The sequence below is a fragment of the Copadichromis virginalis genome, linkage group LG23 (genome assembly GCF_057382275.1).
Source record: "Copadichromis virginalis isolate Kocher_CV1m ecotype Utaka linkage group LG23, C_Virginalis_male_GT1.1, whole genome shotgun sequence".
In the NCBI taxonomy this organism is placed as follows: Eukaryota; Metazoa; Chordata; class Actinopteri; order Cichliformes; family Cichlidae; genus Copadichromis; species Copadichromis virginalis.
This window is the reverse complement of record NC_140639.1, coordinates 46,295,837-46,352,899: the sequence shown is the minus strand read 5'-3', so window position 1 is coordinate 46,352,899 and position 57,063 is coordinate 46,295,837. Positions and strand designations below refer to the sequence as shown.

The 57,063-nt window shown below is 43.2% G+C and overlaps 2 protein-coding genes, 2 long non-coding RNA genes and 1 other non-coding gene across 5 annotated transcripts; 3 read left to right on the top strand and 2 right to left on the bottom strand.

Moving 5' to 3' along the window:
* Positions 1 to 15,970: 15,970 nt before the first annotated feature.
* LOC146681795 (uncharacterized) lies at positions 15,971 to 19,015 on the bottom strand. The gene has a single exon (XM_085449171.1). It carries the CDS (start codon positions 18,782 to 18,784, stop codon positions 16,448 to 16,450), a length of 2,337 nt encoding a protein of 778 aa, XP_085305297.1. The 5' UTR covers positions 18,785 to 19,015; the 3' UTR covers positions 15,971 to 16,447.
* Positions 19,016 to 35,276: 16,261 nt separating this feature from the next.
* On the top strand, positions 35,277 to 37,243 carry LOC146681794 (uncharacterized). The gene is made up of 2 exons (XR_014918147.1): positions 35,277 to 35,643; positions 35,723 to 37,243. It is a non-coding gene; the product is annotated as an uncharacterized LOC146681794 (long non-coding RNA).
* Positions 37,244 to 43,607: 6,364 nt separating this feature from the next.
* LOC146681793 (uncharacterized) lies at positions 43,608 to 46,654 on the bottom strand. The gene has a single exon (XM_085449172.1). The coding sequence runs from the start codon at positions 46,419 to 46,421 to the stop codon at positions 44,085 to 44,087; it is 2,337 nt and encodes a 778-aa protein (XP_085305298.1). The 5' UTR covers positions 46,422 to 46,654; the 3' UTR covers positions 43,608 to 44,084.
* Positions 46,655 to 46,775: 121 nt separating this feature from the next.
* On the top strand, positions 46,776 to 51,858 carry LOC146681792 (uncharacterized). Its single transcript, XR_014918124.1, has 2 exons — positions 46,776 to 47,314; positions 49,259 to 51,858. It is a non-coding gene; the product is annotated as an uncharacterized LOC146681792 (long non-coding RNA).
* A 3,734-nt stretch (positions 51,859 to 55,592) lies between these two features.
* LOC146681791 (5S ribosomal RNA) lies at positions 55,593 to 55,711 on the top strand. Its single transcript, XR_014918362.1, has one exon. It is a non-coding gene; the product is annotated as a 5S ribosomal RNA (ribosomal RNA).
* The last annotated feature ends 1,352 nt before the right edge of the window (positions 55,712 to 57,063 follow it).

The window sequence follows — 57,063 nt, the reverse complement described above, 5'->3', positions numbered from 1 at the left end:
GTCTTCGCTCCTCATTTGGTAAGAATGTTTTGTTTGTGCAATAAAAATATTTAATTCTCAACAGGCTCATGTTCTACACCTCCAAGGAAGTATAACAACCCTCGCTCCTGCCACACTTTACCTACTTTTACAATCCAGACACGGGCTTAAAAACATGCTGACATTATCTGGGTTCTGTGAGCACACAAATCAAATCAAATCAAATCAAATCAAATCACTTTTATTGTCACATCACATGTGCAGGCACACTGGCACAGCACATGCGAGTGAAATTCTTGTGTGCGAGCCCCACAAGCAACAGAGATGTGCAAACACAACAACACAAACGAGCAAAATACAAGAATGGCCAACCTGAAACTAATAAATATATGTACAATATATAATAGTGTATGCATTTCTGGATGAGTATACTAAATATTTTCCTACGTGTGTGTGTGTGTGTGTGTGTGTGTGTGTGTATACACATTTTTACAAATTAAATAGTAAAAAAAAAAAAAAAAAAAAAAAAAAAAAAAATAATAATAATAATAATAATAATAATAATAATAATAATAAAATATATAAAATATACAGAGTTGAATATGTGCAAAACAAGTGGCATTTATATACAGTGTGGAGTGCATAATGTTGAAGTTCCAGTAGTGAAGCTGAGGTGTCTATGACGTGTTCAGCAGTCTGATGGCCTGATGGAAAAAGCTGTCTCTCAGTCTGCTGGTACGGGACCGGATGCTGCAGAACCTCCTTCCTGATGGAAGCAGTCTGAACAGTTTATGGCTGGGGTGACTGGAGTCCTTGATGATCCTCCCCGCTTTCCTCAGGCAGCGCTTCCTGTAGATGTCTTGGAGGGAGGGAAGCTCACCTCCAATTATCCGTTCAGAGCACCGCACTACTCGCTGGAGAGCTTTGCAGTTGTAGGCGGTGCTGTTGCCATACCAGGTGGTGATGCATCCAGTGAGGATGCTCTCAATGGCACAGTGATAGAAGGTCCTGAGGATGCGGGGGCTCATGCCGAATCTTTTCAGTCTCCTGAGAAAGAAGAGGCGCTGCTGCGCCTTCTTCACTGTTTTGTTTGTGTGTACTGACCACGTAAGATCCTCAGCCAGATGTACTCCAAGGAACCGGAAGCTGCTCACTCTCTCCACAGCAGCGCCGTTGATGGTGATGGGGGTGTGTACTTCTCTGCACCTCCGGAAGTCCACTATCAACTCCTTTGTCTTTGCGACGTTGAGTGTGAGATGGTTGTCTTGACACCAGTGGGTCAGGGCGCTGACCTCCTCCCTGTAAGCCGTCTCATCACCGTTGGTGATAAGACCCACCACTGTAGTGTCGTCCGCAAACTTCACAATGATGTTGGAGCTGTTAGTGGCTGTGCAGTCGTAGGTGTAGAGTGAGTACAGGAGAGGGCTCAGTACACACCCCTGTGGAGCACCAGTGTTCAGTGTGATGGGGGATGAGGTGATGCTGCCCAGTCTGACCACTTGGCGTCTGTCAGACAGGAAGCTAAGGATCCAGCTGCAGAGGGAGCTGCTCAGTCCTAGATCCTGCAGTTTCCTGTCCAGCTTCGAGGGAACGATGGTATTGAATGCTGAGCTGTAATCTACAAACAGCATCCTCACATACGTGTCTCTCTTCTCCAGGTGTGACAGGGCAGTGTGTAGTGTCAGGGCTATGGCATCATCAGTGGACCTGTTGTGGCGGTATGTGAACTGTAGAGGGTCCAGTGAGTCGGGTAGTGCAGAGCAGATGAAGTCCCTGACCAGCTTCTCGAAGCATTTGCTTACGATGGGGGTCAGGGCTACAGGTCGCCAGTCGTTCAATGAGGAGATGGTGGAGGATTTGGGTACAGGGACGATGGTGGCCATTTTGAAGCAGGCTGGGACTACAGACAGAGAGAGGGAAAGGTTGAAGATGTGCGTGAACACTCCAGCCAGCTGAGCCGCGCATGACCTGAGGACGCGGCCGGGAATCCCGTCCGGACCAGTAGCTTTGCGTGCGTTCACCTTCCTGAAGCACTTCCGCACATCCTCCTCAGACACAGTGTGCGCACTGACGTCATCCGCGGTGCGCACACTGTCCGGTCTCATGGTGTTCGCTGTGTCGAATCTAGCGTAGAATACGTTTAGATCCTCACACAGAGAGGCCGTGGTCTGCGGTGTGCTGGTTTTCCCTCTAAAGTCTGTGATCGTGTTTAGTCCCTGCCACATACTCCGAGGGTTGTCAAACTGTTGCTCCACCCTGTCCCTGTACTGCATAAGCTACATGCATGTACAGTTTGAGACCAGTCTTTATGTTAGATAATCTTTCATTTTCATTCACACTGACTATCAGATGTTGCCTATTCAGTCATGTATTTGATTTATTGTAATCTTTCGCCAGCTTCAGAGCCTTTCACCTGCTGCTCCACACGACCCACTTGTGCCTGAACCGCTGCAGGTTAACCAACCAACAACCACTCATTCACTCATCAGTGAAGCAAAAATAAGGTAATCTCATGCTGGATGCCTTTTAGTGCAGCAAAGGTCGTGAGGTTCTTGAGTTGAGTTTTATTCGTTTTCAGATGTGCAGTGCAGATTTGTTATTACAGACCAAGCCACAATACACGAGGAGATGTGAGGAAAGCTTCCAGCGTTTACATTTATGATGATTTCATGTCCGAGTCGACGTTTAAGTTCTTGCAAATTGTTTCATTGTGTGATGTAAAGATTTCTGGCTGGCGATCAGTTTGTGAAAAGACAAAATCAAAATTCTAATGTGTCTCACTATAAGACATTTAGATTCAACAGCAATTTAAGACTCGGCCCCTTAGTTCCAGTAAAAGATACTCTTAATGCTTCTACACACCAAAACACTTATGATACGTTCATGCTCCATAGTCTGTGGGAACAGTTTGGGGATGGCCCCTTCCTGTTCCAACGTCACTGCACACCAGTGCACAAAACAAGATCCATAAAGACATGGATGAGCGAGTTTGGCCTGCACAGAGTCCTGATCTCAACCTGAAAGAACTGCTCATAAATAGAGCAGAGACTGCAAGTTAATGTGTGAGATCAGTGGCTGACCTCATAAATTCCCCATACACTCCTAAACGCTGTGGAAAGCATTTACAGGGAGGTCGACATCATATGGATTAAAAATAGGATGTAATTCAAGTTTATATGTGTGTGTGAAAGCAGAGGAACAGAATCTTTTGGCAACATAGTGTATGTAACAGTAGAATATGAATGAAGGGGAAGGAGTGTATGAGAAGTCCCTGAGCACCCAAAGACAAAAGCAAAGTAACTAAGCAATCATTCAGCAGCTGATCCGACGCTTCTTGCTGGGCTTGAAGCCAGAATAGGAGCAGGCTCAACAGGAGAGGGCTGGGTGATAGTTGAAGCCTCTGCTTCCTGTTAGATTTGTATTGTTGGATTGTCATTTATGCTTAGAAATATATATTTATATATGCTTAGAAGTATATATTCATTTGTAGATTGAAAGAATGTCTCATCCTAGGAGGTCTGTAACAACTCTGTGTAGCATGAAGAGGGGGGTGCGTTCACTCCTCTTCAGAGAGACACTTGGCTCCAGGCAGGTCTCCCTCATGCATGAGTAACACAAAGAACTTTGCCTATTTGTGTCTTGATTTTTGCTGTGTAGTAAACTGTGGTTTATGCTACAAACCTATCACTTCCCATTCTACTTTAGGAACCACAAGTTAGCATGTAGACTCAAATTTATTACATATTTGTTGCAATAATTTGTGCTTTTTCTGGATAAAATTCTCAATCAGAATATTGTTTCTGTTTTTTCCTTCACCAGGTAATAATGAGGATCCTGTTTATCTGTTTGCTGCTCATTGCCACTGAGAGTTCAACGCTTGAAGAAACCCGCTATGGCCAGTTTAGAAGACAGCACATAAACGCCAAGATGACTGCAATGGATTGTGATACGGTTATAAGAAGGAAACAGATCTACAATGTTGACAACAGCTGTAAAGATACCAACACGTTCATCCTTGATAATCCAAGTGAGATCAAAAACATTTGTGTTGAGGGAATATTTGATGAAACACTTCAAATGACAAAAAGTCACAAGATGTTCAAAGTTGTTAAGTGTGAACTAAGGAAGGAGGGAGCCAGAAAACCCAGATGCCAGTATACTGGTAATCTCCTCACTAACAGATATGTTGCAGTTGATTGTGAAAATAATTTACCTGTACACTTTGCAAGAGACATTCTGGTCTTAGACGGCTAACAACTAGTGTTAAGTATGTTCAGGAAAGCCCCTAATATTATTTTTTCTTTTCTCTTTGGTGGAAGCAAAACTTAGCTGTGAAGACTGTTAACCTGTAGCTAAACACACAATGAATTTGAATCTCTCTAAAACTGCAAAGTAATCACAGAACATCGAACGATTCCTGAAGCTCGTGTTGCTTTGAGTTTGTGGTCCAAAGCATTAACATGTCGTAACAGTAACATGCTGCCACTTGTTCAGTGATTCTGTCATCAGCCATGGCTGGCTTGTGACGCAGTGCCAAAGGTGACTGTGTTTCTGTGATACTTTTACAGTCTGGACGATGTCAATGACTAGTCTCATGATCACACACATTTCACTGAACACACATGAGCTGTTACTGTCATGAATCGCTGTGCGGCAGGCAGGAGTTGGACCCAAAGTGCAGGACTCACAGACTCAGGGAGGTGAACTCAAAACTCAGCTTTATTTGCTGGCAGGGGAAAAAACATACAAACTAATCTAAACTGGGAACTTGGAAAACTCACAGAGAGACACACAGGGAGATCCACACAGCATGAGGGACGACGCGACACTGACTCAGAGAAACACAGGGTTTAAATACACTGGGAAGTAACGAGGGGAATGAGACACAGAAGGAGGGCACAGCTGGGAGAAATCAGGACTGACGAGACAAGCAAAGCAGGACGCATTCACATGAGACACGGACCATCAAAGTAAAACAGGAAGTATCACACAGAGACGCGAACTTGACACAGTGGAGACAGCAACTAAGAAATACAGAGACATAAACCATAAGGCAGAGGTCTAAGAACCAAAATACACAGGGAAATACTCAGCTGGGAACACAAGAGACTAGACTAGAGAGAGTAACAAAAAACCAACCATGAGAACATAATGCACAATGCAGAGTGACAGAAAACAAGAAACTCAAACATGCAAAGACACACAATTACACAGAACAGAGGGGACACAGAGAGACATGAAGGGCAAGGGATCAAAACTAGAAGCCATAGAATAAATCACACACAAGTACAATAATACAAAAATCACAAAGAACTAAAAAACGCTGGGTCAGGAGACCCAGGACCGTGACAGTACCCCCCCCTCAAGGGCTGGCTCCAGACAGCCCAAACACAGAAAAACAAAACCAAACAGAAAACAACCCAGGGCGGGCGGCGGGGGCCCAGGACGGAGGGCTCGGAACAGAAAACAAAAGAAGAGCACAGCAAACACCGGAGCCCAAGAAAACAACCCAAACACAGAGCAGTTCAGGGGGCCGACCATGCGCAAGGCAACGGCGGCGATGCGGAAACAGTGCAGGAGGCCGGCCGTGCGCAAGGCAACGGCGGCGACGCGGAAACAGTTCAGGAGGCCGGCCGTGCGCAAGGCAACGGCGGCGACGTGGAAACAGTTCAGGAGGCCGGCCGCGCGCAAGGCAACGGCGGCGGCGAAGGAGACAACGGAGCAGTTCAGGAGGCCGACCGCGCGGAAGGCAGCGGCGGCGGCGAAGGAGACAACGGAGCAGTTCAGGGGGCCGACCGCGCGGAAGGCAGCGGCGGCCCTCCAGTCTCAGGCGTGCTGGCCATGGCCTGGTGGGCACAGGACCAGACGAGGCAGGACCAGGCGAAGCACAGGTTGAGGCCGGACCAGACGAGGACGAAGACTCGGAGGCCGGACCAGACGAGGACGAAGACTCGGAGGCCGGACCAGACGAGGACGAAGACTCGGAGGCCGGACCAGACGAGGACGAAGACTCGGAGGCCGGACCAGACGAGGACGAAGACTCGGAGGCCGGACCAGACGAGGTTGCAGAGGCTGAGGCTGGGCCAGGCGGAGCAGAAGCAGAAGCCAAAGCTGGACCAGAAGCAGAGGCAGAGGCTGGCCCAGGCGTAGCAGAAGCACAGGCAGATGCAGCCGGACCAGGCGACGATGAGGCGGTCGCAGGTGGCGGCTGGACAGGCTCCTCGGGCCCTCCAGCTGATGCGGCGTGAGGCTGAACGGGCCCCTCGGACCCTCCAGCGGAGACAGGAGGCTGAACGGGCCCCTCGGACCCTCCAGCGGAGACAGGAGGCTGAACGGGCCCCTCGGACCCTCCAGCGGAGACAGGAGGCTGAACGGGCCCCTCGGACCCTCCAGCGGAGACAGGAGGCTGAACGGGCCCCTCGGACCCTCCAGCGGAGACAGGAGGCTGAACGGGCCCCTCGGGCCCTTCAGCGGAGACGAGGAGGTGCTGGCCGGGCTCACTGGAACCCCCAGCGGACGAGGTAGATGGCGGCGTGGGAGCCGCGGAGTCCTGGATGAGCTCATCCGAGCTTCCAGCAGGAGCTGATGTAGAGCCAGAGAGGTTTGGGACCCCTGGCTGAATGTTAAGCCGAACAGAAGACCGTATTGCTATCGGGGACTGGGCCAATGGTTCAGGTGCGAGCTGAGCTACTGGAGATGCGGATGAGAGTGGGAGCTGAGCTACTGATGGTGGTGAAGTAGATAACTGCACGGGAGACTGAACTGAGGGCGTCTGCACTGGCACAGGGGACTGAACTGATGTCTGTTGTAACGGAGGTGGTGAGAGTGGAGTAGGCAGTGGAGTTGATGACTTCACAGGAGAATGAACCAGAGGTGAGTGCACAGGAGACTGAGCTAGAGGTGGTAGTGATAGTTGAGGGGAAAGTGGAGCTGGTGATTGAGTGGATGACTGTGCTAAGGGATGCTGCACTGGGGACACTGGAGACTGCACTAGAGACTGCAGTGACGGTTGTAGTGGAGGTGTAACGGGTGGAGGAGTGGCTGAAGTGGCTGCGGGTCGGGCAGCTAGTGGCTCAGCTACAGAGTGTATTAACGGCAGGGCTATGGGTTGAATGTCTGACTGAGTAGCAGCCTGAATGGCTGGGTGTAGTGATGGTGGTGGTGGAGGCGGCGACTGGGCTTTAGGCCGGGCGGCTAACTGAGCTGAGGGCTGGGGAACACACAGTTCATTTTTAACCGAACCCTCAGGACCCTTCATTTCAGTTTGTAGCTCACAACCATCTGAGTCTAAAACAGTCTTTGGATCCTTGGAGTTATTGAGCACAGAGACACCAATCTTCCTAGTTTCATGGATAGGCTCGAAAGGAACAGGAGTGACACAGTTTGAATGGCTCAATGGGCCAGAATAATTGTCCTTAAAATAAGCAGTTCTTTCATTTCCGGTGCCGCTTACACAACAAGCCGGCCCGGAATTAACAGTTTTTATTTCTGCAGGAGCCAAAAGAGTAGCTCCACCACTCACCCTAGCCGACTGTACAGGAAGAAATCCAGGCCCTCGCTGGGGCTGTGAATGCTGGCGGGGTGTCTGCCGCTTCCCTGTTGAAGAGGGAGAAGGGCTGGCTGAAGGTGATGTGGGAAAACTCGGCTGCAGTTGCTCCTGCTGCGGTGTGGAAATGTTGGGTGCACTGGGGGGAACAATGATAATCCCCAGCATTTTATAAAATGCCTGTGCTGGCGTGAGCTGGTTGCTCGCAGGCTCATAGTATTCCTCGCGGTGCCGCCTCGGGTGCTTTCCTCGGGTCCGGGTCGCAGGCGTCAACAGTGGAGAGGAAACAGAAAAGTGAGTAGACGGGTTAGTGGCAAACGAAGACGACCGGCTACACGGAGGACCCCCAAGAACCAACCAGGTCCCATCAAAAGCCAAGCGGCGCCTCCTCATTGAGTCCGCTGGATCCTTTTTGTGGTCGCGTCGTTCTGTCATGAATCGCTGTGCGGCAGGCAGGAGTTGGACCCAAAGTGCAGGACTCACAGACTCAGGGAGGTGAACTCAAAACTCAGCTTTATTTGCTGGCAGGGGAAAAAACATACAAACTAATCTAAACTGGGAACTTGGAAAACTCACAGAGAGACACACAGGGAGATCCACACAGCATGAGGGACGACGCGACACTGACTCAGAGAAACACAGGGTTTAAATACACTGGGAAGTAACGAGGGGAATGAGACACAGAAGGAGGGCACAGCTGGGAGAAATCAGGACTGACGAGACAAGCAAAGCAGGACGCATTCACATGAGACACGGACCATCAAAGTAAAACAGGAAGTATCACACAGAGACGCGAACTTGACACAGTGGAGACAGCAACTAAGAAATACAGAGACATAAACCATAAGGCAGAGGTCTAAGAACCAAAATACACAGGGAAATACTCAGCTGGGAACACAAGAGACTAGACTAGAGAGAGTAACAAAAAACCAACCATGAGAACATAATGCACAATGCAGAGTGACAGAAAACAAGAAACTCAAACATGCAAAGACACACAATTACACAGAACAGAGGGGACACAGAGAGACATGAAGGGCGCCATAGAATAAATCACACACAAGTACAATAATACAAAAATCACAAAGAACTAAAAACGCTGGGTCAGGAGACCCAGGACCGTGACAGTTTCTCTGTCAGTCACAGCAGGAGGAAGACTGTCACTTTTTTGTCTTTTTACCTTTGACTCTGTCATTTCTTTTGGAGCTTAGTAAACAACCTGAACACGCGTTAGCCACTTTTTAATTTCTTTCTTTGTTTTTAGCAGCATTCCAGGGCTGTGTGCTGCCCAGCAATTTTGTTTTTCAAAGCATGTTTCTTGTGTTTGAGCAATACAAAAAGTTACTAAAAAAACCATCTGGTTACACGTCATTTTTCTTTATACTACCTGAGCTGGTACATAATAAATACAACAATAAATACTGTACCTTCTACAACACGACTTGTGTAGATGAGTTAGTAATATCTCTCCCGAGCTTGCAGAATTAACTAAATTAAACCACATCCCACTTTTAAAGACAGTAGAAGGCGACCTGGCTAGATGGATTTCTCTACCCATATCACTCATGGGAAGGGTCGCCGCTATAAAAATGATGGTCTTGCCAAAAATAAACTATTTATTTTCAATGATCCTAAATAAGCCATCACAAGATTGGTTCAGATCTCTAGACTCGTATATTTCTAAATTCCTTTGGAAAGATAAATCCCCACGTATCAGCTTAAAAACACTACAAAGGACCAAGGATAAAGGAGGATTAGATCTGCCTAACTTTAATCACTACTTTTTAGCCAACAGGCTTCAGTTCATCTCTAGATGGTTTAAACACATCTTCTTAGATGAAACCTGGATAGATGTAGAACAGGCACTATGTAATAACCTAGAGATTTCAGACCTACCATTTATCAGCTCAAACATCAAACGACATGAATGCTTTAAAAGCATCAATATCAGCTCTTCTCTTACAGCATGGTGGGAGTTTCTAAAATTGACGGCGTCTTCATTAATCCCATGCAAACGTACACCTATCTGGAACTATCCGGACATATTACAAAACAATAACATGATAAACTTTCCAGTTTGGAGTTATAAAGGAATTAAAAACTTGGAACATATATTGGAAGGAACAGACTTTATTTTATTTGACAGACTAGTTACACAATATGGGATCAACAAGAAAATACTTTTGGAATATCAACAAATTAAATCCATAGTAAAAAAAAGAAATTTAATTCCAGTGAAGCTGAATTACAAACACCACCAAGTGTGGTACAATTTTTTAATCTAACCCCCCCCCAAAATTATTGTCTAAAATATACAGCACACTTTCTAAAGTAGATGAATCAATATCCCTTCCGATTGCAAAATGGGAAGCAGATTTATCAATCAGCTTAGACCAAATCCTTTGGTCTCAGATATGCTTAAAAACCTTTCAATGGATCAGAAATCCCAGTTTGCCATTAATACAATACAAAATATTACACAGAGTGCACTATACTGGTCATAGGATGTTCAAGATCGGCTATACGTCTTCCAACAACTGCTCACACTGCACAGCAAATACACCGGACAATTATATCCACGCTCTTTGGTTCTGTCCACCAGTTCAGAAGTTTTGGCGCAAGATATGTGACGACTTATCAAAGTGTCTGAAATGTAACATTCCAGCCTCCCCTTTAGTATGCTTGCTGGGCAACTTGGATGAGGTCACTACAGAAATAAACACAGCCCACGTTGTTTTTACGGCCCTATGCATTGCCAAGAAAATGGTCCTCATTAACTGGAAAAATAAAAATAATCTTAATTCTAACCAATATAAAAACCATCTAATAGATCACATTAGTCTTGATACAGCCTCTGCCATCACATTTGATCAATCCCTCTGGACTACTTTGATTGGCTTCATCACCTAGTGGGGGTGGGGGGTCATGGTTTAGTTCTGCCTTCGCTATTGTGGTTGATATGGGGGTCGGGACGGCCTTAGGGCATCTAGGGATTCCCTAGGGACGTTTTCCCTGTGGCCATGACCTGGTAAGGGGCTCTGGTGGCTCTTAGATGGTGTTTTCCTTGTGGCTGCTTACAGCGGAGATGGGGGAGGGTCTGTGCTGGTGGACGTTGGTTACTGGCCTGGTAGCCTGGCTGCCCCTGGGTGGGTCCGGGATGGGCGTGGAGGCTTGGGGGTCTGGGGGTGCTCCGCCCCCAGGCTGGGGCTCTGGCTGGGCCTTGGGGCCTTGGGTCCTGGTTGTTGTGTCGCCGGGGTGGTGCATGGGGGCTCAGCCCCGGAGCGGGGGACCTCTGGTGCATCGGCCTGAATGGAGGGCTCTCTAACTGGTGGGGAGGCTGTTACATCTTTGCAGGAGGTCTCCTCTCTACAGGAGCAGACTCTGCAGGTGGGGGAAAGATATTGGAGAGGTGGAGAATGACTCAACCTGGGTGTCTATTGTCTTGTGTAGTCTGGGAGAAGATTGGATGACGGGGTGGGTGCATTTTTCTCTGCAGTGGGGTCGGGTGGGCTGTCCCGGACTCTGTGGGGCCGGGTGGTGCTGCTGCTGTGGGTCCCGGTCCGGATGGGCCTGGGCCCTCTTGCCCCGGTGGGTTCCAGAGTGTGGGGGTGCCTACTGGGGTCAGCGGGGGAGCTTGGGTGTAAGACTCCACCTCTCTGGGGACATCTCGGGCTCTCCGAGGTGTGGAGACCTCTCCCCCCTCGGCACGCTCCCTGCCGGTGGCTGGTGTTGGTGTGTTGGTGGTTCTGGGGGCGACTGTGGCTCAGGGATTTGGGAAGCCTCGCTTCTGTCAGTCTGCCCCAGGGCAGCTGTGGCTACAACTGTAGCTTGCCTCCACCAGTCTTATGAATGTGAGAGTGAATGAATAGTGGAATTGTAAAGCGCTTTGGGTGCCTAGAAAAACTCTATATAAATGCAAGCCATTATTGTTATTCGTTTTGGTGTCTGGGGCGGGGCGCTCATGTATGTACCGACTCACTCCTGGTGGCCGATTGGCGGGGCCTGGCACCTGTGGCCCAGCTAGGCCCCTTACGGGGGGTCGGGTGCCCTCAGGCCTCTCGGCCTGATACCCGGTCTTCTCTGGCACAGCTGGCTGCTGGCAGAGCCCGCGGGCACATCACTGCAACCCCCTCTGGCCTCTGCTCCGTGGCTGCTGGGTGACCTCTCGTTTGGGGCTCTCCTCAGCTCTTCCCAGGAGGGTGGCACGTTGGCCCCCTGGTGGTCCTCCTCGGGTCCTCGTACTCTGGGGCCTCTGGATGTCTGGGGCCTGGATCTCCTCCATACCTGCTTCATGCCCTGGGGGACGGGGCTATGGCTCCCCACACTCCCTAGCAGATCGTTACATGGAGAAACCTTTTGAATACAAGCGTGCTGATCCACACAGGTGTGTACACAGGTGTTCACAGACACAAACTACACCTTTCTTGGCTGCTGCCTGAAAGCACATTGTGCGCTGTCGATCTTGCGTGCTGTAACATAACATCTAATATTTGGTATCTACTGTTATCTACTGTTAGCTGTTTTATTGTGATGGTGCTATATTTATTATGTTGCTCTTTCTTGTTTGTTTTCTCTTCTGTTTTTTCTTATCTCCATACAGGTGATCCAGGTGTTTTGTTTGTTTTTCTTTTTTTCTTCCCCCCTTTCTCACCGTCTCTTCTCCCCTCTATTTTTTTTTCTCCCCCTCTCTTTCTTTCATTCTTTCTCCCTGTCCTATCCCCCAGTCATGTCTGTCCCATCTGTAACAACCAAAAATCAAATCAAATAAATATATAATTATAATAAAGGTCAATCAAATGGCCCAAACGCAAGACCGTGATGATCCAATTGGTAAAGTAAAGCCGCTTGGCATCTTTCTTGGCCTTCAGACAACAATTCTGATGGCTAAAGATCCAAACGGGACAGGCAAAAAAAAAAAAAAAAAGATGAGTCAGTGAAGCAAACTGATCAGCTGTCTTATTGTGTCTTTTGTGTGTTTGGTTTTGTGTATTCAATGAACCGAACGCCGTCTTTACTGCACGAGGGTGTGACCATCCACATCCTTTCATCTGTCCACTGTCAGCCAATAATTTTGTAAAAATCTGGCCAAGTCTTCCAAGTGTGCGTGCTTTTCCTTCTGACCAGATGCAGATTTCTGTACCATCACTTTATTGCCCTTATACTGTTCAGCACACAGTGTATGTGCGCTAAAACAGAAACTGTTTCACTGCTTCTTTGTAGTGGCAGGTTACAAAACATCATAAGATGCTGAGTGGCCATACAAGATGGAATTTGGTTAGCAACAACTCTCTGAGGCCTTTACTGTGAAACACAACGCTGTCTTATCCGGTTAACTTCAAGATTTAATGTGGGATTTTTTTGTAATCCAAGACATAATGCCAGGTCAACTCATGCTTTGAACCTAATCTGCTCCAGAGCAAATCATGTTCCAAATGTGAGATCAACAGGTAGAAAATCACCACCTACTAACCAGTAAGACCGAAAAAGAACAAAATAAATAAAATCCCCGATCCTGGAAGATCCCTCAGACCACTGTGTGCAGAGAGTAGGAGGGTGTAATGTCTTTGTCTTTCCATGATGAGCAACAATAATGAACATAGATTCTCTACAACAACTTTATTGTTTTGGAAGTATTAATATATTATCCCAAAACTTCTACATTTAACCTTTTAATCAGACCAGCAAAAATCTAGTATTGAATTTTAGCAGCAGTCATAAAAAATTATTTGCTAAAAGCATTTTTGCAGCTGAATATTTTAAATTACAGTTAACTTTACTTTTTGGCTGTTTTACCTGTAAGACATTAAAATAACATGCTAAGGTTTAATAGTCTATATGGAATACACTCTGAGGCCTGGGCAGTGTTGTGCTAATAAGAGAAGGTTTGTGTGTGCAGTGAAACAGTAATTTTTTGTATTTCACAATTTATTGATATGTTTGATCCTTTCTGACCTGCGTTAATGAAGCAGTCATTAGAGCACCATGTCCGCTATAATAGTTCTGTAGTTTGATGCTTGAGTCGTTGCAGACTTGTTGAAACTCCCTCACCCGTCAAAGCAGCGTCTTTGTTATTCGAGTCCAGCAGATGGCAGTGTTTCACTGTCATATGACGGCTGTCTGAAGCTTCAATATGATTGTTCGTTTAAATTAGATCGTTTTATACAATAGTTTGTGTTTGCTAGGTTTGCTATGCAACAGTGGGGAGGAAAAACTCCGTTTTAACAGGAATATCTAGACATGAGTGATTACTGCAGTGGGGCACTATCTGTGCTATCTATAAGAAATGTTAGCAACAATAAAACTCTGAGGATCAGGGCTCCATTTCACTCCAGTGTTCAGTGGCATTTTAAAAGAGTGAATACCGACGCTGAATGTCTTTGTAAAGCAAAAGCACTTTGTTAGCCTTTACAGAGCAAAGCTATGGATCAATGTGCAGTGAAGAAAAATCCAGGTGGCCAGTCTGTCCTTTCCTAACCAATCACAGAGCTCCTTACATTGTTGCGCTGGAGAATAACTAAATATAATATAAAGATGATATTGAAAATAATCTTTTGTAGAGTCACTACTTAGTGGGCAGAGGACAGTTATCACTTTGCTGGATGCTTTAAAGTCGCATGTTCTGTATTTGCAGATTAACAGGATATTAACAGATTAACAGCTTTCATTAGACTTCATATGATAATCAACAGTGAAGTGTTTCTCTTTCAGTGTTTATTCTTGCTCATTGAATGGTCTCTGTTCAGATAATATGCTGCACTCATCTCATGTTTCTTTAAATACGGCATCACTTGTCCAGCTGTCAAACTCTGAAAGAGTTACAGTTTCACCACTGAGCACTTTGAATGGTTATTCTTTTATTTAAAAGCACTTATTCTAGCTGCATCATCAATACGACAAAAACTGTGACTTTAGCAAAAGTTTATCTAAAAATATTTAGGGGGAAATGTTCCTACACCCCTCATGTAAACGTTACACCTCCAAAAGGGAGAAATAATCAGAATAAGGCGTAATCATTGTCTTGATAATAATGACCATGAAAATGAAACTAGGCCTACCTTTAGTTCAGCACACTCAGTGTTGCATAAAGACATGCGAACATGCCATCATCCATTCTGGAGCCTACTTTTAAAAAGAGCGAGCTGTTTATTCTGGCTGAGTAGCAAACAGAACCAACCATGAAAACCTAAACTGGGAAAACACTTGGAAACCTTGAACACTGGGAATATGGAGACACAGGGGGTAGGTGAACAGACACTCTGACAAAGGACAGAGGAAAACAGAGACAATATATATAAGACAAGAAGTAACACAGACACCCTTTTCGGTGACAAAAAAGAGAAAATATCCAGTGAAAGGCAGTTCTCTTGGAAAAACTGCCTTATTGATGTCAACGGTCAGAGAAAAATGTCTGATAGGAAGGCAACCGTAGCTCATACAACCATTTGTTGCAACCAAAGAATGCAGAAGAGCGTTTTGGTCAGCTAAGAACAGGAAATTGAAGCTACAGTTCTCAAAATTTGACATGAGAAGATTGGATAAATGTTGCCTGGTCTGATGAGTCTTGATTTCTGCTCTGACATGCAGATGGTCGGGTCAGAATTTGGCATAAATAGCATGAAAGGATGGATCCATGCTGCCTTATGTCAGCTGTGCAGACTAGTGGTGGTGGTGTCACTGTGGGGGGGAGGGGCGGTATTTTCTTGCTGAAACGTTACATAGTGAGTGTGTGTGTGTGTGTGTGTGTGTGTGTGTGTGTGTGTGTGTGTGAGTGAGAGAGAGAGAGAGAGAGAGAGAACAACTTGAAACAAACTGCAGCAATAAGGGCAAACTAGTGCACAGTTATGTTTACGTGAGCGTTATTTTGTATGCATTTGTACAGTTCCATAACTGTGAGAATACATTGATAGCATTTAACTCTAGTAACAGGCATTTGTACCAGTAAGCATGAAAAAGTAGGGAAAAGAACTAGTATGTAAGCACTGACTAGTACTGTAAAGTATATGTGTATATAGGTCAATCGTGGCTCAAGAGTTCGCAGTTCATCCTGTAATTGGAAGGTTGCCAGATTGAGCCCCGCCTCCGACAGTCTCGGTCGTTGTGTCCCGGGGCAAGACACTTCACCCGTTGCCTACTGGTGGTGGTCAGAGGGCCCGGTGGCGCCAGTGTCCGGCAGCCTCGCCTCTGTCAGTGCGCCCCAGGGCAGCTGTGGCTACAATGTAGCTGCCATCACCAGTGTGTGAATGTGTGAATGACTGAATGTAGTGTAAAGCTCTTTGGGGTCCTTGGGGACTAAGTAAAGCGCTGTACAAGTACAGGCCATTTACTGTGCATGTGTTTATGCTCAAGTGTATGAATAAATTAGTCAGTTTTAAACAGTTGCAATTTAAACAGTAGAAGAGTGGCACTATATTTATATATTTATAAAGAATTTCAAACAACAATTAATTGATGCTCAAAGCAGGTTTATTTAATTAATATCCAGATTTCCAATTAGTTCCGAATTGATTCAGCAGCAAATCACATCACCAGTCACTTCAAGGCTGTATGTATTATTGTAAGGTAGACCCTACAATAATACATACAGAGAACCCAACAATCATATGACCCCCTATGAGCAAGCACTTTGGCGACAGTGGGAAGGAAAAACTCCCTTTTTACAGGAAGAAACCTCCGGCAGAACCAGGCTCAGGTCGGGGCGGCCATCTGCTGCGACCGGTTGGGGTGAGAGACTGAAGACGTTTGTTGTAGGTCTGATTGAAGGACTGATGTGATGGTAAGTTGTCTGCTGCTCCGCTTTGAATATTGAGAGATTAGTTGATGGATTTCAAGCCAAATTGTGCCCAAGTTTAAGACCACATTCATTGGTTGTTTTTGTTGATGTTATTGTTTTGGGCTTTTTTTCCACAAGAATTTCTAGCTCCCCTAGAATTCTGGCCACCCAAACGATGATTGCTGCTGAGAGAACACAAGGTTTTGTCCCCCTGTACTATTCATGTCAGTGCAGGGGGTTCTCCTTGAGAGGCCAGGGTGGAAAAAGGGATGCTTCAGAACCTCCGAGGGTGTTATGCGCAGATTTGCATCCAAGGCCAACATTTCTTTGATTAGCCTTACAAATAATGTTTGGCCATTTTCCGGTCCTCGCCTAACTTTCAGCAGTTTTTCGAGGTCATCGAGACACTTAAGTTTTATATATCGAGTTTCCTTTGATCGATAATGTGTCTCGTATTGAAATTGTTCTTGGGTCTTAAATGTCCAGCGCTGTTTGTTGTAGTTATCCTCGATGAAGTAGCAGTCAGTGTACAAGCCAGACTCTAGGAGATGATCTGGTAGCTGACCCTGGGTTTCAATTATGAATTTTAAAACATCATAATCGTCTTCCCCAGGATAGAGAGGCACCCCTGTAGCAAGCTCCACAGCTACCAGCCCCAGAGACCACATGTCGATTGCTTCGTCGTATGGAATGCCAAGCATAAGCTCAGGTGCACAATAACCAATTGTCCCCACACGGTCACCAGGAATCACTGCAGAAGCAGGACATGCGAGGCCAAAGTCTATGAGTTTGACTTTGACGGGAGACTCACTGCGGTTCACAACCATGATGTTTCCAGGTTTGAGGTCAGCATGCACTATTCCCACAGAACCCAGGTGGAACAGAGCATTTGCAAGCTGATGCAAAATTGGCCTGAGTTCTCTCATTGGGAGACCTCGGTTATTCCGGTCCCCAATGTAGTCCCACAGGCTTTGGTCAAGCAATTCGAAATTCAAGCAAATGCGCTGTCCATCGAGGAAATAGTCGTTCCATTCCACAATGTTGCACCTGTCTGGATCCAAGCGTCGTAGCTGCTCCAGGATGAAAATTTCCAGTTTTGCCTGGAGCAGAATTTCAGGGTCGCTCTTGTTGACTTTAATAGCAACGGTTTTGTTGTTTTTTGTATCGCGACATCTGGTTACCAAACCAAAGCCTCCTTCTCCAAGGAAAGCCTCTACCACGTGGTGATCTCCTAAAATGGTCCCTTCCGTTATTTGAAGATCATCTTCAGAGGCAGATGGGTTGGCTGAGGTGTTGATGTCTCCTTTTTGAGGAAATTCAACTGAGTTTTGGAAACTGCAGCTGAATTTTTGCAATCCATGACTTTTCCAGCTTGAAGGCTGCTGAGAGAGCACAAGGAGTTCTCCCCCTGTACTATTCATGTCAGTGCAGGGGGTTCTCCTTGAGAGGCCAGGGTTGAAAAAGGGATGCTTCAGAACCTCCGAGGGTGTTATGCGCTGATTTGCATCCAAGGCCAACATTTCTTTGATTAGCCTTACAAATAATGTTTGGCCATTTTCCGGTCCTCGCCTAACTTTCAGCAGTTGTTCGAGGTCATCGAGACACTTAAGTTTTATCGATCGAGTTTCCTTGGATCGATAATCTGTCTCGTATTGAAATTGTTCTGGGGTCTTAAATGTCCAGCGCTGTTCCTTGTGGTTATCCTCGATGAAATAGCTGTCAGTGTACAAGCCAGACTCTAGGAGATGATCTGGTAGCTGACCCTGGGTTTCAATTATGAATTTCAAAACGTCATAATCGTCTTCCCCAGGATAGAGAGGCACCCCTGTAGCAAGCTCCACAGCTACCAGCCCTAGAGACCACATGTCAATTGCTTCATCATATGGAGTGCCAAGCATAATCTCAGGTGCACAATAACCAATTGTCCCCACACAGTCACCAGGAATCACTGCAGAGGTGTTACATGCGATGCCAAAGTCTATAAGTTTGACTCTGACTTGAGATTCACTGCGGTTCACAACCATGATGTTGACAGGTTTGAGGTCAGCATGCACTATTCCCACAGAACCCAGGTGGAATAGAGCATTTGCGAGCTGATTCAAAATTGGCCTGATTTCTCTCATTGGGAGACCTCGGTTATTCCGGTCCCCTATGTAGTCTGACAGGCTTTGGTCGAGGAGTTCAAAATTCAGGCAAATGCGCTCTCCATCGAGGAAATAGCCGTTCCATTCGACGATGTTGCACCTGTCTGGATCCAAGCGTCGTAGCTGCTCCAGGATGAAAATTTCCAGTTTTGCCTGGAGCAGAATTTCAGGGTCGCTCTTGTTGACTTTAACAGCAACAGTTTTGTTGTTTTTTGTATCGCGACATCTGGTTACAACACCAAAGCTTCCTTCTCCAAGGAAAGCCTCCACCATGTGGTGATCTCCCAAAATGGTCCCTTTAGATATTCCAAGCTCATCTGAGCCGAAGGCTGGGTTGGCTGACATGGTGTAATGTGTCTGTTTGCGCTGTGAATTGGTGAGAAACAAAACTGAACTTGTTTTGGTTTCTCTCGTAAATTGCTCTCAAAGCTTCTCAAAAGGGTTTTAGTTGCTGCAGGTCAACGTCCGTTAAGCATAAAGTAACAGGTGAGCGCTTCTATTTATAGGTTTTGGATCAAAGCAAAGTTATGACGTCAGAAAGGATCAAAGCAAAGTTATCACGTCACAAGCGATCGAAGCGATTCTAATATGTGCGCATGCGCACATATGAGAAGCGATCGAAGCGATTCTAATATGTGTGCATGCGCACATATGAGAAGCGATCGAAGGGATTCTAATATGTGCGCATGCGCACACGTGCTTGCTTGTGTAATATTGTTCACAGTAAACTTGACCCTAATCAATTTAATATCAGTCAATCAAAGAAAATGTTAGTTTTGGAAAATTTTAAAATGACATAACTGACAGTTAAAACATTTTTTGTTCATGTATTTGTATTGTCTTCGGGGTTTTTTTTGCATACCATGTCAAGCTTTTCTGTATATAGTCATGTCGTAGATTTCGGAGCAAACAAGAAATTGAATTGGATTTTAATATTGCAGTGCTTGGATTTCGGATTTGGTGCTTAAAACTTCTTGAAACTGTAACCGTATTTCATTCACCACAAAGAACTATCTGATTGAATAGTTTTCTTATCAGATAGAGAAATAAAACGAGTCGCAAAGTCTAAAAGCAACATTTGTCTGCCTGGGCTGTACCTCTGCACGTTAGTCTGTTTCAATGTGTGACCCCCCACCCCCTCCCTGATCAGTCGGGGGTGAGTGCGCTAATGTGCCTGGAGGCCGTTTTAATGAGTGTTTGCTGGAAAACGAAAAATACAAGAAGGATTTGTACGTTTTCACAATGGGGGAGTTGCGTAAGTACTAGTAAATAATTTTCTCGAGTGTGTACGTTACACATGTTATTTGTTTAAAATTGGTATTATTATTTTGCTAGCTAGCAAACTCGCGGGATAAAGGATTGAAGTGCACTCAGTGCGATACAATACGGTGGCGCTATTCTAACAGTTAGTTATTGCAGGGTAACTTGTAGAATATGCTGTGAATTGAACCAAGATTACACAGCAGTAGCAGTAATACGAGTTACTTCCCTCAAGTGAAAGCGTTAAACGTTAGCCCGATGCTTAACTAGCCAACGTCAGGCTTTCTGATTGAAGGCTAAAAGCGACGTTGTCACCAAGTAAACAGAATATTGATGATATTTTTGTGTATCGCTGCAGCCTTTTCAAGTATTAACCTGGTGTCTTTGGGAACAGCTTAGGGGGAAATGACGGTAATATGACTGAACCATATGGGAAGAAAGAATAGGCACTTTTTGTGCTAGCGAAGTTTCCTCGCTTTCATTCAAAATCTGTTTATCATTAAACAATTGAAACATAATGGCTTCGAGCTGACATTGAGGCCTGTGGGGCACTATCAGCCACTGAGACAGTAGACAAGTGACTATTTCACACTTTAAGGCTGCCTGTTTATTTAAGGGAGATGAACAGTACATTCTAACTGTACATAATAATATCAATGATGATAGATTAAATAAATGGGTTTTTGAAAGACGCTTGTGCATTTTTAAAGTCTAAAGTGTTGAATTGATCTGAGTATGTCATGTGTTCAAAGCCTCTCCCAGTCAGTGCTGTTCTCTATGCCTGTCTTACTCTACATGATGTTATTAGCACAAACACTTTAAAGGTGATAATTAGGTCTACAACAATAACACAGACTGCAATGTAGTTAAGCGTCTTACAGTTAGTTTTGAATGAATGAACTTAAAAAACAACACAAGCAAAGATCTGTCTCCTCCTGTTTTTTGTGTCACATAAGAAAGAAGCATCAATATCTGATGAGAAGACTTATTCATTTGGCCTTTCACGTGGTCTTACTCAGGTGATGCGAAGTGAAAGATGCATCCTTTTTATGGTAATGTGCTGGAAAATGTTGAAAATGGACATTAAACGTGCTTACAAAGTGCTTGAATTTGACCCTGAAAGGTGTATGAAGCCAGAAAAAGTCACACTTGGAGTAAAAACCTCTCATAGCAAGTTAATCATATTCAATTGATTTGATGCTTTCAGCACAAAATTTAGCCACACAGTCAGGACAGCGTCTGATTTACCTTCATCGGTAAACGTGTTTATGCAGTACATAGTAACAGTGTGGCTGAGTCCTCTGGTTCAAATCAGTTCCAGTACATTTGGAGATGTAAGTCTTAACCTTTCACATGCATCGGGAAGGAAAAAACATTTGATCTTCACAGTACTGCCGAAGTGCAGCGATACATTGTGAAGTGCACATTTGCATTTCTCATACAGTGCCGAGCAAAAGTCTTGAACCACCCCCTTATTTTTTCGTGTTTTGCCAGGTCAGTCTGTGTTAACGGTGTTATTAACTGCATTCTTCAACTAAAGAAGTGAGAACAAATGATGTGGGCTTTTGTTTTTTTGCAATAGGCTGCAAGTAAATGTGTACAGATACAATTTAAAATTGGTTCTTTGTTAAGTTTTCTGGTCCTTTCCGTGACTTAGGTGTCTGTTTATGTTTGAATGTTTCAGAGATTAGTGTGAAGGGTCTTAACAGACAAAAAGTGGTCAAATACAAGCCCTGGATTAAAAATCAGAAACACTTTAAAAAGCCTGGAGAGCTATTCCTTAATACCACTTTAAAGATTACAGGGAAGTCCGGATCCCTGGAAGCAAATGAGGGATGGCTCAAGACTTTTGCACAGTGCTGTACATGTCATGTTCCCTGTTTTATAGCTCAGCTCAAACTGACACGTTCTCACTAACTGCTTCTCATTTTCTCCACAGTAAACTTTGACCACTTCCAGATACTGCGGGCCATCGGGAAAGGAAGCTTTGGAAAGGTAATGCAGCCTCCATTTTTCACGCCACTTGTATATTGTTTGCCCTTAATTACCCACCACGGTCGTCATCTCTAAAGAATCAGTGCAAGCGAAGCGAAATGTGCTGGGATTACACTTTAGTTCTCGTGTGCTGCTGTTATTTAATAACAGTTATAAATGCAGCTGATGTAATTATTTCTATAAAGTCAGTTAGAGGAGAGCCGATTTCTATTTCATCTCACTCAATCTAGGTGGGAATTTTGACCCCACGTCTCAATTTAATTACACAGCAGCAAAATTCTGCGGCTCTATTTGTCATCGCGCTCAACGGTTGGGCTGAAGGCAGGAGGAGAACTTAGTGTGTGTGTGTGAGATACACAATTGGGGCTGCAGAGATTGGAATAGTTTACCTTCATTTTAAATATCACTGCCCTGTGCACATTGTTGGCTTTAAAATTCAAACTTAAAGAGTTTGTAAGTAAACTGGCTGAGATGAGACAGACGATGCACCGGGTCCTCGTCTGAGTGCTGGCTTTCAGTTGTGCTGTCTCTCTTGCCCAGCCATGCACACACAGACACTGTGCTACACTTACACAGTGAGACAGATGCTCACAGAGACGTCCAGATACATTTTGTCCTTGCTGGAGGTCATCTTGTGTTTTTTGGCCCACTGTGGCCTCACACCGAGCTCCTGCTGTTTTTTGAACACTTTAACAGCTAACAACTTTTAGCTTCCTGTTGAACACACGGGGGGGGGGGGGGTGCAGGAGGTAATAAATCAAGTTTGATTATCCTAATTTATAGCTGTCTTTATGTTAATGATTAAAATAAAATTGACAAGAGGAAGGTGTTGGTGTGTGTGGTTGGGAAGAGAAGGGCGAAGCTAGTATGAAGCACAAACAGAGGGAGCTGTTTGCCTCTCGCTGTAGCGCTGTGAAACACGATCTGTAGATTGCAGCTTGTGTAGGTGCTCCAAGAAAATGGGTTCATCGGCATGCAACACTGTAGATGTGCACGTATGAACTCGCGAAAGAGAGAGGATGCTTGTGTTGCTGAGCTTGTTCTTGCACAGCGGGGAGATGTGAGGTAGGTTGGGGCTACCTCATAACTCCCCGCTGTGAGGCTGCCAGATGGGAAGAAGAGGAAACCGCTTCGTTGTCCTGAAACGCTCATTTTCCTCTGCTCACTTTTCATCTTTACAATCTCAGCACTTGGGTGTGTATCTTCTTGCAGTGGGCCTCTCAGTTTCATTCTTATTCATAAGCTCCTCTTTGTGTTATTTAGTTTGTACCTGAAAAGTCTAATTTCTGCCTTTGTACACAAGTACAAATAAAAGGAGTACCACGTACTTTAATGGGTCAGCTTGGGTCCAGACCTGAATTAGAGATAATGTTGGGCTGTTTTAGGTCTGAGCCACTAACCTGACGAAAACGCAACACAACTGCTGGTTGTTTAAAACAGATGGTTGGAGAGGCAGGTCAGTGCTTTTAAAGGTTTATCAGGTGCCAAATCATTTTATAGATGTGAAATGTAGGACTGTGCAAAAGTTTGAGCCACACCTTAATTCTAACATATAACTTACTGGGTGGAACTTACTGGAAACGGGTGCAACAGTTTAAATTTGAAAAGTTTACATGAAAATACAATATAAAAGGCGTCATACAGAGTTGATATAATGAGCTTGAGCATCTTTATCTTCAGCACGCCCTGAACTCTCTTAGGCACATTTCTTTGGAATTCCTTTAAGTAGTCTTCAGGAATAGTTCTCCGAGCTTCTTTAAGGACATTCAGAGCTCTTCTTTCAATATCAGCTGCCGTTTTGTTCCATTCTCTGCCGAGATGATCCCACACGGCTCAGGTCAGTCCATGAATGATGGTGTTTCGATGTGTTTAGTAAGCTGCTGCCGATCAGACGCTTTCCAGATGGTATTGCATGGTGCATCAAAGTCTGGTGGTACTTTTCATAATTCCATCAATTTTGACGAAATCCCCAACACCCTGGCTGAAATGCAGACCCAAACTATGGCAGAGCTGTACAGTAGTTTACAGGTGGTTGTAGACATATTACCAGCAATTTGAACCAGAAATGTCAAATTTTGGTTCATCACTCCATCAGACCTGCTGCTACTGATTTTCAGTCCAGTTCATGTGTAATTTGGCATCCCTCAGCCTTTTCTCCCTGTTCCCTTCCTTAATAATGGCTTCTTGACAGCCACCCTTCACTGACACCATGAGATGAGGCTTTGGTGAACACTAGATGGATCAACTGAAGGACCAAGTGCATCTTTCAGGTCCTGTGTCAGGTGTTTGCTGAATCTTTTTTGACATGACTTTCAGGTACTGTTCCTCCACTGTAGATAGATTTTTCAGCTTCTCCCCTTTTTTTCTGTCTTCTACTTTCCCAATCCAAAGAAATTAAATAGTGTGTTTCTGTGGCAGGTTGCTAGTAACAAAGTGCCTAAAGATAAAATTTAAAATTGGTTCTTTGCTAAGTTGTGTGTTTTGTATTGTATTTGACAACTCGGGTTTGTCCCCTTGAGTTAGGTTAAGTGGTTTAACCCCCCCAAAAACAAAAATATCGCTCTGAAAGCGATCAGGTACAAGGACTGGACTGAAAATGGGTGAAAAAGCAGTTATTGTCCAAAGAAAAACTTTAAATGACCTTCAGAAAGTCTAAAGAAAGGAAGAAGAAGAACATCTGACTCAGGACAGGCAAAATATAAAGAACCGAGGAGAGGCTCAAGACTTATTCACAGATAATCAATCAAATTAATCAAGCGTCATCTGGAAGCAGCCTCCTGGCTATAAGAGCGTCTCGTTTTTGTCTGGTGGCGCTCACAGTAGTCTGCTGTGACGGGGACCTCGAGGACTAATGTTACAGGGAAATCATTAGGAAAGTGCTTTGGACTGAGCTTTACTGAAATCTCAGTTTTCCCCCTGTCGGAGAGCTCCACCACCTCCACCCCTCCTCCTCCTATTCCTTCTTTTTAAACGTCAGTACAGGTACCGTCTCCCTCCCTCCCATCCCTGTCTTTTTGTTACATAGAACTTAGTGGCTGTGCTCACTGTTCAATTCAAGTTGGTTTAAGAGAGATGGTAGTTTAAAAAACACAAAAACAAGCTGTTTTGGTAAAGCAATATATATGATTATTAAAGATAAAGTATGGCGTTAATTTTGTTTGAGTTCCTGCCGTCTCTTTACTTCTCACTCTGTTTTGAAGCATCTGCCTTCCAGCAGATGGGGGAGACTGTAATGGCAGCTGCTTTCCAGGAGGATGTAGCTCATCTGTATCATGAGGCCTGTTGGGCCATATACGTCCTAAGAGTAAGAGTAATTTCCTGCTCTCTCTTTTCCTCTCTAACTTTTCCCTGTGTGCATCAGACTTCCCCCCCCTCTTCTTTGTCACTCCAACGTTCTCAGCTCAGGCTGCATAGAAAGCTGGCATTTCTCTTGCCAGGCTTATTAAAGCCTGTGCTTTAGAGCTCTGGAGGGGGGCTAACACTCGAGGGGGACATGACAGTCATTGGCAGCGACAGCAGTTTAGTGACAGCTTCCTAATGTCAACAGTCACATGGACAGGTGAACATCTAAACGGATAGAAGAGAGGTGGATGGAGAGAGACAGGGAAGGTCAGAAGTTGTGGATGAACTCAGCGTGCGGTTCCTGCGTCTTCTTTCCCTGCGCCGTGCAGCTGCTTCAGTGGGAATAAAGCCTCATTAGGATGGAAATGGGAAGGCAGACTAACAGAGACGGCTGCTGGAAATGAGTGGGAGTAAAAACGAGATGGAGATGAGGGAGTAGATGGTCAAACCTTCAACGTTTTCAACTTTTTTTTCCTTTTTTTTACATCCGTTGGGCTCCCAGACGGCCAATCAGTCCTTCTGTCTGTAAAGACTGACAGTAGCTGCTTTTTACTTCTCATCCCTCCCTTCTTTGCACCTCTCAAAACCAACTCTCGTCTTTACTTGATGAAAGTTGTTTTTGCAGAGTTAATCTTGCAGCTCAGCCACAGCATAGCCCTCGGCAACCTAGAGCATGCTAGCGGGCCGTTGTTATTATGTTATTACTGTGTTTTTCGGAAAATAAGGCACTCTAAAAATCAGTCCTTTGATTTTTCTGGAAATCGACAGTGCTCCTTATAATCCGGTTCGCCTTATGTCTCTACCAGCTTTGCACATCTACAGACTGAAATCTTTGCCCATTCTTCTTTGCAAAACAGCTCCAGCTCAGTCAGATTAGATGGGCAGCGTTTGTGAACAGCAGTTTTCAGATCTTGCCACAGAGTCTCGATTGGATTTAGATCTGGACTTTGACTGGGCCGTTCTAACACATGGATATGTTTTGTTTTAAACCACTCCATTGTTGCCCTGGCTTTATGTTTAGGGTCGTTGTCCTGCTGGAAGGTGAACCTCCGCCCCAGTCTCAAGTCTTTTGCAGACTCCAAGAGGTTTTCTTCCAAGATTGCCCTGTATTTGGCTCCATCCATCTTCCCATCAACTCTGACCAGCTTCCCTGTCCCTGCTGAAGAGAAGCACCCCCAGAGCATGATGCTGCCACCACCATATTTGACAGTGGGGATGGTGTGTTCAGACTGATGTGCAGTGTTAGTTTTCCACACATAGCGTTTTGCATTTTGGCCAAAAAGTTCCAATTTGGTCTCATCTGACCAGAGCACCTTCTTCCACATGTTTGCTGTGTCCCCCACATGGCTTGTGGCAAACTGCAAACGGGACTTCTTATGGTTTTCTGTTAACAATGGCTTTCTTCTTGCCACTCTTGCATAAAGGCCAACTTTGTGCAGTGCACGACTAATAGTTGTCCTATGGACAGATTCCCCCACCTGAGCTGTAGATCTCTGCAGCCCGTCCAGAGTCACCATGGGCCTCTTGGCTGCATTTCTGATCAGCTCTCCTTGTTCGGCCTGTGAGTTTAGGTGGACGGCCTTGTCTTGGTAGGTTTACAGTTGTTCCATACTCCTTTCATTTCTGAATGATCGCTTGAACAGTGCTCCGTGGGATGTTCAAGGCTTGGGAAATCTTTTTGTAGCCTAAGCCTGCTTTAAATGTCTCAATAACTTTATCCCTGACCTGTCTGGTGTGTTCTTTGGACTTCATGGTGTTGTTGCTCCCAATATTCTCTTAGACAACCTCTGAGGCTGTCACAGAGCAGCTGTATTTGTACTGACATTAGATCACACACAGGTGATGATCTGTTGCTTGTGAAGCTCGCACACAAGAATTTCACTCACATGTGCTGTACCAATGTACCTGCACATGTGATGTGACAATAAAAGTGATTTGATTTGAGGTGCACTCTGTTTAGTCATTAGCACTCATCAGGCAACGTCTATGTGCAACTGACTGCACTCAGACCAAAGGGGGCTGAATAATTACGCACACCCCACTTTGCAGTTATTTATTTGTAAAAAATGTTTGGAATCATGTCTGATTTTCGTTCCACTTCTCACGTGTGCACCACTTTGTGTTGGTCTTTCACGTGGAATTCCAATAAAATTGATTCATGTTTGTGGCTGTAATGTGACAAAATGGGGAAAAGTTCAAGGGGTTGAATACTTTTGCAAGCCACTGTATGAATTCTGGTTGTGTTTACTGACCTCGAAACGATTTTATGTACACGGCGCTCGAAAATCTGTCAAATGTTTTAGTACGACTTTGCTAAGCTACGAAGCCGCACCGCTTGATGGATTGTCGGAGCATTACGGCTATCGTAGGCAGGAGCCTCGCGGAGTGATACGTACTGTGCTTCAACATAATATTACTGTATTGTGTGTTTGTTTAACCTCTTTTTAAGTTTTGTGGATATTATACATGGTTGTGCTGAGGATATGTCGGCCAGTTTCCACTGGAAATGCCTTTTGGTTAAACTGTCAGCAAGGAATTTGCATTTGCACTGTTACATTTTTATATAACTTTAATGCAGATAAAACAGCTGCTTATTTAAGTGTAAATACATTGATGTTTTTTTTTTTTTGCACAAATGAAGTGGAGTTGTAAAGTATTTTGTCTCGTGTCAGTTATATCGTTATCGCACATTTTCAAATTTATATCGTGATGAATATTTTTGGCCATATCGCCCTGCTCTACTTCTACAACACGCCTTGTGTAGATGAGTTAGTGAGGCAAACTTACCAGCTGTCTTATTGTGTCTGTTGAGTGTTTGGTTTTGTGAACGGCCTCTTTAATGCACGAGGGTGTGACCATCCACATCCTTGTATCTGTCCACTGTCAGCCATTCATTTTGTGCAAATCTGGCCAAGTCTTCCAAGTGTGCGTGTTTTGGGTTTTTTTTGGGTTTTTTTCCTTCTGACCAGATGCAGCTTTCTGCAACATCACTTTAATGTCCTTATACTGATCACCACACTGTGTATGTGCGCTAAAACAGCAATCATTTCACTGCTCCTTCGTAGTGGCAGGTTACAAAACGTCATTAGATGCTGCGTGGCTGTACAAGATAGACTTTGGTTAGCAACAACTCTCTGAGGCCTTTACTGTGAAACAGAACGCTGTCTTATCCAGCTAACTTCAAGGCTTAATGGGATCACTGCGGTTCAGCTCAGTGTGACTTCATGTGTCTGAAAGCATCAGCAGGTGAAAGATGCACCAACATTATCTCCTGGCTTTAGTTTCCAGACTGTCAGCAGTTGTTCCTGCAGTCTGTAGCTTCCTGAACACGCCTGATCTTGTCTGATCTCGGAAGCTAAGCAGGGTCGGGCCTGGTCAGTACTTGGATGGGAGACTGCCTGGGAATACCAGGTGCTGTAAGCTTTTACACACAAACTGCAGAGGGCGCTGCTGCTCACTCACAGAAAACAGCATCAGGAAAAAAACTTGATGACAACACTTCACTAAAAAGAATGTGTTAAGTTTGTGTGTAAAAATAAATAAATAAAAAATACAAATCATCTTACGTTATCCACTTTTCTGGAGACACACAATTCAGCTAATCCAAAATGCTGCAGCAAGAGTCCTGACAGGGACTAGAAAGAGAGAGCAGATTTCTCCTGTTTTGGCTTCCCTTCATTGGCTTCCTGTTAAATCCAGAATTGAATTTAAAATCCTGCTCCTCACATACAAGGTCTTAAATAATCAGGCCCCATCTTATCTTAATGACCTTGTAGTACCATATCACCCTATTAGAGCACTTCGCTCTTGCTCTGCAGGCCTACTTGTTGTTCTTAGAGTATTTAAAAGTAGAATGGGAGGGAGAGCCTTCAGTTTTCAGGCCCCTCTTCTGTGGAACCAGCTTCCAGTTTGGATTCGGGAGACAGACACTATCTCTACTTTTAAGATTAGGCTTCAAACTTTCCTTTTTGCTAAAGCATATAGTTAGGGCTGGACCAGGTGACCCTGAATCCTCCCTTAGTTATGCTGCAATAGACGTAGGTTGCCGGGGGATTCCCATGATGCATTGAGGTTTTCCTTTCCAGTCACCTTTCTCACTCACTATGTGTTAACAGACCTCTCTGCATTGAATCATATCTGTTATTAACCTCTGTCTCTCTTCCACAGCATGTCTTTTATCCTGTCTTCCTTCTCTCACCCCAACCGGTCGCAGCAGATGGCCCCGCCCCTCCCTGAGCCTGGTTCTGCCGGAGGTTTCTTCCTGTTAAAAGGGAGTTTTTCCTTCCCACTGTTGCCAAAGTGCTTGCTCATAGGGGGTCATATGATTGTTGGGTTTTTCTCTGTATCTATGAAGCGCCTTGAGGCGACTTTTGTTGTGATTTGGCGCTAAATAAATAAAATTGAATTGTTTCCTTACCCCTTGTGTCAAAGTGGCTCGGACTGAATTCATTTCCCATTTGTCATTTGTGTTCTTTTATCTTATAGTCAATCATAATGCTTTAATGTAAACACAGCACATGTAACCTTGCCTCTGCATACTATCCCGGGTCTATTTGTGGTAGCATTGGTTATATTCATTACTGCAGTGCAAATGTTCTTAAAGCTAAATGTCACTTCATCATTAGTTGATTTGAATCTTTCATTTGGTTATACTTATCATTGTGTGTTCCTTTGAGCAGGTCCTATGTGTAAAACAGGTATGTGGGAGGGGCCGCCCTAGTACTTCCTGATTATATAGGATATGATGTCATTGATCATGTCAATTGGGTATAACCAAATGAAGGGGTGTTTCTTTTGTGTAAAATTGTTTATTTCCTATAAAATAACCTCATGAGTCAGATTTTGTGCAGAGATTGACTTTTCAAACCGTTTAGTTGGGTGAATGAGTTTGTTAAGTGCAAAAATGATTTTATTCCCGTTTCTTTGCCTAGACTGTTATTTAGTCTACCCTGTTTTCCCAATGGTAGAGGTTAATGAGGTTCAGATGTGAGTGGAATTCTATATAAAGCAGGGGAGATTTTGACTGCCGAGTTCTTCTGTTTTGTGAAACAATGGTTGAAAGGTGATGCCAGAAAATAAAGCACAATTAAAAGAAGCTTTAACAGTCTGCAGATGCTGTCTTCCTATCACTTTCCTTGCTGTCTATGTTGTGCTGCCTCACACCCCTCCAAGATCAAATGTACAAATCTAGCTAAGGTCACTCATTTCATTTTTCAAGCTTCCATGTTAGCTTGAATTATTTGTCGAGCAGAAAGGCAACTTTTAAAATCATTCTCTATCTCCTTCCATATTCACCTACTGTGCTAATATTCACTCCTGTTTTATCCAGATGCTGTCATCTCTTTTCTTAACGTTTTTGCTTCTTTGGTGGAGAGAACCCCTTCTCAGATGATAAAGGTATGACCAAATATATATTGAGTCTGAAGGAATAGATGCAAATTTAAATTAGTCTCCACAGTACAGGGATGCTTACGAATTCTCTCCTCCACCTTTGGCCCACTACAGCACACATGTGGTTGGTCTCTGATAAAGGTTATTATAGATGATTATTGTGTTAACATCTATAATTTTGCCATATTTTGTTGTAGTGTTGATGTTTTCTGAACTTAATTAAGAAATTGTTTCATTATTTCTTTTTAACTTTATTAAAGATTTTTATCATTAATTTTTATGTTTGTTTTCTGTTAATGCTGCATATACTTACAAATTTCCCACATATGTATAAATGCAATAAAGGTTAATTTCAAGTCTAAATCATCAGCATCAAATAATACAACGAATGATTCAGAGGCAGGAAATTGATTTAAAGTTTACAGTTTGTTTACAGTAAACAAGTAAATAGTGGCATCTAATCATAATCACACTGAAGCTGCAATTGGTAAGTGCAATAAAAATGTTATATGGAGTATACAAGGTGTGCGGTTCATTGAGTAACTACATCAGTTTTCTCAGACCCTCGGGAGGCCCGTCACTCTTGGTGTTCCAGATGCTCAATAAAAAACATTTCTTACACATTTTACAATAACAGAATAAATTATTTAAATAAACAAGTGAATAATAAATAAATAAATGATAGAAAGTTGGTCCACTGTTGGTAAATTAGGAATGTGTTTATGTTACTTACTTTAAGAAGGAACAGAGGGCATTACTGTAAATAACTCCATAATCAATAAAGCCCACAGTAATGCGTGACAACTTGTGGTTGTGAAGCTACAGTTCACATTATTACTCACATTATATAAGGAGTGATCTACAATGCCAGAAGACAAAAGCAAAAATGTGATTGTGGACTACAAGAAACAACTGCAAGATGATATTGAACCAAAAGGATAGTCTATTGATTATTAAGACTGCTATAAAATTAATGAACACTGGCATTTTGTGTTGTTATTAAAAATATTTTAATACTTCCTGTTTCAGCATTATCTACTCTTTTGCATCATTTTTAGCAGAAAAATTAGGTTGAGAGCGGATATGTTCTAGAAAACATACAAACAGGAAGGGTTTAGGCTTAAAACTTTCCTTTTTGCTAAAGCATATAGTTAGGGCTGGACCAGGTGACCCTGAATCCTCCCTTAGTTATGCTGCAATAGATGTAGGCTGCCGGGGGATTCCCATGATGCATTGAGTTTTTCCTTTCCAGTCACCTTTCTCACTCACTATGTATTGATAGACCTCTCTGCATTGAATCATATCTGTTATTAACCTCTGTCTCTCTTCCACAGCATGTCTTTATCCTGTCTTCCTTCTCTAAAGCAAAGGGTGAGAGGTTTCCTTTTTGCTAAAGCATATATGCTTTAGCAAAAAGGAAAGTTTGAAGCCTAATCTTAAAAGTAGAGATAGTGTCTGTCTCCCGAATCCAAACTGGAAGCTGGTTCCACAGAAGAGGGGCCTGAAAACTGAAGGCTCTCCCTCCCATTCTACTTTTAAATACTCTAGGAACAACAAGTAGGCCAGCAGAGCGAGAGCGGAGCGCTCTAATAGGGTGATATGGTACTACAAGGTCATTAAGATAAGATGGGGTCTGATTATTTAACACCTTGTATGTGAGGAGCAGGATTTTGAATTCAATTCTGGATTTAACAGGAAGCCAATGAAGGGAAGCCAAAACAGGAGAAATCTGCTCTCTTTCTAGTCCCTGTCAGGACTCTTGCTGCAGCATTTTGGATTAGCTGAAGGCTTTTCAGGGAGTTTTTAGGACTTCCTGATAATAATGAATTACAGTCATCCAGCCTGGAAGTAATAAAGGCATGAACTAGTTTTTCAGCGTCACTAAGAGACAGGATGTTTCTAACTTTAGAGATGTTGCACAAATGGAAGAAAGCAGTCTTACATATTTGTTTAATATGTGCGTTGAAGGACATGTCCTGGTCAAAAATGACTCCAAGGTTCCTCACAGTGTTACTGGAGGTAATGCCATCCAGAGTAAGAATCTGGTTAGAGACCATATTTCTAAGATTTTCTAAGGTTTTCAGGGCCGAGTACAATAACCTCAGTTTGATCTGAATTAAGAAGACATCTCACAGACACTGACAGTTTTCCTGTTAATGTTCCCCCTGCTGTGTTTTGCCCCAGCTCTTTTAATTTAGTTATCAAACTGTTCACAAAAAACACCCCAACATCCTACAAGGTGTTTTGTGAATTCTGATCTTCCAGTCTCAGAAAGTATGGAAATAACAAACACACACAGAGGAAATCAGTCTCTTTTTTTCTCAAACTACGTTATTTGTGCTGTTTAATAAGAACACTATTTTCCCTTTTCTTCAACAGAGGATCATGAAGGTTCAATTTGTCTGCTTGCTGCTGTGCCTGTTTTCTGCTGTGGAGCTGTCTGCAAGCCAGGACTTCTATCTACAACATGTCATTGGACTCATGCAGCCAGACCAATGTACTACAGTGATAAGGGAGAGAGGAATCAATCATAACACTCCATGCAAAGATACAAACACGTTTATTTTGGCCAATGAAAGACAGGTCAATGCCATCTGTTCACGTGGTAATGGAAATGGAAAACAACAATATGAATTTTCAATTATTGAATGCAGGCATGATGGTCGCAGTAAAAGTCCTAATTGTATATATGCAGGTCAACGCTATGATCGCAGGATTGTTGTTTTAAAGTGTAACAATGGAGAGCCAGTTGACTTGGATAGTACAGTCCAAATTGGCTAGTTTTGAATTGTTGCTTTTTGCTTCATTTGAAGTTGACAGCCATCCTGGCTGCAATCTCATGTTATTGCTTATCATGATTTTTCTTCAGCTTGCTTTAAAAAAACAGTGAATAGTGAAAATGCAATAAAGCACTTTTTCTGCACTCAGTTGTCTTACATGGATTTGCTGAACTCAGCTTGTCTTTTTTCTGCTGAAATGATAAAATAAATTTATGAACCAGCTTTCTGCTTCAGAGAATTTCCATCACTTAAAATTTTACAAATTGTATTTTCCTACATAGATTCAAAGTGAAGCTGTCTCACATTTAGTTCAGTAACATTAAATAATGAAAAAATGAAAACAAAGTTTTCAACAAATGAATTAATTTCTATGGATTTTTCAAGGTTGATATTTCCTGTACCAAATATAACAGCAATGTAAGAATTTCACTTTAAACCTCTACACTCCTACATGTCAGGGAGAATAACTCTGAAAATGAAATATAATCTGCTGTAGAGTCACTACTTAGTGGGCAGAGGACAGTTATCACTTTGCTGGATGCTCAAAAGTTCTTTATTTGCTGCATGTATCTAAACTGAACTGCAGTCTTTCATTTATTGATATTATTAATAGTTTACCCATATTAGACTCTTTCAGTCCACCCGAATCACACAAAACAACATGTTACAAGCTGTTTTGCTGCTTCCAGTGTCTCAGATCTCATGCAAACAAGTGGCTGGCTCATTGAATGTTAATTTAGTGCATGTTATATCTCTGTTCAAACATAATGTTGTATTTATTTTGTCTTTATTCAAATAAGAGCATTTTTTGTTTGTTTTTATCAAATTCTGAATGAGCCGCAAAGTAGTTTCTCCTCAGAGCAACGTTCCCGTTAACTTTTGCACCACTTATTGAAGCAAGATAATGTTCCCATCAAGATAATGGGAACATTGTTACAGCAGAATAAATGTATGTTTAATCAAAAATAATGAAAAAAATGGTGTTTACTAAGTGAGAGGATTTACTCAAACAACATGTACATGACTTACACTTAACTGTGTGAAATACATTTGGATTTGCTAAGAGAACTGCGGCAAGACCCGGTGCTAAAATAGCCTGGATCTAAGCCATCAGCGAGATTTTGCTCAAACAAACACACTCCACAACTTTCTGGCTTATATCCACGTCTTCTGGATACTCACAATATTACTGACATATTGTTACAGCTCATTTTGGTAATGCCAAACACTGAAAACTTACCAAGATGGAAGAAGTAATCACAAGAGTGGTGAATTGGTATTTTTTTTAATTTTTTTTTTTAGCTTTAACTCCTTCTTTTAACATGATGAGATTTTACTGCTTTGAAATTTCATATATCTCATAACTTTTCATCTTTGTAACTAAATCACAGAATTTGAATTTTACAACATGCAAATAGTTTCTTGTTATTTTAACCGGTCCCACTCAAACAGGACTATAAGACCCTCTGTGTGTTTACACAGTTTGTTGTGTGATTGCATCTTCTTGCTTCGTCTTGCTCCTAGTCTTGTTCTCTGAGTCAGAGAGACTGAGGTCCATGGTGCCATGTAAAACTACTTTGAAATTCTGACTGTTTGATAATAAATGATGAAAACTTGTAATTTGAGCATATTTGTCTTCTCTCATAAAAAACCCAGCAGCACAGGGTTTATGAAGGTACTAGCTAGCCAATATTTGTGTGTATGCTGCTGCCTCTCGTCTCGTGTTACTTAAAAAATTAACCCCACAGCTTCAATAACCGTATCTAAAAATCTCTCAGTGAAAGTTACGGTTGTAGGTTTGGAAACATTTTGGGGTAGCCAGTGTTAAATAGAGACAGGGCCACATTCTTTATCTAGTCATTGTAATGAAAGAAGCACATTAAAAACTATATGAGAGTTTGCTTTTAACAAGCATGTAATGACTCTACTTAGTTTAGGTAGTCTTAGGGAGTCAAACTGAAAGTAGCATTTTGTGGATGTTTTCCCTGCTGCCCGATCCCATCAGTCTCTTAAAGCATCATTTTTTATGCGCCCTGGTGTGACAGAGGTTTCATGGCGCTATCAGCACATCAGGTATATTACGGTTGAAAACAAGTGCCCGGCCTTCCAGTGGGTGTTCGACCCCTCGTGCACAGCTCAGGAGTCTAAACGACCCAGCAGTTATGGACATGTGTGTTTTTGGTGTGCTGTCCCTCGTTCTCCCTGCTTGCAGGTGTGTGTGTGTGTGTGTGTGTGTGTGTGTGTGTGTGTGTGTGTGTGGATGCCGGCGTTTCTGAGAGCACCTGTTTACAGGCACCTTCAGGCCTGGTGGGTGTGGCCCTGCCAGGTGGTTGGCCACACCTGAAGACCATCACACAGCTGATCAAGCCTTGTCGGAGGAGCTACTTAAGAATGCGGTGGCGCTCTCTCTGATGCTGGATCATTGCGTGACTTCACGTTAGTCTCTCGGCCAGTCAGTACGGATAGTCTGCCGCATTGTATGTGTCTTACGGCTGCCTGTTTGTTATCTCCCCAGGAGAAGCGTGGAGACGAGAGGGCAGCGAGCACGGGGTGCTCAGACACTGAGGAGCGGAGACAAGGAACACTAGCAGTGGGAAGAGGACATTTCACGGGAGTCGGGAACGCACTGCGGATTTATTGTTATTTTCCATTCACTGTAAATAAACGCACTGCTTGCATTCAGAGCTCCGTGCCTGGCTCCTCCTTCCTCACATCCCCACGGTTGACGCTGGCCAACCGTGACAAATAGCTGTTCTTAGATTCATTATTAGTTCAACATTGACAAATAGTAGTTGACTAATATCAGGAGCCAAAAAGAAAACAAAAAACAAACTAAATAAATATTTCAGACGCTGAAAATAAATTATTACGGTCGTTTAAATTTGCTGTCAGCAAGTTAGGTCTAATACATGTAGTCAATCTAATGAATCAATATTACATGTAAAAAGTGCAGAACTGAAAATGAAACTAAAATATAACGGTAAATGAACTGGTTCTTGTATAAAACCTTTCTACTCTCTACAACTTGCCTCATTCATGCACTCACTTTTTTCTATGCTTTTTCTCTGTAAGTGCTTTCTATCTAACATTAATACGCATTCATCCTCCCGATGGATGCATCGGAGAGCAACTTGGGGTTAGCATCTTGCCCAAGGATATTTGGCATGCAGGCTGGAGCAGGCGGGGATTGAACCAGCAACTTTCTGATTAGTAGGTTTCCTGCTCTACCTGAGCTACAGACACCCCAATTTGTGGTGCTCTGGAAACAACACGTTCTCATCCCAACAGGTAACGATGCTATGTGACAAATCATCGGTATGTGTAAATGTGTTTTTTGTTCTAATCATGAATCGCTTTGTAAAACAAGACCTGATAGGGTTAAGGTTAAAGTTATGGTTAGAGTTAATGTTAGGGATAGGGCTGGAATGGACGGCTGGAGCCTCTCCTCCAAGTGTGTGTTACTGCCGCGATCAGCATTCTGTTGTATGCTTTTCTCTGTAAGCGCTTCGAGCCTGTACTTTTTTGCTTTAGCTGAGTAATGAAGTTGAATCAGTACTTTAACTTTCACTGGAACAATAGTATTTTTACTTCTACTTAAGAATGTCTGATCTTTTGCCAACTCTGGCTGTCTCTCAGTCTTGGAATACCCACTTGTTGTCCAGCGGTGTCCTGGGAATATGGGAACTAGACAGACTGGGGAAACAATGGGAGGAGACACAAAGATGGAATCACTTTTACCATCTTTGATGTATTTGCTGGTCGTCTTATTTCTTCTATTTTGCAAGCACAGTGTTGCAATCATTGTCTTTGTGGTACAATGACACAGGTAGAATGCAGGTGTTTTCATGTAACACGATGCCAGAAAGATGAGTAATGTGTTTTGAAGAGAAGATAAAACATCATGTTTGAACAAAGATAAGCAGCAGACACGTCTGTGTGTGAGTTATTCAGGTTCAGTAAGAAGGTAATATGTCTGCAGAATTTGTAATTCTTATGAAGATATTGCTTGTACAATAAATAAAATCCCTTTAACTTCTTCTTCTGGAGAGTGTCTTTATATATTTAGTCATTTATTTAGGCTTTATTTAGTAGTAACGCTAGTCGGGGATATATATCAGAGTTTACTTTCAGATATGAGCATTGTGTTTTCTGTGGATGAATGAATGAATTATTTATTTATGTATTTTTTGAAAGACTGGCTCATGTAAAATCTCTGAAAGTATGACACAGCTCTCCTGTTACACTTTATGGACTCCTGAGCTTCACCATGAGGGCCTGTCTTTATTCACTGAAATCCACTTTTATAATGAATTCACAGTAATCACTGACACCTTCAGAGCATTACATTCATTAAAGACGTCTTCTACACCTACTCTTCCAGACGACCGACACATACTTCAACCACTGCAGGTTAACCAGCCACTCATCAGTAAAGCAAAAACTAAATGTAAATGTCCTCATGTGGAAAAGACTGAAACACAACTCCCACATATCACTAATGTAACAGATCCATTTAGGGAGAGTGAGAACACTAGGCTGGATGTGTTTTAATGCAGGAACATTCATCATGTCTTGAGTTCAACAAATCATTTACATTGAATATGTGAGCTGGATGGTTACACGATACAATGTGATTGTCAACAATAACTGCAATGAACGCTGGTTTGAGGGCGGAGTCAAGGAGGCCATTTACGTGAAAAGGGAAAGACCCTCTCTGAATCAAGGAGGGGGCCTAAGGGTACATCTGTCACCATCTTACAATACGAAGCTGTAAAAAAGTAATTATAAAAAAGCATTTTTGTAGCTGAATGTTACTGGATAGCTGTTTCATCTGTAACACATCAAAATAACCTGCTAAGGTTTAATAGGCTATAAGGAACACACTCACTTCCTGAGCCCTGGGCAATAAGAGACGTTTTGTGTTTTATAATTTATTGATATGTTTGATCCTTTCTGACCTGCGTTAATGAAGCAGTCATTAGAGCACCATGTCCGCTATAATAGTTCTGTAGTTTGATGCTTGAGTCGTTGCAGACTTGTTGAAACTCCCTCACCCGTCAAAGCAGCGTCTTTGTTATTGGAGTCCAGCAGATGGCAGTGTTTCACTGTCTGACGGCTGTCTGAAGCTTCAGCTGGATTATCCGTTTGCTATGTTTGCCATGTTACAGTGGGGAGGAAAAACTCCTTTTTAACAGGAATATCTAGACATGAGTGATTACTGCAGTGGGGCACTATCTGTGCTATCTATAAGAAATGTTAGCAACAATAAAACTCTGAGGATCAGGGCTCCATTTCACTCCAGTGTTCAGTGGCATTTTAAAAGAGTGAATACCGACGCTGAATGTCTTTGTAAAGCAAAAGCACTTTGTTAGCCTTTACAGAGCAAAGCTATGGATCAATGTGCAGTGAAGAAAAATCCAGGTGGCCAGTCTGTCCTTTCCTAACCAATCACAGAGCTCCTTACATTGTTGCGCTGGAGAATAACTAAATATAATATAAAGATGATATTGAAAATAATCTTTTGTAGAGTCACTACTTAGTGGGCAGAGGACAGTTATCACTTTGCTGGATGCTTTAAAGTCGCATGTTCTGTATTTGCTGTATGCAGATTAACAGGATATTAACAGATTAACAGCTTTCATTAGACTTCATATGATAATCAGATAAGATAGAACTTTATTAATCCCTTGGGTGGGTTCCTCTGGGAAATTCGGTTTCCAAAAGCACAGCACCGACAGAAGTTACAGTTACAGAATGAATGTTATATATATACATACATACACACACATATATAAATACAGAGACAAATATAAATAAAAATAAAATATACGAAGGGGATAAATAGAATAAATAGGAATAAAAAATAAAAATACAAGTGAATTGCACATTTCAAGTATTGAGGTCTATTTGCACCATTGACTATTAACAAAAGTATTGCACAAAGGTATTGCACAGTGAGGTGAAGAGGCACTACAGCTTAGTTGTTCCCCCCTCCTTTGTCCTCCTGTCTCCCCTCCCTCTCCCCTCCAGAGAGGAGTTAAACAGTTTGATGGCGTGTGGGACAAAGGAGTTTTTAAGTCTGTTAGTTCTTGTCTTGGGGAGAAGCAACCTGTCACTGAACAGACTCTTCTGGTTGTTAATGGCCGTGTGCAGAGCAGCATTGTTCATAATGTCCAGCAGTTTTTTTAGTGTCCTTTTCTCTGCCACTGTCACCAGAGTGTCCAGCTTCATGCCAACCACAGAGCTAGCCCTCCTGATCAGTTTCTCCAGTCTGGATGAGTCCTTCTTTGCTGTGCTGCTCCCCCAGCACACCACAGCATAGAAAAGTACTCCAGCAACCACTGACTGGTAAAACATCCTCAGGAGCTTCCTGCAGATGTTAAAAGACCTCAGCCTCCTGAGGAAGTACAGTCGGCTTTGGGCTTTTTTATACAGGTGCTCTGTGTTGCATGACCAGTCCAGTTTATTGTCCACCCACAGCCCGAGGTACTTGTACTTGTTGACCACCTCCTCCCCCTCTATCTGAACCGGCAGTGGACCTGCTCTAGACCTCCCGAAGTCCACAACCAGTTCCTTGGTCTTTGAGGTGTTGAGTTGCAGGTGGTTTGTGCAACTCAACACCTCAACAGTGAAGTGTTTCTCTTTCAGTGTTTATTCTTGGACATGGATATGCATATACATGGATTTTATTAAAATATGAAATTATTGTGTAAATAACGCTACATGTTAGATCAAAAGTTAGTAGAATTACAAAGGGTTTGTAGATTGTAAATGCAAAATGAGTTTGATTAGCCTGTAGAAACACAAAAGAGAGTAACAGGAAGTGTGTGTGTGACAGGACCTTTGCATGCCTATAGAAGGAGTGAGCACCCAGAGAGAAAAACAGAAGAGACAGACTCTAGCCAGATGAAGCAATGGAGGCTTTAAGAAAAGACATGAAAATGATATTAATGGTATGGTTTAGTGTGTTAATATAGGCCACAAATAGATAAAGGTGGACTTTCCTCAACCTAGAATTTTGAGCATAGCAGCAAAACCATAGATTTAACATAATTGGGAAAAAACAAGCCAAAGTTTGGCTTAAAATTTTACAGCTTGACCTCCCACTTATCCCGATCCTGAGAAGAAGCTCAAAGGACAGTCAATCTCCTGATGAAGACCAACAGAGCATCGTGAACCTGAAGAATTAACAGCAGGCTGGTAAGAACAGTGTGACATAACTGTTTAAAGGCATTGAATGTGATATTTTGCCTGGCTGGGACTTAATCTACAAGGAAAATACTGAAAGGAAACGGAGAAGAAACAGATTGTGTTTGCTGGAGATTTAAGACAACAAAGGACACTTTGAGAAGGGTACAGGGGCCAGTGGGAAGGTGAAGCCCAGAGGAGTATAATTGGGTTGAAATTGAAGCCTGAAAAAGGCCCAACAGAGACTGTACTTCCTGAGAATTCTCAGGAGGAATAACATCACACAGAGACTGCTGGTGTCCTTCTACAGAGCCACCATTGAGAGTGTTCTAACTTACTGCATATGTATTTGGTACACTAGCTGCACAGGGGCTCAGAGGAAAGCACTCCAAGGGATCATTAACACCGCCCAAAAGATCACTGGCTGCCCTCTCCCCACACTGGACGTTCTACACAACGCCCACTGTTTTAAAAAGGCCCAAAACATCATAAAAGACACCTCACATCCTGGCCACTCCCTGTTCGAACTGTTGCCCTCAGGCAGACGGTACAGGGCAATCAGAGCAAGGACTAATAGACTCAAACACAGTTGTTATCCAACTGCAATAACACATCTGAATACTACAAAAAAAATGTCCATCACGCCACTCTTGTGTTAATCTATGCACGGTCTGAAGCATGTGTGTGGGAATGTATGTGAATGTTTTACTGTTACATCTTATTAGTATTTTAAGTATTCTATCTATTTTATTTATTGAATTTTATTGTTTTATTTATATTTTGATATTGCTAGGGATGATGCAATGATCGGGGACCATTCTTCATTTCGTTGTTCTCGTGACAATGACAATAAAGTTTCTGATTCTGATTCTGAACTCATGATGGTGTTTAGAGATGTCCACCAGAGCACAACAAAGAGTCTCTTGCAGATTAAACCCAGGCGATAAGGTCCATACCAAGTACTCCTAATGACGCCAACAGTTTGCAAAATCGCTGAGAGGCCCTTTTGGATCCACCAGAGCCATTGCAAAAAAGTGGAAGTGAGTGACAGCATAACCTAAAAGACACCACCACCCCGACTCTTTGGTGATCTACAGGTGAAGGGAGGGCTGATTGGGTATATCCCGCCTTCTACTTCTCACCTGTAGTCTACTCACCAGAGAAATCGGTGTGTCTGGTCATCATGAAGATTATTCTGTTTACCACCTTGGCCCTGCTGCTTACAGCATGGACTCTGATGCACTTAATGGATCAAGAAGCCAACTTGTATAGAAGGACATGGACATATGACAATTCACACCTGGTCGAAGTGACACAGGACCACATCCATCCCTGGATGAACAACGCCTGATACAGATATATATGCTCACACATGCCTACTACAACGCAGCATGCTATATTATATGGCAAACCTATGAATATGACTCAAGTGACATGCGCAGCAAGCTTTGCCAATCTAGATTATCAATATTCAGGAATTGTCCTAACCACAGCGACCCCCTGACTATGGGACTATTATTTTGGGCTGTTTTTAAATGCATCGACCACCATCAACAAAGAGCAACTTCTCCTCACACTTGTCCAGCTGTCAAACTCTGAAAGAGTTACAGTTTCACCACTGAGCACTTTGAATGGTTATTCTTTTATTTAAAAGCACTTATTCTAGCTGCATCATCAATACGACAAAAACTGTGACTTCAACAAAAATGTATCTAAAAATATTTAGGGGGAAATGTTCCTACACCCCTCATGTAAACGTTACACCTCCAAAAGGGAGAAATAATCAGAATAAGGCGTAATCATTGTCCTGATAATAATGACCATGAAAATGAAACTAGGCCTACCTTTAGTTCAGCACACTCAGTGTTGCATAAAGACATGCGAACATGCCATCATCCATTCTGGAGCCTACTTTTAAAAAGAGCGAGCTGTTTATTCTGGCTGAGAAGCAAACAGAACCAACCATGAAAACCTAAACTGGGAAAACACTCGGAAACCTTGAACACTGGGAATATGGAGACACAGGGGGTAGGTGAACAGACACTCTGACAAAGGACAGAGGAAAACAGAGACAATATATATAAGACAAGAAGTAACACAGACACCCTTTTCGGTGACAAAAAAGAGAAAATATCCAGTGAAAGGCAGTTCTCTTGGAAAAACTGCCTTATTGATGTCAACGGTCAGAGAAAAATGTCTGATAGGAAGGCAACCGTAGCTCATACAACCATTTGTTGCAACCAAAGAATGCAGAAGAGCGTTTTGGTCAGCTAAGAACAGGAAATTGAAGCTACAGTTCTCAAAATTTGACATGAGAAGATTGGATAAATGTTGCCTGGTCTGATGAGTCTTGATTTCTGCTCTGACATGCAGATGGTCGGGTCAGAATTTGGCATAAATAGCATGAAAGGATGGATCCATGCTGCCTTATGTCAGCTGTGCAGACTAGTGGTGGTGGTGTCACTGTGGGGGGGAGGGGCGGTATTTTTTTGCTGAAACGTTACATAGTGAGTGTGTGTGTGTGTGTGTGTGTGTGTGAGAGAGAGAGAGAGAGAGAGAGAACAACTTGAAACAAACTGCAGCAATAAGGGCAAACTAGTGCACAGTTATGTTTACGTGAGCGTTATTTTGTATGCATTTGTACAGTTCCATAACTGTGAGAATACATCGATAGCATTTAACTCTAGTAACAGGCATTTGTACCAGTAAGCATGAAAAAGTAGGGAAAAGAACTAGTATGTAAGCACTGACTAGTACTGTAAAGTATATGTGTATATAGGTCAATCGTGGCTCAAGAGTTCGCAGTTCATCCTGTAATTGGAAGGTTGCCAGATTGAGCCCCGCCTCCGACAGTCTCGGTCGTTGTGTCCCGGGGCAAGACACTTCACCCGTTGCCTACTGGTGGTGGTCAGAGGGCCCGGTGGCGCCAGTGTCCGGCAGCCTCGCCTCTGTCAGTGCGCCCCAGGGCAGCTGTGGCTACAATGTAGCTGCCATCACCAGTGTGTGAATGTGTGAATGACTGAATGTAGTGTAAAGCTCTTTGGGGTCCTTGGGGACTAAGTAAAGCGCTGTACAAGTACAGGCCATTTACTGTGCATGTGTTTATGCTCAAGTGTATGAATAAATTAGTCAGTTTGAAACAGTTGCAATTTAAACAGTAGAAGAGTGGCACTATATTTATATATTTATAAAGAATTTCAAACAACAATTAATTGATGCTCAAAGCAGGTTTATTTAATTAATATCCAGATTTCCAATTAGTTCCGAATTGATTCAGCAGCAAATCACATCACCAGTCACTTCAAGGCTGTATGTATTATTGTAAGGTAGACCCTACAATAATACATACAGAGAACCCAACAATCATATGACCCCCTATGAGCAAGCACTTTGGCGACAGTGGGAAGGAAAAACTCCCTTTTTACAGGAAGAAACCTCCGGCAGAACCAGGCTCAGGTCGGGGCGGCCATCTGCTGCGACCGGTTGGGGTGAGAGACTGAAGACGTTTGTTGTAGGTCTGATTGAAGGACTGATGTGATGGTAAGTTGTCTGCTGCTCCGCTTTGAATATTGAGAGATTAGTTGATGGATTTCAAGCCAAATTGTGCCCAAGTTTAAGACCACATTCATTGCTTTTTTTTGTTGATGTTATTGTTTTGGGCTTTTTTTCCACAAGAATTTCTAGCTCCCCTAGAATTCTGGCCACCCAAACGATGATTGCTGCTGAGAGAGCACAAGGTTTTGTCCCCCTGTACTATTCATGTCAGTGCAGGGGGTTCTCCTTGAGAGGCCAGGGTGGAAAAAGGGATGCTTCAGAACCTCCGAGGGTGTTATGCGCTGATTTGCATCCAAGGCCAACATTTCTTTGATTAGCCTTACAAATAATGTTTGGCCATTTTCCGGTCCTCGCCTAACTTTCAGCAGTTTTTCGAGGTCATTGAGACACTTAAGTTTTATATATCGAGTTTCCTTGGATCGATAATGTGTCTCGTATTGAAATTGTTCTTGGGTCCTAAATGTCCAGCGCTGTTTGTTGTAGTTATCCTCGATGAAGTAGCAGTCAGTGTACAGGCCAGACTCTAGGAGATGATCTGGTAGCTGACCCTGGGTTTCAATTATGAATTTTAAAACATCATAATCGTCTTCCCCAGGATAGAGAGGCACCCCTGTAGCAAGCTCCACAGCTACCAGCCCCAGAGACCACATGTCGATTGCTTTGTCGTATGGAATGCCAAGCATAACCTCAGGTGCACAATAACCAATTGTCCCCACACAGTCACCAGGAATCACTGCAGAAGCAGGACATGCGAGGCCAAAGTCTATGAGTTTGACTTTGACGGGAGACTCACTGCGGTTCACAACCATGATGTTTCCAGGTTTGAGGTCAGCATGCACTATTCCCACAGAACCCAGGTGGAACAGAGCATTTGCGAGCTGATGCAAAATTGGCCTGAGTTCTCTCATTGGGAGACCTCGGTTATTCCGGTCCCCAATGTAGTCCCACAGGCTTTGGTCGAGCAATTCGAAATTCAAGCAAATGCGCTGTCCATCGAGGAAATAGTCGTTCCATTCCACAATGTTGCACCTGTCTGGATCCAAGCGTCGTAGCTGCTCCAGGATGAAAATTTCCAGTTTTGCCTGGAGCAGAATTTCAGGGTCGCTCTTGTTGACTTTAATAGCAACGGTTTTGTTGTTTTTTGTATCGCGACATCTGGTTACCAAACCAAAGCCTCCTTCTCCAAGGAAAGCCTCTACCACGTGGTGATCTCCTAAAATGGCCCCTTCCGTTATTTGAAGATCATCTTCAGAGGCAGATGGGTTGGCTGAGGTGTTGATGTCTCCTTTTTGAGGAAATTCAACTGAGTTTTGGAAACTGCAGCTGAATTTTTGCAATCCATGACTTTTCCAGCTTGAAGGCTGCTGAGAGAGCACAAGGAGTTCTCCCCCTGTACTATTCATGTCAGTGCAGGGGGTTCTCCTTGAGAGGCCAGGGTTGAAAAAGGGATGCTTCAGAACCTCCGAGGGTGTTATGCGCTGATTTGCATCCAAGGCCAACATTTCTTTGATTAGCCTTACAAATAATGTTTGGCCATTTTCCGGTCCTCGCCTAACTTTCAGCAGTTGTTCGAGGTCATCGAGACACTTAAGTTTTATCGATCGAGTTTCCTTGGATCGATAATCTGTCTCGTATTGAAATTGTTCTGGGGTCTTAAATGTCCAGCGCTGTTCCTTGTGGTTATCCTCGATGAAATAGCTGTCAGTGTACAAGCCAGACTCTAGGAGATGATCTGGTAGCTGACCCTGGGTTTCAATTATGAATTTCAAAACGTCATAATCGTCTTCCCCAGGATAGAGAGGCACCCCTGTAGCAAGCTCCACAGCTACCAGCCCTAGAGACCACATGTCAATTGCTTCATCATATGGAGTGCCAAGCATAATCTCAGGTGCACAATAACCAATTGTCCCCACACAGTCACCAGGAATCACTGCAGAGGTGTTACATGCGATGCCAAAGTCTATAAGTTTGACTCTGACTTGAGACTCACTGCGGTTCACAACCATGATGTTGACAGGTTTGAGGTCAGCATGCACTATTCCCACAGAACCCAGGTGGAATAGAGCATTTGCGAGCTGATTCAAAATTGGCCTGATTTCTCTCATTGGGAGACCTTGGTTATTCCGGTCCCCTATGTAGTCTGACAGGCTTTGGTCGAGGAGTTCAAAATTCAGGCAAATGCGCTCTCCATCGAGGAAATAGCCGTTCCATTCGACGATGTTGCACCTGTCTGGATCCAAGCGTCGTAGCTGCTCCAGGATGAAAATTTCCAGTTTTGCCTGGAGCAGAATTTCAGGGTCGCTCTTGTTGACTTTAATAGCAACAGTTTTGTTGTTTTTTGTATCGCGACATCTGGTTACAACACCAAAGCTTCCTTCTCCAAGGAAAGCCTCCACCATGTGGTGATCTCCCAAAATGGTCCCTTTAGATATTCCAAGCTCATCTGAGCCGAAGGATGGGTTGGCTGACATGGTGTAAAGTTTGCGCTGTGAATTGGTGAGAAACAAAACTGAACTTGTTTTGGTTTCTCTCGTAAATTGCTCTCAAATCTTCTCAAAAGGGTTTTAGTTGCTGCAGGTCAACGTCCGTTAAGCATAAAGTAACAGGTGAGCGCTCCTATTTATAGGTTTTCGGATCAAAGCAAAGTTATGACGTCAGAAAGGATCAAAGCAAAGTTACCACGTCACAAGCGATCGAAGCGATTCTAATATGTGCGCATGCGCACATATGAGAAGCGATGGAAGGGTTCCATATTAGAAGCGATGGAAGGGATTCTAATATGTGCGCATGCGCATACACGTGCTTGTTTGTGTAATATTGTTCACACTAAACTTGACCCTAATCAATTTAATATCAGTCAATCAAAGAAAATGTTAGTTTTGGAAAATTTTAAAATGACATAACTGACAGTTAAAACATTTTTTGTTCATGTATTTGTATTTGTATTGTCTTCGGGGTTTTTTTTGCATACCACGTCAAGCTTTTCTGTATATAGTCATGTCGTAGATTTCGGAGCAAACAAGAAATTGAATTGGATTTTAATATTGCAGTGCTTGGATTTCGGATTTGGTGCTTAAAACTTCTTGAAACTGTAACCGTATTTCATTCACCACAAAGAACTATCTGATTGAATAGTTTTCTTATCAGATAGAGAAATAAAACGAGTCGCAAAGTCTAAAAGCAACATTTGTCTGCCTGGGCTGTACCTCTGCACGTTAGTCTGTTTCAGTGTGTGACCCCCCACCCCCTCCCTGATCAGTCGGGGGTGAGTGCGCTAATGTGCCTGGAGGCCGTTTTAATGAGTGTTTGCTGGAAAACGAAAAATACAAGAAGGATTTGTACGTTTTCACAACGGGGGAGTTGCGTAAGTACTAGTAAATAATTTTCTCGAGTGTGTACGTTACACATGTTATTTGTTTAAAATTGGTATTATTATTTTGCTAGCTAGCAAACTCGCGGGACAAAGGATTGAAGTGCACTCAGTGCGATACAATACGGTGGCGCTATTCTAACAGTTAGTTATTGCAGGGTAACTTGTAGAATATGCTGTGAATTGAACCAAGATTACACAGCAGTAGCAGTAATACGAGTTACTTCCCTCAAGTGAAAGCGTTAAACGTTAGCCCGATGCTTAACTAGCCAACGTCAGGCTTTCTGATTGAAGGCTAAAAGCGACGTTGTCACCAAGTAAACAGAATATTGATGATATTTTTGTGTATCGCTGCAGCCTTTTCAAGTATTAACCTGGTGTCTTTGGGAACAGCTTAGGGGGAAATGACGGTAATATGACTGAACCATATGGGAAGAAAGAATAGGCACTTTTTGTGCTAGCGAAGTTTCCTCGCTTTCATTCAAAATCTGTTTATCATTAAACAATTGAAACATAATGGCTTCGAGCTGACATTGAGGCCTGTGGGGCACTATCAGCCACTGAGACAGTAGACAAGTGACTATTTCACACTTTAAGGCTGCCTGTTTATTTAAGGGAGATGAACAGTACATTCTAACTGTACATAATAATATCAATGATGATAGATTAAATAAATGGGTTTTTGAAAGACGCTTGTGCATTTTTAAAGTCTAAAGTGTTGAATTGATCTGAGTATGTCATCTGTTCAAAGCCTCTCCCAGTCAGTGCTGTTCTCTATGCCTGTCTTACTCTACATGATGTTATTAGCACAAACACTTTAAAGGTGATAATTAGGTCTACAACAATAACACAGACTGCAATGTAGTTAAGCGTCTTACAGTTAGTTTTGAATGAATGAACTTAAAAAACAACACAAGCAAAGATCTGTCTCCTCCTGTTTTTTGTGTCACATAAGAAAGAAGCATCAATATCTGATGAGAAGACTTATTCATTTGGCCTTTCACGTGGTCTTACTCAGGTGATGCGAAGTGAAATATGCATCCTTTTTATGGTAATGTGCTGGAAAATGTTGAAAATGGACATTAAACGTGCTTACAAAGTGCTTGAATTTGATCCTGAAAGGTGTATGAAGCCAGAAAAAGTCACACTTGGAGTAAAAACCTCTCATAGCAAGTTAATCATATTCAATTGATTTGATGCTTTCAGCACAAAATTTAGCCACACAGTCAGGACAGCGTCTGATTTACCTTCATCGGTAAACGTGTTTATGCAGTACATAGTAACAGTGTGGCTGAGTCCTCTGGTTCAAATCAGTTCCAGTACATTTGGAGATGTAAGTCTTAACCTTTCACATGCATCGGGAAGGAAAAAACATTTAATCTTCACAGTACTGCCGAAGTGCAGCGATACATTGTGAAGTGCACATTTGCATTTGTCATACAGTACCGAGCAAAAGTCTTGAACCACCCCCTTATTTTTTCGTGTTTTGCCAGGTCAGTCTGTGTTAACGGTGTTATTAACTGCATTCTTCAACTAAAGAAGTGAGAACAAATGATGTGGGCTTTTGTTTTTTTGCAGTAGGCTGCAAGTAAATGTGTACAGATACAATTTAAAATTGGTTCTTTGTTAAGTTTTCTGGTCCTTTCCGTGACTTAGGTGTCTGTTTATGTTTGAATGTTTCAGAGATTAGTGTGAAGGGTCTTAACAGACAAAAAGTGGTCAAATACAAGCCCTGGATTAAAAATCAGAAACACTTTAAAAAGCCTGGAGAGCTATTCCTTAATACCACTTTAAAGATTACAGGGAAGTCCGGATCCCTGGAAGCAAATGAGGGATGGCTCAAGACTTTTGCACAGTGCTGTACATGTCATGTTCCCTGTTTTATAGCTCAGCTCAAACTGACACGTTCTCACTAACTGCTTCTCATTTTCTCCACAGTAAACTTTGACTACTTCCAGATACTGCGGGCCATCGGGAAAGGAAGCTTTGGAAAGGTAATGCAGCCTCCATTTTTCACGCCACTTGTATATTGTTTGCCCTTAATTACCCACCACGGTCGTCATCTCTAAAGAATCAGTGCAAGCGAAGCGAAATGTGCTGGGATTACACTTTAGTTCTCGTGTGCTGCTGTTATTTAATAACAGTTATAAATGCAGCTTATGTAATTATTTCTATAAAGTCAGTTAGAGGAGAGCCGATTTCTATTTCATCTCACTCAATCTAGGTGGGAATTTTGACCCCACGTCTCAATTTAATTACACAGCAGCAAAATTCTGCGGCTCTATTTGTCATCGCGCTCAACGGTTGGGCTGAAGGCAGGAGGAGAACTTAGTGTGTGTGTGATACACAATTGGGGCTGCAGAGATTGGAATAGTTTACCTTCATTTTAAATATCACTGCCCTGTGCACATTGTTGGCTTTAAAATTCAAACTTAAAGAGTTTGTAAGTAAACTGGCTGAGATGAGACAGACGATGCACCGGGTCCTCGTCTGAGTGCTGGCTTTCAGTTGTGCTGTTTCTCTTGCCCAGCCATGCACACACAGACACTGTGCTACACTTACACAGTGAGACCGATGCTCACAGAGACGTCCAGATACATTTTGTCCTTGCTGGAGGTCATCTTGTGTTTTTTGGCCCACTGTGGCCTCACACCGAGCTCCTGCTGTTTTTTGAACACTTTAACAGCACCAGTCTTTAGCTTCCTGTTGAACACACTTAAGTGGGGGAGGTGTTATTATTAGTGGTAAATGATTTGTGTATTTGTTGGACGCACCTCAGAGCAACAGGAAACATGACACGACACGCTCCAGTAACCTGCAGTCTTTACAGTGAGGACACACAAACATTAACCCTCTGCTCCTTACAGAAACTCTAAATCCTGTAAGTTTCTTGACTGCCACTTGGAAAGTTGAAACTTCAGCTCCCTCCACAGATTTTCTACATTACTGATGTCTGGAGACTGACTAGACCACTCCGTGATCTTATAGCACTTCTCCATTAGTACATACTCAGATCAGCTTGCTGTGACTCATTTTCCATTACAATCAAGTACCACCTAATGTGCGTGGGGTCATTACAGCAAAGCGGCCCGATGTCCATGTTGTCATTTATGAGCAACACGAATGCCACAACAAAGGAAGACGTCGCAGCGATGATGTATCTGTGGCTTTTTGTCACACTTGGAAACCACGGTGTTGTGCAGCTATTTGCCTTGTTGCAGGGTTTTAAAAAAACTGCAGTTTTGATTTTAGTGAAAGACAAAAGCCAATCCGTGGCCTGCAGTCTGACGATGTCACATTTCCTGACTGCTTGGAACCCCGACTAAGTCGTCCTGTAGCCCACATCATAATGTTTCCATCTCTCTGCTTGACTGCGGGGATGCTATTTTTTGCATCACACTCCTATTTCAAAAGGTCAGTTAAAGCCACATAATTTCGTTTCATCTCCCCACAGCACTTTCTCCAAAGTCTTCCCTGAATCATTTAGATGTTCACTGGCACTTGAGATGGGCCTATACATGTTTCTCCTTGAACAGGTAGCTACCCTATGTTAGCCTAGCTTTCTATCACTGATGCTCTGTGTGTATGCTGCTGCCTCTCGTCTCGTGTTACTTAAAAAATTAATCCCACAGCTTCAATAACCGTATCTAAAAATCTCTCATTGAAAGTTACGGTTGAAGGTTTGGAAACATTTTGGGGTAGCCAGTGTTAAATAGAGACAGTGCCACATTCTTTATCTAGTCATTGTAATGAAAGAAGCACATTAAAAACTATATGAGAGTTTGCTTTTAACAAGCATGTAATGACTCTACTTAAAAACTGAAAGTAGCATTTTGTGGATGTTTTCCCTGCTGCCCGATCCCATCAGTCTCTTAAAGCATCATTTTTTATGCGCCCTGGTGTGACAGAGGTTTCATGGCGCTACAGGTTACCTGAGCACATCAGGTATATTACGGTTGAAAACGAGTGCCCGGCCTTCCAGTGGGTGTTCGACCCCTCGTGCACAGCTCAGGAGTCTAAACGACCCAGCAGTTATGGACATGTGTGTTTTTGGTGTGCTGTCCCTCCTTCTCCCTGCTTGCAGGTGTGTGTGTGTGTGTGTGTGTGTGTGTGGATGCCGGCGTTTCTGAGAGCACCTGTTTACAGGCACCTTCAGGCCTGGTGGGTGTGGCCCTGCCAGGTGGTTGGCCACACCTGAAGACCATCACACAGCTGATCAAGCCTTGTCGGAGGAGCTACTTAAGAATGCGGTGGCGCTCTCTCTGACGCTGGATCATTGCGTGACTTCACGTTAGTCTCTCGGCCAGTCAGTACGGATAGTCTGCCGCATTGTATGTGTCTTACGGCTGCCTGTTTGTTATCTCCCCAGGAGAAGCGTGGAGACGAGAGGGCAGCGAGCACGGGGTGCTCAGACACTGAGGAGCGGAGACAAGGAACACTAGCACTGGGAAGAGGACATTTCACGGGAGTCGGGAACGCACTGCGGATTTATTGTTATTTTCCATTCACTGTAAATAAACGCACTGCTTGCATTCAGAGCTCCGTGCCTGGCTCCTCCTTCCTCACATCCCCACGGTTGACGCTGGCCAACCGTGACAAATACCTTTTCTTAGATTCATTATTAGTTCAACATTGACAAATAGTAGTTGACTAATATCAGGAGCCAAAAAGAAAACAAAAAACAAACTAAATAAATATTTCAGACGCTGAAAATAAATTATTACGGTTGTTTAAATTTGCTGTCAGCAAGTTAGGTCTAATACATGTAGTCAATCTAATGAATCAATATTACATGTAAAAAGTACAGAACTGAAAATAAAACTAAAATATAACGGTAAATGAACTGGTTCTTGTATAAAACCTTTCTACTCTCTACAACTTGCCTCATTCATGCACTCACTTTTTTCTATGCTTTTTCTCTGTAAGTGCTTTCTATCTAACATTAATACGCATTCATCCTCCCGATGGATGCATCGGAGAGCAACTTGGGGTTAGCATCTTGCCCAAGGATATTTGGCATGCAGGCTGGAGCAGAGGGGCATTGAACCAGCAACTTTCTGATTAGTAAGTTTCCTGCTCTACCTGAGCTACAGACACCCCAATTTGTGGTGTTTTGGAAACAACCAGTGGCGTGTCCAGCGGGGTGGCCTGGGGGGGCACAGGCCACCCCCCCAACCAGACTGGCCACCCCGAAGCTAAAACAATAAAATTCAATGAAATATCAAATGTATGATTATGTTTTCACAGTGAAGCTCTGATATCCGAGTGTGAGTGAATGCAGCATCGGCTTCTGCATTATGAGCATCATGTTAGCAAAGGTAGGAGAGCCAAGCACAAAAGACGGCACCGCAGAAAACAATGTTTTGGCGAAAGATTAACAGGTTAACATAGCTGGACTGGCCATCGGGCATACCGGGCATTTGCCCGGTGGGCTGATGACTTTTTCTTTTTGTAACGGCATGAACAATGAGACGTGGTGGATTGGCCAGATGCTGGCCGATGTGTAAAAATAACTTCTTCTCTCATTCTCTCCCCCTCCCTCTCCTGTTTCTACTTCAATCATGAAACTGATCAATGATCAGCTGATCGGCTTTTCTCTCTTGTTTGTTTATCGCCCACTTTGCGCCAGAAACAGGAAACCAGCGGATGTCGCGCTAAACAACAGCAGCACATTTACGCTTGATCAGCTGTTGTTAGAATTTATTTAATATTAATTTCTAGTATCAGCTGATGTTTGCTGGAGCCACAGCTGTAAAGCTGCTGGTCATGATGTCGGTTTGTATATCTGGTGAGAGGGAATCATGAAGATGAAACCAGGAGATGTCCTTACTGAATCATCAGAGCTGAACAGTGATGGAGAAACAGGTTTACCTTTTAGGTGACATGAATGAGTTGAAGGGAAGTTATGAACTGTTTCTGAGAGACAAATAACACCAGCATCCTTTTCTAAGTAGCTGACAGCTGGTAACTGTGCAGGGGCGGGTCTAGGAAAGTTTTGCCAGGGGGGCCAGGTAGGGCTTTAATAGGGAAAGGGGGGCACAAAGAAATACTTTTCTTTCTTATTCTCATTTCAAATATTTAGCTTTTATTAAATAATTATCTGAATCTTGCGAACAAAGTTTTTATCTGACGTAAAATGTATAGAAATCATACATATACCAAAAAGACAGTGTACATCGCTGTCACAACAGCGTTTGTTTTCATTCAAAGGCTTTATGGCTTTAATACCTGGTGGGCTGGTCTGTAGTGAAAATGCCCAATTTTTTGTCCCAGTCCAGCCCTGCAGGTTAATACTGGCAGTGTCACCATGCCAGCTGACTGTATTTCATCATCAGCCAGTGTTGTTCTTTATACATCAATATTACCAAAGTTTACCATAAGGCAGCATAGAAAGTATTTACTTGCTTTCAGGTTTTATTCAAATGTTAGTCTTCCTGTTTCAAAATCAAACACCAGTTTGTGAGAAGATTATCTTCTTTTTTTAATAGGCATTGGTTTTGCATTGGCATTGGCTAATTTGCCAATTGTATGTTAAAATGTTCGTATTTTAATATTAAAAAATGTTTTTGCCCAAAACATATGTGCACTACATGTCAGTAAAAATACTATGCAAATATTGATGTCCTTGACTGCTGAATAAACACTGACTGATTGTATCTCTTGTACTTTATCAACGCAGTATCTAAAAACTTTGCACCGTAGTGGTTAAAATCTCATTCTAATAAGAGTTAAAAGCGCATTCGGTTATTAGGTTTATAGGGTTATTGAATTATGGTTAACGGTTGGTAGAATTTTTTTTTAACATTATCTGCCAATTACATCTGCCACCCTTCTCCAAATCTGTGCCCCTACCTGGCCCCCCCAACAAAAATTTTCTAGACACGCCACTGGAAACAACACGTTCTCATCCCAACAGGTAACGATGCTATGTGACAAATCATCAGTATGTGTAAATGTGTTTTTTGTTCTAATCATGAATCGCTTTGTAAAACAAGACCTGATAGGGTTAAGGTTAAAGTTACGGTTAGAGTTAATGTTAGGGATAGGGCTGGAATGGACGGCTGGAGCCTCTCCTCCAAGTGTGTGTTACTGCCGCGAACAGCATTCTGTTGTATTCTGTTGTATGCTTTTCTCTGTAAGCGCTTCGAGCCTGTACTTTTTTGCTTTAACTGAGTAATGAAGTTGAATCAGTACTTTAACTTTCACTGGAACAATAGTATTTTTACTTCTACTTAAGAATGTCTGATCTTTTGCCAACTCTGGCTGTCTCTCAGTCTTGGAATACCCACTTGTTGTCCAGCGGTGTCCTGGGAATATGGGAACTAGACAGACTGGGGAAACAATGGGAGGAGACACAAAGATGGAATCACTTTTACCATCTTTTATGTATTTGCTGGTCGTTGTGGGCGGGTGGGTGTATGGGGGCGCAGGGTGCCGCCGGTGCGTCGAGCCACCTGGGGGGGCTCTTCAACTGGTGAGGGAGGTTGTCACATCTTGCAGGAGCTTTCCTCTCTTCAGGAACTCTCTGCAGGAGGGGGAGATACAGGAGAGGTGGAGGAAGATCTCAGCCTGGGCGTCTATTGTCTTATGTAGTCTGGAAGATGAGTGGATGGTGGGGTGGGTGCAGTTTTCTCTGTGGTGGGGTTGGGTGGACTGTCCCGGGCTCTGTGCGGCCGGGCAGCGCTGCTGCACTGGGCCCCGGCCCGGATGGGCCTGGGCCCCCCTTCCCTGGCGGGTCGCGGAGTATGGGGGTGCCTACTGGGGTCAGCGGGGGAGCTGGCCCCAGGGAGGGGTCACTTGCCCCTCCCTTCCTTCCCTCCCCATCTCCAGCTGCCTCCCTCTTCCCGCTCCACCACAACCACCCACACATGCAGGGACTTGGAGTAGGGGTGTGTCACTAGGGTGCAGAGGAGGCTACCCCCCCCTCTGTCCCCTTCTGGCTGCCTCTGCCTCAATTTTATCTCACAACTTAGACATTCACATTACTCACACTCTCATTACACATACATATAGGATCTTGGGGGTGGGCACGCTGCACGGAATCCAAGTTACCATCAGGGTGTACACCTCACCCCTGGCGTCGTTGCCCACCTCTCAATTTTAAATACACGTAGACATTGAGGGCTAGCAGGAGGGACCATGCACTTACCTGCTGCTCTCTGGCAGGTAGCTCCATGCCATCCTGGGTTTTAAATGCACCTTAGAACACATCGGGCGTGTTCAGGGTGGTATCACAGCATGTTTAAAAAGGCTGTTTCTGTGCTCTTCTTTCGCTTACGGCCATACCACCCTGAACACGCCCGATCTCGTCTGATCTCGGAAGCTAAGCAGGGTCGGGCCTGGTCAGTACTTGGATGGGAGACCGCCTGGGAATACCAGGTGCTGTAAGCTTTTGCACTTACACACACAAAGTGCAGAGAGCGCTGCTGCTCATGTTTATGCTCACAGGCATGAAAAGTTAGATTTCTGGGTAATAAAATCTTTTTTCTATCTTTTTAACATGAGAATATTATATTTCCATCTTGTCTTAAACAGTAATCAGATTAATGATGAGATAAAAGTAGAACAAGGAAAGAATAGGCCATGTATCTCACGTTTAAACAAAATTGATGTTTTCTGAAAAATCTCACACAGATAAACATTTACAGGAAATTACTTTTCCTTCAAAACAAACATCAAAGAGTCTGTGGTTTTCTTTATTGATTGTACTTGAGTAGAAGCTATAAAGGAAAATTTCTATTATTCTCATTTAAAGTGTTTAAGTTCTTAAAAGCATATGCTTAGTTCTGACACTATAATAGACTGTTCAGTGGAAGTTTCTAAACTAGATGAACTTATTTCAGCCCCAGTAGTTGAAGAAGACAACTCCCTATTGCATGAATAATATACCACTGAAATTTATAAAACAGCTTTCAAAAACAAGTTTGAATTTATTTTGGATTTTCTCAAATGCACACAGTGCCAAAAGCATACACACAGTCAATTCTTTTCATGTGAGGTGCTGAAGGTTCTGCACCTCATAACTCAACAAGCCCTATTAACTTCTCATTAGTGATCATGGCCGACTACAAGTGTTAGTTTCTCTTCGCAGCGTAAAAAGGATCAGCTTGAAAGCACTTGTTGGATTGACCAATATTTAGAACAACCGAAAGTCCAATGAACTCACTGTAAACCATTTTAAGCCATTTTTATACACTTACAGATTCGGTTCAAATAATCGTTTGTAATTACAAGTTGTTTGGATATGTTACCACTTGGCCAAGGACTGGAAGAAGACCAAAGAGTCCCCCTTAGATCAGTGGGAATTTGTTATTACTGTGAACTGAGGATCCCAACCCCTTCTGGAAAGACAGCTTTCTGGGCAGACTAGACTATGACTGAGCTATATGGCCACAATGACAACAGTATGTTTGATGTATCAAAGGTGATCCTTTGAAATCTGAGAACACTGTACCAGATGTTAAGCCTGGTGGTGGTAGGATCATGCTCCGGGGCTGATTTGCCGGATGGAATAATGAAGGAGGAGGACTAGTAAAGTGAGTTTACAATCAACCATTGAAACTGATCATCAGAAATAGAAAACTTCTATATTCAGTGCTACTCCAAATCCTCAACCTCGACTTATTAGTAAAAGAAAACAAATTTCATAATATAATATGTTCTGATGACATTCAGTTGGATCTGATTTACACATCAGAGGCTTGGTCAAGTAAATGAACATGAAATATACAGAATAAAAAACT

Coding starts and splice junctions, on each gene's coding strand:
- LOC146681795 (XM_085449171.1), bottom strand. CDS start 18,784: ATGTCAGCCAACCCAGCCTTCGGCTCAGATGAGCTTGGAATATCTAAA.
- LOC146681793 (XM_085449172.1), bottom strand. CDS start 46,421: ATGTCAGCCAACCCATCCTTCGGCTCAGATGAGCTTGGAATATCTAAA.